This window comes from Micromys minutus (assembly GCF_963924665.1).
Source record: "Micromys minutus genome assembly, chromosome: 9".
In the NCBI taxonomy this organism is placed as follows: Eukaryota; Metazoa; Chordata; class Mammalia; order Rodentia; family Muridae; genus Micromys; species Micromys minutus.
This window is the reverse complement of record NC_137978.1, coordinates 16,173,200-16,245,288: the sequence shown is the minus strand read 5'-3', so window position 1 is coordinate 16,245,288 and position 72,089 is coordinate 16,173,200. Positions and strand designations below refer to the sequence as shown.

General features: G+C 43.2%; 1 protein-coding gene and 1 pseudogene across 2 annotated transcripts; both read left to right on the top strand.

The window, feature by feature from the left end:
* Window positions 1-20,367: 20,367 nt before the first annotated feature.
* MTAP (methylthioadenosine phosphorylase) lies at window positions 20,368-52,647 on the top strand. The gene is made up of 8 exons (XM_080920947.1): window positions 20,368-20,455; window positions 28,474-28,560; window positions 31,900-31,958; window positions 35,114-35,281; window positions 45,424-45,526; window positions 46,281-46,520; window positions 49,066-49,188; window positions 51,040-52,647. The coding sequence occupies exons 1-8, from the start codon at window positions 20,423-20,425 to the stop codon at window positions 51,076-51,078; spliced, it is 852 nt and encodes a 283-aa protein (XP_080777073.1). The 5' UTR covers window positions 20,368-20,422; the 3' UTR covers window positions 51,079-52,647.
* A 12,972-nt stretch (window positions 52,648-65,619) lies between these two features.
* LOC308423955 (small VCP/p97-interacting protein-like) lies at window positions 65,620-65,849 on the top strand (annotated as a pseudogene). The gene has a single exon. The product of its transcript is annotated as a small VCP/p97-interacting protein-like (transcript).
* The last annotated feature ends 6,240 nt before the right edge of the window (window positions 65,850-72,089 follow it).

Genomic DNA, 72,089 nt, shown 5'->3' with positions numbered 1-72,089 from the left:
ACACTCACACACACATGCATAATTAATAATATGATAAGTTTTTATCACAAATTAATTATATACAAATAAATAAAATCCTGGCCTACTCTGCAAATGTTAGACAATTCCCACAAAACCAGATATATGTACATATATTTATATACATAAATATTAATATGTATGTATGTATACTATAGGTTCTATTGGTTTTGAATCACATTCATTGTTTCTCTATGTCTCTGTCTTGTCTCTCTTTCTCTCAAGTGTGTGTGTGTGTGTGTGTGTGTGTCCATCTGTCCTATTGGTTATCTGTATCTTGAAAACCCTAACATATCTGGCATAAGTCTTCCACTGAAAGTCAACCAGTATTGTTCCAGAAAGCCATAGTCCCCTGGGAACCAAGCAGTGTTCCGACCAAAGGCATCAATTAAATACAGAATTAGTTTGTCCTTTAATCATTAACTCCCTGTCTCCCACTCCCTGACCTAAAGGGAAATGTGCTCCATTGTTCTGTGATCGGATCCAAGCATGTTGGCTCTGTTCTGCCTCTGGTAATTCCCAGGAGCCCTAGCCACAGCCCAGGAAGGAAACCCTTGAGTATGTCTGTGCATCCTACCTTTTAAAAAATATGTTTAAAATAAAGTCTTTCCTCTAGAAAGTTATAAATTACCCCAAATGTGAAGTTATCTTTACTATTAAAAGCAAATTATTAGATGTAAATGTCACTCAACATGAAATAGTTTACTATGTTCTAATAAATGAAGGTATGTATATATGAAATGCATGCATTCCCTTTAATCCTTTTCCAGATGTGTCAATATGTGAATTTTAATTCTTCACTATCAATCCCAGTGGGGCTACCTGTTGATGTTACCAGGTCTGCCACTAGGAAACTACTTCTCAGTGGGCTCATGTGCATGTAAAAGTAATAAAAACACACTTGGCTAAAGACCATTCCTTCATAACAATATCAGAGATTATAATTTTCAAAGGCTAAGACCTATTGTCTAAGAAAACTTGGCAGTAAAACGTGATGACGTCCAACTGCCTTTACATATAAACAGTCGCTAGTTATCATGGGACATTTGTTAAAAGATCAAAACAGTTCATTAAATATCTTCCTTCAATTTATCATCTCTTCCTTCAATTTATTTCCTAAACAAAATTACAAATCAGAAAACTGTAGAATCTACTTGCCAAAACCTATCCATGCCGTACATACCCTGTGGAATTAAAGCAGAGATCTTTACAGGGAGGTAGAAAGATCAGAGACGCCAAGGTATGTAGAATTCATGGTAATGTCAATGTCTGAACGGGGTGGGGAGAGTCTGGGACCAGAAGGACATTAAGTGGCGTCCATGGATACTGTGCTAGCTTACACGATGAAAGCACTAGACAGTCCAACTTCCCTGGGAATTCTAAAAATGCAGCTCTTTCTACTTAAAAGATACCAAATTTCAAATGTTGACATTTTCTGTGTCTATGGGGGTGGTGCATGCACCTGTATATGTATGTTTGCATGCGTGTGAGCACATCTTCGTGCAGTTGTGCATTCACCTGTGTACAGATATGCAAAAGCCTGAAGTTGATGCTTCATGTCTTCTTCAGACTTTGTCCATCTCATATACTGAAGCAGGACTCTTAATTGATGCCAGAGCTTACTGATCATCTAGACTAGCTAGTCAGCTTTGCCCCGGGAATCTGCTGCCTCTGGCTCCAAGTGCCAGGACTACAGGTGGTACTGCATCTGCTCAGCTTTTCCCTGGGTTCTGGTAATCTGAACTCCAGTCCTCAAGCTTACATGGCAAGGGCTTTCTCCACTAAGTCATCTCCCAGCTCAATGTTTTATTTTACAAACACAAACCGCGGGTGAGCCAAAGGAGACTTCTGTATTTCGAAAACTCTGCCCAGGCCCCTCCCACAGTGCAGCACTCTGAGCTCTGGCCACTTGCAGGATTTTCTTTCTCACTGCTATTTAATCGCTGAATAGCATTTCTGCAAACACAGCGCTCTGCCTCACACTAGGCATCTCTTCAGTGTACATTCTCCTGCCTGGCTTCAGCCATGACTGACCTGTGAACATGTAGAAAGTCTTTTTTAACACCCCCCCCAGCTGAGATAAACTTATACCTTGTGCTCCGCTACTGCAATCTCTAAAACTTTCAAGTCCCAGTATAATATTTTGCTGTTACTTAACCAAAGCCTGCTAAAAGCCAGTAAACTTCCCCAAAGTAGGACAAGTGCTTTGCCCTTCTCCACATTTTCAACTCTCTTCCTTTACCTTTTTCTTTTTTCCCAAGACAGTACCTTTCTGAGCAGCTCTAACTATTCTGGAATTCGCTATATAGACCAGGCTTCCCTTAAACTCAAAGATCCCTTTGCCCCTGGGATGGAAGGCATGTGAAACCACCTCCAGCCATATTCACAACTCTCCATGCAGCTCCTGTGACAGCACCAATGTCCCCACCACCACCACCATCGTGGCATGCACTTATCGGGTTCCAAGGGTCTCACACTAGCTCTGAGGTCTCATGCTAGTCTCACAGATGAAGAAACAAATGTGATGACATCTCACAGCAAGTAGAAGTCACCAGAGGCCACAGTGCTATTACAGGCTTCTGGATCAGATTCCCACATGCATCTGTGAGTCAAATCAAATCCAAAGCTCACTCCCTGGTACCCGGCCGCTCTTCAGCCTGCATCCCTTCCTTTTGTGTCTTTCAGTTGGTAATCAAATACAAGGCTAAGAAAGAGTCTTTTCCGGGGTGATTTTATGAAACAGGCATGAAAGGCCTGACCCTCTGATAACCCCAGTGGGCAGGTTTTTTTTTTTTTTTTTTTTTTTTTTTTTTGGTGCAAACAGAAGATTAACCAAATGTGCCCTCTTGTTTTCTCTGGTGCTCTTTGTCATTGCAGTGAAATCCAAGTGGGCCTTCCCGTGAGAAATCAAACAGCAAGGGCTGGGAGATTTTGTTTTTTGTCACATATAAAAATGCAACGAATGCCCTTTATTCCAATTCAAGCCAGTATTGCTTATCTACTTCACTAAGAAATGGTGGGCCTAAAGAGAATCTCAGAGCAGGTCTGCTCTCTGCTCCTGCCCCGGGATAGAAGTTTCACAGGAATGTTTGAAGTTTCGGGTCAACAGCGGTCACTCTCAGAAAACCAGTGTATCTGCATTTTCCTTTGCACTACCAGGGCTTGCACTCCAGATACTGTTTCTGGCTTTATCTGATTACAAATGTCCCACGAAAGTAGTTCAATGTTTAGAAAAGGTGAAAGCCAGAACACATAAGGTCCTCTGTTGAGACTTGAGTAACTTATGTCAGGGGCAATGGGAAGTCAGTCCATATATTAATCACCAGTCCAAGAACATTGTGTCTGTGTGTGCTGTCTTTCTCTGGCTAACACTGGTGAATCAGTTTACAGTCTGATAAAGAAGTGTTTTGAACATTTATGGCAAAACACTAATGATGTTGGTAAATCACAGCCCACTTTTTGGAAGGATTCAACTTGACTTTCGATATTGTAGTTGTCACTTGTTTCAAAATGCATTGTGTAGTTGAGGTTAAAAATCTATACCCCTTTGTCTTGCACTTCCAACATAAACGGTTAAATCTTTTGCTTAATAATGATTTTGTTTCTCTAGTTTTTAAACAAAGTTCCATTCCCTGGACATGTCTGATTTCTCCCTCAAACTCCGTTTTAATATTCCTGACTTGTGAGATGTGCTGCCACCTGCTGGCTGTTGGCATACAATGCATATGAATCATGCTTAGGAAAGAATTGAGGGACGGAGCACTGTTCTACAATTAACTGAAGAATATTACTACACAGTACACTTACCACTTTAGAACATGCCTTTAGGTTCAGAACTTTTCACACCATTTGTATCTTTCTTTCCCATTCACATGGAAAGCCAATATGACTGTAGTGGTAGTTCTGTTAAAAGCCAATTACAAAGGGAGGAGGGAAAAAGCACACTTGACTGCCCCCTGCTGCTCAGGCTCCTTAGCATCTCACACTCCTTTTATTTTTGACTGACACAAAGTTAGAAGTTACAGTGTGTTGTGTCTATGCACCAGTACAGGGAGATGGTCGTATCATCATGTTTGGCATCTCTACCACTTCCAACATTTGTCGTTTCTCTGCTAAGGACGCTCAAAATCCCCTCCACAGACGATACTGAGATATTTGACTCATTATCCTGCTGTGCTGTAGAACATCAGAAGCCATTTATTCTAACCAACTGTACCCCTCTACATGTTTTGTTTAAACCAAATAGTTAATAATAACAATACAGTATGTTTATTTTTCATTTGCTCAATCATTTATTCAGGGAATGAATATAAATTATGCTGAGCCTCTGAAACATAAAAGATGACTGAGTTTCAAAATTGTGTTCCATGTAGGAAAAAAGAAAAGAAAAGGAAAAGGAAGAATTTCAAGACAAGCCTGCTTAAGTTTCAAGGTGTTTCTGGAGTAGCCCATTCAGTTGCCAATGCAACATCCAGAGAAAAAGGAAGAAGATGGAAAGAGGAAAGAAAGAATGCAGGGGAAAAGAGTGAAAGGAAGAGGGACCCTAGAGAGGGAGAATGGATGGGGAAGTGTCAGGCACAGAGAGAGCAGCCTGATGCTTCCTTAAACACATTGTATGCATGAAAACCTTAAGGGTTAGATGGGGGTTGTGAGAATGATATCTGTCTAATATTTTAATTTAATGATGGCCATTGCTGTCTGATGGTCTAGAATAATTATTTTGCATGTGGCCGAGGTCTCTGGGGAGGATGGCGAAACACTCAGCATTACCCCTTGTCTCTGTTGTTAATGTGTTTCTTAGGGACCCAGTTATCACCCAGTTTGTTGTCTGGGGAAAGAAAATACTTTGTTAGCTTTTAGTTAAAGATACCTCATTCGTTTTCATAACAACTGGTCCCAGTGCCGGGAAAGTTGTACATACTACCAGCATGTGGAAAGTAATTTAAACTTTAAATTTAATCTAAAGTTTAAGTATATGACAAAACTCAGAAAAAAAATTCATCATAACTGCAAAATACTTTGAATAAAATGTGGGATGTATATTTTACAAATAAATAAATAAGAAAAGATTAAATTCAACCAAGATGTATATATTGAAAACCATCAAACTTTGATAAAACAAACTGAAGCTGGCATACATAACTGGAAATCTTTTGTATGTTTTTCTACTGAAAAAATTAACATTACAGATGTGTTGTACAGGTGATAAACACCTTCAGCAGAGTGTTTGGAAGCAAAGGAAAACCAAGAATTTCAAGACAAGCCTACATGGAGATAAGTTTCAAGGTGTTCCTGGAGTGACCCATTCAGTTGTCAGAGTAACATCTGGAGAAAGGGGAAGAAAACAGGGGAAGGCAGAATACAAATACAGATACAAAATTAACTCAAAAGACTCAGTAGCTCTCCTAGATGCAAACAATGATGGGCTGAGGGGCAAACAACATCCTTCATAGTAGGAACAAATAATATAAAATATCTTGGTAACTTTAACAAAGCACTTGAAATACCTGTGTGACAAGAACTTAAAGTCTCTGAAGAGAAAAAATGAATAAGATATCAGAAAATGGAAAGACCTCCCATACTCACAGATCAGTAAGATTAACACCGCAAAAATATCCATCTTACCAAAAGCATTCTACATATTCAGTGCAATCCCCAGACCTTAAAAAAAAAAAAAAAAAAAAAAAAAAAAAACAGTTTTCAATTTTATATGATGTAGTGGTTTCAGTATGGTTGGCTGTGGGACTCAGACCATAATGGGAACCCTGATTCTTGGTTGAAAGGGTAAGAGGGTAGAAGCCCCAGAAACAGTGAGTGAGACAGCAGGTAGATTCCTGGACTCCCAAGAATCAGGAATCCTTGCAATAGGCACCACGCTGCCCCTTTGGGAACTGGCCACACCTCAAGTCTCTCCCCCACAGGTAGACATGACCACAAGTCAGGTAAGCTCTAGATAGAAGCAGGACCACCCCCAAATATGTAGACAAGGTCTTCCCAAGCCCTCACGCCAAGCCAATAAGAAGGATGCACCAGTTGTCAGACTCTGAACCATTTCAAACTGTATATATATGAGACCTTGGGTCGAAAAAAAAAATGCGTGTAAGAATCATTCCTCCACCTGCGATCCTTTGCTCTAAAGAGCTGATAACACCTCTGTTTAGGAAGAGATCTTCTCTCCTGAAGCATCTTGCATCCCATGCTGAAGCCTCTCATTGACTCCATTTAACCTAGCCTGGCGCCTCATGGCCGTGGCAGAAACTCACACCCCACCAGGCCCAGAAAGCAGTAAAGCTGGTATCCCTGATCCAGCATTGAAGCTGCAGCCAGGCTGGGTTTTGTCTCCATTTACCTGGGTGTGTGTGCACGCCAGCTGGACCCCAGCAGCGGAGGTGGCAGAAGTCGCCCCTATTTCTAGCCAGAGAGCTACATGGAACTTCTGATTCAAGGTCCCACAGTTGGCCCAGAGAGTGGCACTATTAGGAGGTGTTGGAGTGGGTGCGGTCTTCCTGAAGGAAGTGTATCACTGTGGGGGTGAGATTTAAGATCTTCTACCAACTGTATGACGATTCCATTCTTCTCTTGTTTACCTTCAGAACAAGATGTAGAACTCTAAGTTCCTCTATTCCAATGCCTGTCTGTCACTGCCATTCTTCCTGCCATGATGATAATGAGCTAAACCTCTGAACCTGTAGGCCAGCCCCAATTAAATGTTTTCCTTTATAAGAGTTGCCTTGGTCATGGTGTCTCTTCACAGAAATGGAAGTCCTAGCTAAGACATATGGAAAACCAAAAACCCCAGTGCAGCTACAACAATCCTGTACAATAAAAGAACTAGAGGTATAGGAAACCCCTGATTTCAAGTTGTACTACAGAGCAATTGTAATTTAAAATTACACGATATTGGCACAAAAACAGACAAATTGACCATGGAGTAGAATCGAAGACCCAGAAACAAACCACATACCTACAGACACTTGATTTTTGACCACCCCCTTCAAGCCAAAACTCTACAATGGGAAAAAAGGCATCTTCAACAAATGGTGCTGGTCTAACTGGATGTCTGCATGTAGAAGAATGCAAATAGATCCATATTTATCACTCTGCACAAAACTCAAGTGCAAGTGAATCAAAGACCTCAACATAAGATATATTGAAGCTAATAGAAAATACAGTGGGAAATACCTTTGAACACATTGGTACAGGAAATAACTTCCTGAGCAGAACAACAATGGCTCAGGCACTAAGATCAATAATTAGTAAATGTAACCTCAAGAAACTGAAAAGCTTCTGTAAGGCAAAGAAAACTGTCAATATAGCAGCCTACAGAATGGGAAAAGATCTTTACCAACTCTTCATTGGACAAAGGCCTGATATTTAAAATATATGAAAAACTCAAAAAGTTACACACCAACAAACTAAAAAACCAACTTTTAAAAAAATGGGTACAGAGTTAAACAGAGAATTCTCAACAGAGGATTCTTTAATGGCCAAGAAGCATTAAAGAAATGCTTAACTTCCTTAGCCATCAGGGAAATGCAAATCAAAACAACTCTGAGGTTCCATCTTACATCCATCAGAATGGCTAAGATCAAAAACTCAAAGGGTAGTATATAGCACATGCTGTTGAGGTGGAACAAAGGATCACTCCTCCATTGCTGGTAAGAGTACAAACTTGCACAACCACTTTGAAATCAATGTGGTAGAAAGAATGAATAAAAGAATGTGGTACATTTACACATGGAGTACTACTCACCTATTTAAAACAAAGGCATTATGAAATTTGTAGGCAAATGGATGGATCTAAAAATATCATCCTGAGTGAGGTAACCCAGGCCCAAAAATACATCCATGGTATGTACTCACTGATAAGTGGCTATTAGCTATAAAGTACAGGATAGGATGCCCATGCTACAATCTACAGACCTAAAGAAGCTAAGTAACAAAAGGGTCCAAGGGAGGATCCTTGAATATCACTCATCAGGGGAAATAAAATAGATACCAGAGGTGGAGGGAGAAAGCAAAGAAGATGAAAGAATGGAAGGGGTTCAGGCCTGGGGATCAGGTCTAGGGGGAGAGGACTGAGAGGAGGAATGTAAATAGATATCAGGGCAATGTTGGGAAGAGCCAGTGATCTGGGATGGGGAGGCCCCCAGGAATAAATGGAGAAGAACCTAGCTGAGAGACTCCTAGCTACTGTAGATATGGAGACTAAAGTGGACACCTCCTATAGCCAGGCAGGACTTCCAGTGAAGGGAGGGGACAGCAACCAATCCACAAAATCTTTGACCCGCTGTATGTTCTGTCTACAAGATGTGCAGTGATAAAGATGGAGCAGAGACTGAAAGAACTGGCCAAGCAATGACTGGTCCAACTTGAGGCGCATCCCATGGGAGAGAGGCACCCCTGACACTATTAATGATACTCTGCTGTGCTTGCAGACAGGAGCCTAGCATAACTGTCTTCTGAGAAGCTTCATTTGCAGTTGACAGAAATAGATGCAGAGATTCACAGCCAAATATTAGGTACAATCTTTGTGGAAGTCATTGGGGAGTCTTGTGGAAGGGTAGAGGAAAGAAATAAAGGAGACAGAGATGTCAAGGACACCACAAGAAGACCTACAGATCAGCAAACTGAACCACTAACCAGAGCATGCATGGGCTGGACCCAGGTCCCCTACACATTTGTAGCTAATGTGCAGCTTGGTCTTCGTGTGGATCCCCTAACAACTGGAGTGGGGGTTGCCTCTGACTAGTTTCCTGCCTTTGGATCTCTTTCCCCTAGCTCGACTGCCTTTTCTGGCCTTATGGGGAAGGATGCACTGATCCTGCTGTAATTTGATGTTCCAGGGCAGGTTGGTACCCATGAAGGGAGTTCCACTTCTCTGAGGAGGAGAGGAATGGGTAATGGATGAAGAAGGTATGACAGTGGGATTGGGAGGAGAGAAGTAGGGCTGCAAATGAATGAATGAGTGGGTGAATGAATAGAAAAATTAATTATAAGACTAAATTCAACCAAGAACAAGATCTTGTAAAGATCAAGTAAAAGATCTATACTGAAAACCATCAGATATTGATGAAATAAGTTGAAAAAGGTACATATAAATGAGAATCAAAATTCCAGTGACATTCTCCATAGAAAAAACAACAATTTGAAACTTTATATGGGGACATAAGACCCCAGGTAGCCAAAAACAATATAATTAATGAAAATAAATAAAATGGAACATCAGAGTACAAAGTATAATTTGCATTATTGTTATGACTACACACACACACACACACACACACACACACACACAGAGTGATTGAAATCAATAGCTACATCAAAAATATTATTGTCTTCCATTTTTCTCAGTGCTTTATAGGGAGTGTTTTGGTGTATGTGGTATACATACATGTATGTATGGGTGTTGACATAGTGTAGGCAGATGTTAGAAAGGTATGTGTGTGAGAGCATGCATGCACATGTGGAAGCCAGAGGTTGGGTGTGCACATCCTGAGATTAAGATCTATAGTCTCTTTTGACTAGGACTGCCTTACTAACTTTCTAAAGAATGCTTATGATTCCCCTTGCAGCGGGTGGGAAACAGCATTGGCTAGACTGTGTTCAGTTTGACTTCTTTTCCATACATCTATGATCTTTCCTCCTGTGTTTTCTAAGTATTCAATCAATACCAAGCAAATGTTTAAAGCTCTTTATCTCACTGAGAGTCTTTTGTTTTTGTTTTTGTTTTTTTAATTCTGGTTTTCTTCTTTTCAAGGGTGTATACTATGGCAACATGACCACTCCATGGTGTAGTTAAAGAGCAGGTTTTTATTGCAGATATGAGAGAAAGGGAGAACAGCCAAGAGGCATCTGGAAGAGTCCAGAGAAGAGGGAGAAAGAGGATAACTGAACATGGCCGGCAGACTGGACCTTACCAGTGCTTTCTGAGAGAAGAATAGCAGGTCATGGAAAACAGAGGAAATGTAGTAAGAGAATCATGGAGGTGGAAGACAGACACAGAGACAGACACACAGAGACAGAGATACAGAGACAGACACACACACTGAGAGCCAAAGATGACAGCAAAGTTATAAGGAAAATAAGTAGCTATAGGGAGGGAAGCCCGTGAGTTGGAGGAAGTTTATGGTAAGGGAGGAGGTGAGAGGGGCTAGGATGCTAGCATGGACTTTGAAGTGCATTATGGGTATGTGTGATACTGAGAAAACCTGGTGGCCAGCATGAGCCTTGGTGTGCTAATAGGTACAACAGGTAAGTCATACATGTCCCGTCTGCTGGGGGTAAGGAGAATGAATCCTTATGGTAGATGGGAAATGGGCCTCACGGGTTTTTGAGGAATGTTGACTTTTATCTAATCACCATAAATCCTCTTATAGTTCAAATTAGCTTGATCTAGATTTTTGGTCTCAATTTCTGGATATGTGGTCTACCTTTTGGATTTGGGGAACTGGGGTTTTCTTTGGATCTGACAAAGACAGGTACCAGCTAGCTCTCCATCTTACCCAGAATTCTACCATTTTGTGGCACGGCGGCTGGGAGTGGGGGTGGAAGGTGGTAGCAGGTTTTGGATGGTTGGGTGGCTGGTTGCACCGTGAAGCCTGGCTTGGCCTAGAGCTTTTACTATGTAGCCAGTTCCGGCCTTGATCTCCTAGCAGTGGTTCTGCCTCAGCCTGCAAAAGGCTGTGATTTCATGTGGAATTTTTCTACTGCACTATGAAATACGTGAGTATTAACAGACTCCACTACAATCCCCAGCCTATCCCAGGTTGCCCTTTCCATCTCCTTGCCTTTATTTAAGTTGTATCTATCTTCTCTCCACACCGCTCTCTTGAAGTGGATTCTCTTCCACTCCCAGCTTACCAAAGGACAACGGTGAAGGTGAAGAAACATAGATGTGGAAACAGCCTAGATAGACATCTATCACCTGATGGGTGGAAAATAATGCTATGGTGCACTTCTATACATTTATATACAAACAGATTTATATATTAATATCTCCTTATAGTCAATTGCTTTTTATTGGCTATAAAGAGAAAATGAAATTTGAAGTAAATGGATGGAGGGGGAAAACGTGATTCTAAGTGAGATCATGCAGATTCCAAAAAGACAAATATCACATGTCCTCACTTGAATGGGAATCTTATCATGAAACCTTTAGATTGGTTGTTTAATTTGAAGTACTTGTAGAATCCAGGAAACTAGAACAAGATCATTGGTGGGAAGGAGAAAGATCTTAATGGAGTGGAAGAGAAATACTAGGAAAGGAGGTTTGAGTGGAGAGAGGGTAGGACAAAGAATGGAGTAGAGGGTGGATAATATTTAGGATGCTTGAAAAGCCATGTGGAAGCCTAAAGAAATATATGTATTCATATAAAGAGTTTAATTACAGTTACCCTGATTAGGGTTTATGGTCATTCAAGAACCATAGGTCGCCAAATAAAAATCTCAATGCCAGGTGTGGGATACCTCCTCAGAGGCATCCCAGAGACCCCAAAAACAATATAAACTATTGTCAATATTCTCGATTGCCCACCAGAACTTGACAGTAGGACCCTATTGCTGAGAGTTATGTACACATTGGTCACAGGACATGGAAAAGTCAAGTTGATGTTGACCAGGAAGCTTCTTCCATGCCAGCTGGCTTTCATATTACTAGGTTCTACATAAGCTGTTGGTAAGAGGTTGCCACCAACAGGCTTACCCAGGTGTGAATCCTGTGAAATGCAATAATGACCGGTGACAAGCTAAACCCATGAGTGCAAAACTGTCAAATTGTTATAGTGACAAAAAAAACTTTCTGGTTGAATTTAAAGCCTACAGGATAAAAAATATTTATGGTATTATAAGTGTGGCCAAGAACCCGTGTTTGGGAGCTCATAAGTGCCAGGGGAGAACTAACTAATATTCTTCTACATGGTCATATTATCAAACTGCCTTCTTAATTATGTCTCTCTACCCATAGACAAGGAGTTTCTTTGTGCAAATGAATAAAAGAGAAAAGGAAGAAGGAAGGAAGGAAGGAAGGAAGGAAGGAAGGAAGGAAGGAAGGACAGACAGACAATACCTGTTCCTAGTTAAGGTGGAGGAGAAAGTTCATTATAGATAAGAAAGAGCCCAGCTAGAGGCAGAGACAGAGACATCTGGAGGAATCTTGAGTGAACATGGCCAGACCAAGCTGAGATATGGAAGGACAGAGGGAGAGAGAGAGCAAGAAGGGAGCAGCAGACCAAGGGGAAGCCGAGGCCAAGAGACAGTTGAGCCAAGAGAGGACCATGTGCCCAAAATAGCTGGACTATAAAAGGAAGAAAAGCTGGGGGAGGAGCTGTCCAGCCCTTGGGCTAGAGAGTTCAGGGTAGGGCAGGGTCTGTGCTAGCTAAGAGGACCCTGTAACAAGAAGGGACTGAGAGATACTGGGAGAGCCTAGCAGCCACTGTCAGATAGGCACCTAAGTTAGACATTTGTCCTGGTTTTAAGACCTAACACAGTGGATGTTGGTTAATGTAAAAACTCACAGCTGGTCAAAGTACAGAGTATGAGTGTCAGTGGAGTATTCAGTCACTAACTGAACATCTGTATCAAGCCCTCTCACAGGGCACAGAGACCATCACAGAAGAGAGAACGATTTATAAGAGCCAGAGGTCAGGAAGAACCAGAGCAAACCAGTGTCTTCTGGACATGTCAAGACAACTGCAATCATGATCACTACCTGGTTGTATAGATCGGAGATTTGAGGCCAGGACCCAGCATGTGAAGAGTATGTGAATGGTCCATCCATGTGACACATGGATATCTGGGATCTTCCTAGGTTCTTATCAGCTCTATTTCACATGCCTTCTAGTGACTTTGTCATTAGACTCAACTTCAAGGCAAATACATATAATTCACTACCATGACACCCTCAGATCTTACTGTTTCCAAATGGCCAAACTCTAAGGTCATTTTAATGGCTTTGGTGTTTTGGTTATCCCATATTTGTCATTGTTTCTCTGGATCCAAACGTTGTTTTGAAAATACTAAGGATGAGGGTTCCTTTCTACAGAGAACAGAGATGAACTGAGATGCAAGAGTCTAGTCATTTCCTGAACTCTCCAATGCAAGAGGCACTCTCGGGGCCTCCAAATAGCCTTCCGTGCTCCCTGCTCCCTCTCCATGCAGCCAGGTCTCCACATGCCCTCAGGATCCACAGTACACACCATGATTATCCATATCCCTCAGGTTAACCATGCCTTCCAGGGCCCTCAGTCTTTCCAGGGTCCATATGACTGACCCTCCAACATTCCACATTGGCAGAGAGGCATGTGCAAGAACAGCCAGAAGCAGCACCTGCTCAGAAAACATTTGGAAAAGTCTAAGTCCCCAAACTATGACTCCTACTAGCAGTTAGGAGATGGAGGCAAGATGGTCAAGATCTTCATCATCTATACAGCAACAAGGGTCAAATTTTAATTTTAAAGTAGTGAAACTCTATAGAAAGATCAGTCACGGGGAATGAGAAATCTTCTAATGGCACCCGCACTATTAGAATTGTTATTCTGGCCCAGATCACTGCAAGCTTCAGATCACTAAGATACTTCAGCTGGGAAAACATGCAGCTTTAACATCTCCAGGGGTGGAAGAGGCTACATCCCAACCAACATCTATCTACCCATTGGTCAGAGTCTAAGGTTTACAATACAGTAGCAAAGCTGATGTAGTCAACTAAGGAGACACATTTCATGCATCTTATGATTTGATTTCACTCGTATGATGACCTAGAGCTCTTGATCTTCCTGCCTCCATCTTGAAAGTGCTAGGATCTCAGGACACCTATTTAATGGACCTTTTTTGAACAGCACTGGTGTTGATGGGACATTGGACATCACTGTGCGTGTATGTCACTTCTGTCAATGAATCGGGGTCTTACTGAAATTTTTGTGGAAAAATCTAATAATTAACAACAACTGTAAATAATAATGCTTTCCAAGTATTCTGTAGTCCTGGATTGGTTTAAGAACACCAAAAGTAGACATCTGAGTTAGTCATGTGCCAGCCCAGGGTATCCAGGCTCAGCTGTGCACCAGGCAAGGCAAGTAGGTCAGACAGGAACTTGGTTGGCATGAGTGATGAGGGAATATGTTCAGTGAAACCGCTCTTTCATGTTGGGGGTAACAAGGGTTATGTAAACCTTGAGGAGTGGATAGGAGGTTTCAGGGTGAGTGTACATCATTGTCTGGGAATGATTTCTTTACAAAAAGAGGAATTCCAGGTGCTTGCTGGGCATGTCCTTATAGGGAGAGCAGATGTTTAACCTGTAGTCTGGTCACCAGGCTACATGACTACTTCAGGGATGGCAGAGGTGGGGATCATAAAGCCTGCCTGAGCTGGGACATGCAGACCCAGAGCAAGGAGGGAAACAGTCCTATTCCTGCCAGTCTCAGGACAAGGTTTTCCAGGGTTTGGACACGACTTGACCTCACTCTTCCTCCTGACTGGCTCCCCTAGTCTCTGCCTTCTGACCCCATGACCATGTTTAAGGAAGTGAAGTGTTATAGCTGCTCCCCTACAAGGGACTATGGGACACGAAAAGACTGTTGTTTCAGACCTGAGTTTACAGCTACTCATGACACAAACCAAAGCACCTTGTTGGCTAGCAGCTGGAAGCTGAGGAAGTATGTGTAAAATATTAAACAAAACTATGTAAGTCAGGGCTTAGAGGATGGCTCAGTAGGTAGGAGAATTTGATATGTACACATTAGGACCCAACTTTGAATCCCCAACACGCACTACATATGGCTACATGTGCTTGTAATCCTAGCATTCCTGGGTGAAGAAGACAGGCAGATCCTGGGAGATCACTGGCCAGCCAGTCCAGCCTAGTCAAAATGGCAACCTTCCAATTCAGTGAAAGACCCAGGATCAGGCAATAAGACAGAAAGTGACAGAGGATGATACGTAGCATCGTCTCTGGCCTTTGTATATATTCGCACAGGCACACTGGCACGTTCACACGCATGTTCTACACACACACTACATGTAGAAAGGATGAGCCTTTGAGTCTCCGAATAATTCTATAAATCAGAAGTGTTGGCTGTATGTAGTGGTGCATGTCACTAATCCCAGCACTGGGGAGGCAGAGGCAAGCGGGTCTCTGTGAGTTTCAGGCCACACTGCCCTACGTAGTGACTTCCAGGACAGCCGAACCTACATATAGAGACTCTAGCTCAAAAGTCTAAAAATGGGCATAGTTACAGTGTGGCTTGGAAACTTGTTTAGAATTATCTCTATAAAAATAAGTTTATAGGTTAACAGAGGGGAGATGCAACAGAATTTAAAAAATGGTAGAACAAATATTAATTACTTTCCTAGGTTTATCCTTGGGATTTCTCATCTTATAATAATCATAATAACCCAAAAGGGAAACCACTTTCTATTTAATTTTTGTCTTTCTTTTATTACAGACTTACTAAAAAAAGAAAAAACATAAACCAATGGGCAAAGCTGTTAGCACCAGCCTTTACACATCACCACGCTAAAACATGCGCCAACCTTCCTAAGGCCTAGGCCATCCACACACTCTGAGTAGCAGGAGTACTCCATCTGATTTCTACATATGAATATAAATAAAATGAGCACATTTTATAATCCTTAATGGTTCTAAAAATCACAATTGAAAAGGGGGGGTTGTCACATATGAAACTTAAATGTTAGTGTCCATTAATGCACAACTACATGGGAACACCCAGACATTCCTTCGGTTTTTGCTCATTTTTCAGCTTATTATATTGTGCTGTTTATTTTATTACTCAATTAAACATATTTCTGACAAGGCTGGACTAGATTTGTTAGAATATTATGGTTTGGTTCCTCTTCTCTTTTGAGACAAAGTCTTTCAAGGAAAGCCTGGCCTTGAATTCACTATATAACCAGGCTGTCCTCAAACTCAGTAGATCATCCTGCTACTGCCTCCCAGATGACAGGATGTAGCTCGCTCAGAATATTGTGTTTCTAAACTTTCTAAGAACTCAGTTTGACATGTTCTTCTAAAGTAAATTATTTGACCTTATGTCTTAGTTGGGGTTTTATTGCTGTGAACAGACACCGTGACCAAGGCAAGTCTTATAAATAACAACATTCAGTTGAGGTTAGCTTACGGTGCAGTCCATTAGCATGGCAGCATCCAAGCAGGCATGGTACAGGAGGATCTGGGAGTTCTACATCCTCTTCCAAAGGAAGCCAGGAACAGGCTGAGTATCCTCAGGCAGCTAGGAGGAGTGTCTTCAAACCCACCCCCAGAGTGACACACTTCCTCCAACAAGGCCACACCTTCTACTAGTGCCGCTCCCTGGGACAAGCATATGCAAATCATCACACCTAAGAAGATAGCTCAGTGGGTAGAGGGCTCTGGATGCAGGAGTAATGAGTTGGATCCCAGTTCCCACATGTAGCAGGAAAACAAAACTAAACAAAACAAAAAACAAAACTACTCCTATAAGTTGTCCTCTGACTCCACCTGCACAGCTAGAACTTGCAAGCACTTATAATCACAAATGCATACACGTACACACACACACACACACACACACACACACACACACACACTTTTTAAAAATAATATAGTTTTAGAAAATAAAAAAAGAACCATCAAAAATCTTATGGTTGCCGTTGTAATGGCAGATCACACTGTTGACGCTTTTCTGTAATGTACAATTGGGGGCGCTGCTGAGTCCTTTGGTGGGCAGAATGACTTTGGTTGAACCACACATCCCCATACACAGAGAACAAAGTAGTAAGGGGGTACCTCATTTCTTAGAAGAGTACAGAAAAGTTTCAATGTTGTCTAGAAGTACAAATTTCTTCCCTGAAATATAGACCATCCTCAAGAAACTCTGAGCAGGACGTCCATATTTTTGGCCTCCCTTGTTTAAAAGGAAATGCTTGAGTGTGACCCACACACAACAAAGCTCCAAAGAGCATTGTAGTCCACTCCAAGCTTCTCTGTCTAGGGATTGTGAGACAGGTAGGCAGTGTTCGGAACCCTGATTCTCAGCTGAGATGGTCGAAGCCCCAGCAATGATAAATGAGATATGGCAGGTAGCTTCCCAGTCTCTCAAGAATCAGGAATCTTCATGCTGCCATAAGCAACACACAACCCCTCAGGGTGTTGGCCACGCCCCAAGTCCCGCCTCCGCAAGAGGATGTAACATAGACCCCAGCCAGATTGGCCACGCCCCAAGTCCCTCTCCTGCAGGTAGACATGACCGCAGGGCATGTAAGCTCCAGGCAGAAGCAGGACCAACCCAAATATGTAGACAAAGTCTTCCCAAGCCCTCAGGCCAAGCTAATAGAAAGTGCCAGTTGTCAGACTCTGAACCATTTCAAAATTGTATTTATACGGGAGCTTGGGGCGAAAGTGTAAAAAATCATTCTACCACCTGAGTTCCTTTGTTCTAAGAGCTGATAGCACCTCTGATCGGGAAGAGATTTCCTCTCCTAAAGCTTCTTGCATCCCATGCCTAAGCTTCTTGCTGGCTCGGTTCAGTTTGGCCTGATGCACCTAGGTTGGGCCAAGCCCAGCATTTGAGCACCAGTCTACCGGCCCCAAGCCTGAGCTCATGCGCGCCGGCCGGATCCAGCGGTGGAGGTGGCAGAGGTTGCTCTTTCTCCAGCCAGAGAGCTGTGTGGGATTTCTGGCACCAGGTCCCACAGGGATCTTTTAATAAACACAGGGATGTTTATAAAAATCCAACTTATCTGTGTGTCTAGCTTTCTACGGAAAGGCAGCAGAGAGAAGAGTCTAGACCTGCTGGCACAACGTTTGGTTAAGATTCCCTCATGATGTGCCAGGGTAAGGCAATAACCAGAGGAAGTCTTTATTCTTTCAAAGGAGAAAGGGAAAAGGATTGTGGGAGGGAGGGCATGGCAGGGGATGGGCTTTGAGTGGGGTGTAAAGTGAACTTTGTCCATGAACTTTATAAAGTTCAGCACTCATGCTCTTCAACGGTCCATGCTGAGTGCCAGGCTTCCAAAGGTCCAACAGGTCCCTCAGCTGAGAGGCCTTTATTCATCAATTCAAGTATTCTCAGGCTCATACTTTTTTTCTACTTTGTAAGACTGTGAGTGGGTGTGTGAGTGTGTGTGTGTGTGTGTGTGTGTGTGTGTGTGTGTACACATCATACCTTTAGGCATTTATGAGGAGGTCAAAGAACAATCCATAGAAATTGGTTCTCACCTCCCTGTAGCTTGGTCCCATTCTTCCTCCCAGCCCCGTGCTCACAGAAATAAGATTTGGATTCAAAATATATTTACAAGTACCTTGGCCATATAGCTAGGCTCTTCTCTGACTAGAACCACAACTTAAAGTAACCTAATTGTTTTAACCTACATTCTGCCATGTGGATAGTTACCTGTGCTTAGGTACCATGTGTCTGTCTAGTCACATCTTCCTGGGCAAATCTCCCTTACCTGACTCTATCCCAGAATTCTTTCTGCCTCTGGGATGTAGATGTCCCACTTCCTATAAGGTGATCTCCCTATGGTCTCCCATGCAGGCCCTGACATCAAACTCAGGCCCTCAGGCGTGGCAGCAAGCCCCTTTACCTACAGAGCCTTCTCACTACCACATCCTGACATTCTGTATTCCTTTTGCCATTATGTGTAGTTTTTAAATTTCGGGGACAGTATCCCACTATGTTGTTCAGGCTGGCCTCAAGCTTACAATCCTCCTGCCTCTGCCTTCTGAAAGCTAAAAATCCCAGCCCTGAACCACCACGCCCAGCTTTCCACAGTACTGTATAACCTAAAATGATTGCAACCGAAGGAATGTTTTTATCTTGAGAAAACTTACGACACAGAGGGAATAATGGTGAGGACAGCATCCACACCCACAGAAGACAGAGATGGGACTTTACTGCCCTTGCCTTACTACTGACCCAAACACCAGCCCTCACCTCAAAGACAGTGTGAGAATTTGTTTTGGATGCAAGCATGAGTGGTCATAGCAGGGAACACAGATTTAGTTTAACCCAAATATCATGTTCCAGGATGGTAACAGTTTCATCAAGTTTACAAAGGAACAGAACAACAACAAACACACACACACACACACACACACACACACACACACACACACACACACACACAGGAAGGCACTGAGTGAATTCCCGAAAACATCACAGGTGAGTTACAAAGCAGGTCCTGATTCTGAATCTTGCTGTATGCTGCCCTGGCATAGAAAGTTTTAATTTTTGCTTGTTTTATTTGAGTTGTAAGACCCAAATTGAGTCTATTTGAGGTTTCCATGAATGAGATGAGAGATCGGGAATCAATGCAAAAGCAAGAGGTTTATTTGTCCAGTGCACTGGGGTAGCCTACATCCAGAGGAGAGGTGACCCTGAAAGGCTGTTGCAGTCTTTATTCTTTTTAGGGGTACGGGTTACAGCATCAAGGTTCTAATTTAAATTCATTGGCTAAGCTTATTAGCGTTTGATTCTATTGGCCAGCAAGCATGTGACAAGCCATGGGACCAGAGGGTCAGGTGACTATCAGTCAGTACGTTTTTTTCAAGAATGTTCCTGCTCCTCCTCCCCAGAACTGTGGGTAGAGAATGGAATTTGGCCTAGCCTTTACCTGAGGTGGGCGTAAGGCTGACGAAAGCCCCTTCAGAGTGAGGACTGAGGTTAGGATCTCCTTGGATACTAGATGAAAGTCTAGTGCTGAGCTAAATACCAAGCCCTCTTTTTATTTTTGAGATAGACTATTAATATTGCTCAAGATGGTCTTGAATTCACTCTGTAGTCATTCTGAACTTGCCGTACTTCCTGAGAGACTGGGATTACAAATCTGCGCCACTAGTCACTGTATAAAAGATTTTTAAAAAAATGCTCCTTGCCTGGTAGCACCATGCTAGGTGTTGGGGAGGGTCCTATTTCCTTATAAGCTTCCCGCCAAACCGCTGCTAAATAAAGCAGTTTGTAAATCCGAGCTCTGGGGGGCGGGAATCTCGAGCTAGGGCTCTCCAGATCGCTCCGCCCTCCCCAAAAGCCCTGGAATGCGGCAGGGCCTGATTTTACCGCCCTGTAAAACTCAGGGTCCCCGAGGCAGGCAATTCACCGCAGAGCTGGCAGGATTGCGCTACCTCGCGAAGTTCTTGTGGAACAGTTAATACTCCAACCACGGGCGCGCCATCAGACCGCACAGTAGCAACAGAAGCCCCCGCGAAGCAGAGAAGTCCGCAGAAGGGTCGGGGGACGGGAACCTGGTTTGAGGAGGCGGTGCCGGAGAGCAGCCAATCCCGCGCTCCCCGGGAGGAAGAGGCGGAGCCAGAGCCCACGGGTCCCCGCACTGCTCACTCCCGCGCCCGCCGGCCCCGCAGTGTCCACCCGCTCCTGCGCTGCGGCTCGCCCTGGGCTTCCCCGGTGCAGACATGGCCTCGGGCTCCGCCTGCACGGCAGTGAAGGTGAGATTCCCCCCTACAAGCTGCGATTGTGCCAGCCCTGCTGGGTTCCCGCTCGTCCCTCCGTAGGGGCCGCGCCTCCGGGCTGTGTCGCCAGCCCGAGCGCCCCCCACCCAGGGTTCAGCAGGGAGGTACAGGGGCGCGCGGCACCCGCCGCCAGCGCACCCAGATGTCCCCACCCTTTGAACTCATCTTCATTCCGAGCCCGGGGTGGGGGTGGTAACCGAGGCTCTGATGGGGAGTGGGGTGATGGAGAAGGGGACTGCTCCCCGCTACCACCTTCTTTTAATACCACTCCCCCCTGGAGATGCTCCAGGCGGGAGCTGATGCGTGGCCCAGCCCTGTGGCTGCTGTGCCGGTCCCTCTAGCCTTACGGGACTTGTGCTTCCGCTATCTTAACTCGGCCCACGTGGGAGAGCTGGCATTTGCTCTTTTGCACGCTTCAGTTCCCCCAACCCCCAACTTAGATTTCCTTTTGCTTTGTTTTACCTCGGCAGCGTAGAGCTTTGGAAGCTCTGAGACTTTTTAAAATACTGAAACGGAGTGCAGACCGCTCCCAGCCTGGAGGCCTCTTGTTTTCAAATTGCTTTGCAACCTTGAAAGTTAGAGCTCTTTTCTTAGGCCTCAGGTCCCTAGGGATCGGGACACAAGGGACTCTTGTGCGCTGGGAACAGCTGGCCAGAGGACAGCATGAGCCCCAACAGTCGAGTGAGCCTCCCCTGGGACTTTTAAACACATCCTGATTGATGGGTAGGGTGGAAAAATGGAGCACAGGAAAACTGGTGGCTAAGTCCTTTCTAGGCTGTTTATTATTAGCCAAGAATGTAGTGAGTTTGACTCACTTTGGGGATCTCTAACCCTTGATACAGGAAGTACACTGTTTTCTCCAAGCATCCTTTTTGATTGCCTGCAGTGCTGTTTGACTCGCTTGCTAGAGGCCCATCTCTGTATTTAGCCTGCAGCCTGCCTGGGGTTCGTGATACTGGGGCCTTGCAGGGCTTCAAGAACCACTCGGGATGAGAGGAGAGGATGAGATCGCTGCACTCAGACATACAGGCCAACGGTTTTGATTTTGAAAAGGATTGTTTATGTTAACAGAAAGCCACAGTTCCAGCTTGGGGCAGAAAGGGTCTTAATGTGTAAGGCACAAGATATAGTGGGTACTTATTTGTGGGGATTTTACCATATTGTAGGCTGGAAAGGCTAGAAATATGGCGTCTGTATTGGGTATGATTGAGTTTTTAGGAGTGGAGATAATTCCTAATGTCCATGGGTGTGTCGTTCAGCCTTTCCCTTAGCAGCCTGTTTTACGTGGGGCCAGATGTAATAGTTTGTTCTTAACTGGAAAGGGGGAATCTTGGCATGTAAATATCCAAGAAATTTCACTGAGGCAGAAGCCTATGATTTGAAGATAGATCTGTTTTTCATCTTTGTCCCACGGTATCCCAAAATGGCTGGTATTTCCAATTTAATCAGCCCAGTTAGGATAATGCTATCTGCGCAAAGACCAGCATATCTCAACAGAAAGAATTTGCTTTAATCTAGTTAGCATTCTGCCCGGCACACAGTTTCCCTGTAAAATGAATGTGGTCCACTTAAGAGCAGAGAGAGCTCTGTGAATATTGAATGATATGTTTGTTTTTTTGTTTGTTTGTTTGTTTTTATCTTGGCAAGCTTTTGAAATAAGAAGATAGAGATATAAATGGCGCTGGGGATGCCTGCTGAGTTCTCTCCTTGAGACTGCAGCAATCATTGCTAGTAAGGATTCATGGTGCCAGCACCGTATTCCACAAACTGCCAAGGCAGCATCCCCAATGGAAAATCCGAAGGATCCATATCCAAAACAAAGTAACTGATCAGAAGGATATCCTAGGGCTAGAGGGAAGTGGCCCAGGATCTGGGTTGCTTGCTGCCCAAGTGTGAAAACATGAATTTGAACACAGAACACCCATGTTGGGGAGCTGGTTGCAAATGCCAGCATCAACAATCTTGCCAATAGAGAGGCAGACACAGGCAGACTCTTGGGGTTGAAGACTAGCCAGCCTAACCAAATCGATAAGCTCTTGATTCGATGAGAATGCCTTTCTCATTGAAAGACGGGTCAGGTTTAACTGGGGGAGACACCTGATGTTTATCTACCCTGGCCTTTGCGCACACATACGTGTGTGTTTACACTGCACACAAACAATATTTTATGTGCGCATCAGGTAATAGAGGTGGATTGATCATTTGAGGTCTTAAGACTGTGTAGATTCTTCCTTATAAATGGGAAGCTGACAGATCAACTAAAGTATCCTGTAGAAATCCTGGACAACGACACACTTAAATCCTGTCATCCCCAGCAAGTAGATGTGAGATAGGTCTTGGGCCTGAGACAGTAGTTTCATTTGCTTTACTGTGTGAGTCAAGAGGCCATCCTAGGACTTCGGGAAAAGCACCAGGCATTGTCCAAGAATGGGTGTAGGAGGCACATTAGTGCCTGGCAGGTGGTCTGACTCACTGCACCATTCCATCTGCGACTGAGAGCAACCATTTTCTTCTGTACCTCAATGAGAATAGTCTCACACTGGGCCCGACAGGCCTGGTCCCCTGTTCCAAATGGTACCAATCTTCTGTCATCAGTGGGCTCTCTTAGAGCAAAGAGTGCTCACCACACCTACCTTGAGATACAGTAAGAATTCACACACCCAGCTCAGCCCTTGCTCCTTCAATGCTAACTCTGGCACCTTCCTTTGTAAACGGAAACATTACCAGGTCTTGGAGTTTAAATTCAATACCGTTGGTTTAAGAGATGTGCTCCACCATTCGGATGAAAAGCATCCGGTTTTGTGCGGGCTGTATGATGTTCATTATCTCGACGTACTCAGTCTCCTGGCAGAATCCTACCCAGAAATACTTATTGGAAACCTGCCAGGCTCAGAGAAGACATGCCGAGGGAAACAGTGTCCCTGTTTAAGTTTGTCTTGTACTGGGGCTGGAAGACTTATGATAGAAGAGAGCTTGTCGGTATCACTGGAGGAAAGCCCTTTAGGTAGTGCTACCCGTCTGGTTGTTTGAGGGGTAGGGTGGGTGGAGGTGATTAAGTTGTGGTTATAGAGCGCCCTTGGTAGCACTGGCACCTTTGTAAAGGTGTCAGCTGAGAGCCACTTGGTTCTTCTGTGTAAAAGACCATCTATGAACCAAAGAGCTCTCCTAGACACTAAGTCGGTCATAATCTTGGGTTCTCCAAGGGCCTGCGGATTGTGAGAAATACGCTTGTAAGCCTGATTTTATTCTAGCTACTTAGGCACATCCGAAGCAAGCTGATAGTTGAGGTGATGATAAAGAACCTAAGACAGCAGACAGCCAGGACCGGCTGGGGGAAGAAGTGGGCGTGGTGGCCTTGAAACAGCCATTTGTTTGTTGGGTTTAGGCCTGCAGGATATAAGCAACAATAAAGAATTTGCTAGCACCCTGAGGCAGAGGGAAGCAGAGTCTTAAGCCAGCCTTAAACTATGTAGAATATAGCTGTACAGCAAGACCCTATCTCCCCCCCCCCCCCCAGAAAAATGGACTTGATTCTAAATGCTTTGGAAGCCATTTAAGGATTCTGAACAGAGAGGTGGTGTCTGATTTATACCTTTAAGTGATTCCTTGGCTGCTCTGTACAGAATTGCCTGTGCTGGGCAAAGGACAGCATCTGGCCGGAAGCCATGGCACTTGTGCCAGTCTGGGCCGGCAGCCATAGAAGTAGTGAGGCTCTGCAGGCAGAGATACGGTGTGGGGGGGTTAGCAAGAGGGAAAGGTGTTCCCGGTGTCCGGCTTCCAACCTGAAAGGTGCTGAGGAGTCCTTTCTAAATAGAAGCAAGGAGGTTAGATACAGGATTACTTCCACTAACATGTTTCTGATGGGACGCTGAGCATGAGGTGTGAGGGGGTCTCTCGGCTACAGAAGGCAGGGGCCATGAATTAATCGGAAGACAGTGTCCAGGTTTAGCCGTGGGCTGGCGTTGTGTTTGATCATAAGGCAAAGCAAACCTTCGGCATCCAGAGAGGGAGGGGATTTGGAGGACTGCTTCAGTGGTCAGAGTTGTACCTCTGGCCAGGCTCTCCTCTGGGAGATAAGAAAGAAGTGTTCATCCTGTTTAGGTGGATAGGGAGGGAATGGGTCCCTCTGTAGGTCGGTAGTAGACTTCAGACAGTGGTGTTAAGGGAGTCAGCAAGTCCAAGTGTCCTGGTTTGGAAGATGGCTTTTAAAACTTTCCTCTGGGCTATCTTGAACATGGTTGCCACTGTTCTGTAGGGACATTCTGAGCTTTTCAGTACGCAGAATATATCCTTAGCCTCTCCCGGGCAAAGGGCCAGCAGTGTCTCCTCCTGTGACCGACGTATTACATACTCTCAGGTGCTCTGAGAAAAACCCTGTCTCCAAATACACTCAAGTACTGAGCTTCACAACATTCAGATTTAGACGGGGGCACAGTTTGTCCCATAGGCATTCACTGTGGAGAAAGCTCACAGTGGGGATATGCCGTCAGAAACAGCTACTGTGATATGATCCTTTTAGTTCATATTGCAGGTTCTGTACGGACCTCCCAGGCTCAAGCATTTGCCCTCTTGGTCCCCATAAATCTGTAGGTTCTGGTTTCAGTGGGATCCTATAAGACCACACACACCTCTCTGTTGGCGGTAAGTGGAGCTGAAGAACTGAATCCCAGATGGGGATTGGGCCCCACCCTTAGCTGTCTTTCCTCATCCTGAACTTGCCAAGCTCAAGCTGCCATCTTCCTGGCACGACTTCATCACAGCTGTTCTGTGTTTTGAGAGTGCATCTGGGAGGCAGGGCATACAGGACTCAGAAGGATGGCTCCTGAGACCGGGTGAGGTACCAGGGTAGGTGTATAGGGTACCTGAGACAGACAGATAACATCCCCTGGTTTAGGGGAAGTAGCTGTAAGGTACAGTGTCATGGGCATTCTTTTTGACTGGTGGGAAATTTGGGGAGAATTTCAGGCAACTAAACATGTCCCTCTTTCAGAAACCTTGTGTGTGTGCATGCACACGCGCGCGTACGTGCATGTGTGCATGTACGGAGTTGACCTATCAGTTCTGTCTCAGCCTCGAACCCATTTTTAGGCATTCTAGAGTCACCTGGATTTGGGATCTAACGAGGTGTTGCTGCACTTCGTCCTGAATGTGGATGATGGACACGTCAGTGGTCTCCTCGGTCACGGCTCTCAACCTGTGGGCCACCACCCCTTTGGGGCTGACATGCCAGTTAAGGTTTATAACAGTAGCGAAACTACAGTTATGAAGTGACAATGAGATGATTTTATGGTTGGGGTCCTCACAAGTTAGGAACTGTATTAAAGGCTCATGGCATTGGGGTGGTTGAGAGCCACTGCCTTTGAGGCTCACCCAGAGGCTCTGTGTAGTGTGTTCCTTCACCTTGAGCAAAACCCTGTCCCCACCAAGGATCAGCCTCTTGGTATCAGTGACTCTTTTCTAGTAGACTTTGAGCTCCTGGAAGGCCCCGGAGGATGCTGGGAGTTGGCACATGGTGCTCAAGCCAGAAAACACCGGGGTTTTATTTTTAAGCAGGAGTGATACCATAGGACCTGTGTAAGAGAGGTCTGTGAAAATCTAGATGGGGTGAGGCCAGGAAGCATTCAGCTAGCACTAACCTTCGGTGTAGTGCTTGGGAGCTTCACTTTGCGTGTACAGCCAGCAGGTGGCGATGTTGGCCACGTTGACACTGCGGCCCTGCTCCCTGGTGTGGCAGTACCAGATTCAGTTGACCCTCTGGTTTCCTGTGGCAGGTTTAGGTGCAGGTCTCCAGTAACAGTGGGAGCCAGCTAGCTGGATAACCAGGTCGGCTTTGAGGACTGCTGTGGGCTTCCTGGTCCATTTGCTTTCCTGTCGAGTTCGGCCCACTCCTCGCAGAGGGCTGAGCTACTTCATGCAGGCTTGTCGGTCACCGGGAGGGTTTGGGCAGGAAGCTGGGAGGTAAGGGAGCGGAAGTTTCAGGAGCTAGCCTGTTCCAGTTGCTGCTGTCATACATACCGTTACAGCTTGCTGCATTCCGAGTGATTCCAAAACAAAATAAGGTCTGTTTTGTGTTGAAGCCTGAAAGTTCAGTGTTGATTCAAAATCTGAGATGTCATGGCCTAGGGAGCGTCTTGAAATGATTGAGCAATAATCATCAATAAAAAGCGTGACCTTTTATTATTATTATTATTATTATTTGTTTGATTTTTGGCTTTTCATGTGTAGCTCGGGCTGGCCACAGGCCCCCTGTGTCGGAAGAGAGCCTTGAATTGCTGACCCTCCTGCCTCCAAGCATGGTAGCTAAATTCCCAATGAGTCAAATGACGGTCCTTTCATATGCTGCTCTTCTGCCCAGTGTGAGGACTTGGGCTGGACAGCCTATTAGCTTAGCCCAGACACGTGAAAGATACAATGGAGAAGCCACGCCAGCAGACGTGGTGCTAGGGTTTTGCGAAACAGATTGATTTTATTTACTTGTTGATCTTAAGCATATTGAACAAGTAGCTGTTGTTGATTTGAAAACAGCATGTTGATTGGTCTTTCCCACTTCCTTGCTATAAAAACGTCTGCTGTAATTTCAATAATGTGCCACAAGGTGGCACCAATGTCAGCTGCTTTAGCCACCAGGAAGTGTAAATCCACTGTTCCACTGCAAAGTCTCACAAATTCTTTATTTTGAAACTTTATCAAGTCAGAAACTTCTGTTTTATTTCTTAAAAATTTTACTCAGTGACAGTATGTTACACCGTTTCATTGTAAAAAAAAAAAAAGTGCTGGGGTCATTTTCTCATTTTTGGTTGTGAGCCGAGCCTTTCACGGCTGAGCCATCTGTCCAGCCCTCTGGGGTCATTCTCCGAGGTTTCTCCCAAAGTCCCATCTTGTTGCCTGCAGTTGACCAAGTGTTGTCTTCTCGGGAGTCAGCCCAGAAAAAGTTTCATAATGATGCTGTAACTTAATTATTCAATGTTAAGACTTTAATAAATTGTCTTTTTCTTTGTTCTTGATCGTTTCTTAGGCTTTGCTAGATAACTCAATTTTTTTAAAAAAGGACATTCGTTTATTTTCTATGCGTGCACTGGTGTCTTGTGTGCATGTCTGCACACCATGTATGCGCATTGCCCTCAGCAGCCAAAAGAAGGTGTCGGATCTCCTGGAACTTGGATACAATGGCTGTGAGTCACTTTGTGGTTGCTGAGAATGCTCCTAACTGTTGAGCCATCTCTCCAACTCCAGAGAATCAGGTTTCTTTCTCCACTTTTTCCAAGAACATGGATTTCTTAGGAAACTGAGAAAAAAAATGCTTGAACTTAAAAGTTGAAACTACAAATAAATATTTGAATTATACAATGTAGGGAATACAGTCCGCTATATATGTCTATAAACAGCACTTTGGTTTATATATATATATAAATATATAAACACGCGCGCACACACACTGTCTCTTGTCTTTAGCCTATATTCCCTCCCGGATGGTTATAGTGGCATAAAAAAAAATTTCTTCTTTTAACTGTTATCAAAGAAATAGGCCTAAGTTTTCATAACCAAGCTTTCTTTACTCCCTAGAAAATGTGGTAGAGAAGCAACCTTGGAGAGAAAGATCTTCCTACACCTTCTGGGCTCAATTTCCAACCTAAAAGTCACATTCTGTTGATTTGTGATTCAGTTGGGAATAGATGTGGTAAACTCCAAATCAGCAGCCCATGTTTTGGCTATTTCAAGAATAGAGAAGTCTGTGAGGTTTTATTGGTTTTTGGGGATTTTTTTTTTCTTTTTTTTTTTTTTTTTTTTTTTTTTTTGCTTTGATTCTTTTTGATAAAAGGCTGTTTACACGTTTACTGTTTTCAGTAGTTTTCAGAATTGCTTCTTTCTGGGGATTGGTAGGGATGGGAGGGACCTGTAAATACGGTTAAGAATCTTTGCTTAAAACAAATCAAATATGCTTTGCTTAAAATGACCAGATATGACAGTCTTCTGTCTTCTCCTTTCTCCCCTAGATTGGAATAATCGGTGGAACGGGCTTGGATGATCCCGAAATTTTAGAAGGAAGAACAGAAAAATACGTGGACACGCCGTTTGGCAAGGTTAATGTGCGGTGTAGCTTACTAAGTTACCTATTCACTGTACATCTGTCAAATCTTCCCTCTGGTCCAGCCCTTCCCTCTTACCCCTCCCCTGGGCCCCCGTCCAGTCTTTCTCTTCTTCAGAGAGAAGAGCAGGAGTCCCGTATCCACCAGCCCCTGCACTTAATGCCAAAGCAAGATTAGCATCCTCTTCCATTGAAGCCGGGCTGTGTCGTCACAAGAGTCCCACAGGAAGACTCAGCTGCACAACTGTCTGTGTGCAGAGGGCCTAGACCCATCCGTCTCTTACCCTCCGGTTGGCTCTTCGGTTTCCATGAACACCCCCCACAGTCCCCCTCCCAGCCCAGGTTAGATTCTTAGGTTTTCTTGTGTCCTTGACCTCTCTGACTCCCTGACTCCTTCTTTCTCCTCTTCCACAGGATTCCTTAGTCTCCATTCAGTGTTTGCCTCTTGGTCTCTACACCAGCTTACCACGGTGACTGCGCTAAGCCCCTCCAGCCACATTTATGCTAGATTTCTGTCTGCAAATAGAGCAGAACATAAATAACACTGTCAGGAATGGGCTCCTTCTCACGGCATGGGTCTCATGCCGGGCCAGTCATTGTCCCTTCTCTTAAATCCTACTGCGTACTCTATAGGCAGGACAAATTGTGAGTCTAAGGTGTTGTGACTGGTTTGGTGTCCCAGTCCCTCCATTGGAAGTCTTGCCTGGGTACAAAAGATGGCCGGCTCAAGTTTCATATTCCCCATTACTAGGAGTCTTAGCTGGGCTCAGCCTTATAGATTCTGGGGGATTTCCACTGTCCAGGGCTTCTAGCTTGTCCCAGAGATGCCTCCACCCCAATCCAGATGTGCTCTCCTTCATCCCATATGGTCCTTCCTGTTTATCCCTACCTCTTCCCTTCACAATCCATTTCCCCTTTTCAGTAAGATTCAAGTGTCACCCCCTTGGGCTGTCCTTGTTACTTACCTCTTATGGGTCTGTGATTCATAGCGTAGTTATCCTGTACTTTATGACTGACATCCACCTATAAGTGAGTGCCTACCATGGTTGTCTTTCTGAATCTGGGCCACCTCACTCAGGAGGACATTCTCAAGTTCCAGCCATTTGCCTGCAGATCTCATGGTGTGTTTGTTTGTAAACAGCTGAGTTATATTCCATTTTGTAGATGTGCCACATTTTCCTCATCCATTCTTCAGTTGAGAGATATCTAGGTTTTTCCCATTTTCTGGCTATTACAAATAAAGCTGCTACGAACACAGTGGAACATGTGTCCTTGCAGTAGGACAGCACGTCTTCTGGGTATATGTCCAGTGGTGCCATAGCTAGGTCTTCTGAGAAGCCACCAATTCATTTTCAGAGTGGTTGTGTAAGTTTTCACTCCCACCAGCAATGGAAGCTAGAACACCCTTGCTCCACATCCTCTCCAGCATGTGCTGCGAGTTTTTGATCTTTGCTCCCCTGACAGGTAAAGGATTGAATCTCAGAGTCATTTTGATGTACATTTCCCTGATGACTAAGGACACTGAGCATGTCTTTCAGTGCGTCTTTGCCATTAAAGATTCCTCTCTTGAGAATTCTGATTAGTTCTGTAACCCATTTTTTAATTGGGTTATTCGGTTTGTTGGTGTCTAGTTTCTTGAGTTCTTTATATATTTTGGCTATCAGTCCACTGTCAAATGTGGGGGCTGGTGAAGATCTTTTCCCATTCTGTAGGCTGCCATTTTGTCCTTTTGACTGTTCTTTGAAATAAGACCTGATGATTCTTTGGGTTTTCTTGATGTCTTATTTCCCACCCAGCCCCGACTTCCCTTTCTGGTTTTGTTAATTGGGATAGTCTCTCTGTGTCTTTTAGTTAATTTGCCTAAGGGCTTATCTATTTTGTTGATTTCAGCCCAAAGTTTGATCATTTCCTGCAGTCTACTCTTGGGTGTGTTTGCTTCTTTTGTTCAAGGTTTTCATGTGTGCTATTCAGTTGCTAGGGTGAGGTCTCTTCTCACTAAATCCTTTCTGGAGGCTCTTGGTGCTAGGGGCCCTTTTGGAAATGCTGGGCATTCGTTTTCATGGACGTCTAGAAGGTTTTTAATTTCCTTATTTCTTTGGCCCAGTGCTTACTGAGGAGCAACATCTTCCGTTTCCATGAGCTTACAGGCTGTCTGATGTTCAAGTCCAGCTTTAATCCATGGTGGTCTGATGAGATACAGGGGTTATTTCACTTTTCTTGTATCTGTTGAGACATACTTTGCAGCCAAGTATATAATCAGTATTGGAGAATGTTCCATGAGGTCCTCAGAACAAGGTATTTCCTTTTGTATTTGGGTGAAATGTTCCAGGCAGGGGTTTGGGGCAAAGGGGTTTCACATGATTGTCTCTGGTGCTGGCAGGCTTCTGAGAATCCGATGGCTTGATTTTGTAAATCAAGAGCAACAGTTGGATTTGGACAGCCCATGAGGCTTAAGTTCCCGCACTAGATTTCCTCAGCAGAGGTGTCTGTAAGGCTACGGACGACGATGACAGGACTTCCGAACACACATGTAACGTCACAGTTTATACTTCTAGAAGTCAAGTTGTTCATTTTCCATTCAAATTTGTTTCTAATTTAGAGCCCTGGTCACACCACGGTAATTTGCCAAACTGGCTGGTGACTGACTGGGTGATGACTCAGTATGAAGTGACATTTTCTGACCCAAATGATATTGTCCCACAGAGGCTGTGGGAGGAGGATATCCACATTCCAAACTCCACACTGCCTCTTCCAGTTGCTGGCTTTTTTTTCCTTTTTTTTTTTTTTTTTTTTTTTTTTTTTTTTTTTTTTGACCCTCTGAAAAGAGCTTGCATCCTGGCCACACCCTCCTTTTAAGCTAAATTCTTCACCTGACCTGCGCTCTTCCAAGTCCTTTCCCATCTTGCTCCTAGCCTCAGGCCTTCTTACTCTCCTGACCCTGGTCCTCTCGTTTTCTCTTATGATCCCATGGCCTTCAGGCCCCTCCATCGTGAGCAGGCAGTTCCAGGGGTCACGCGCCTCGCTCACACACAACGTTTTCTTAATCCCTCAGCCCTTGACTTTCACACCATTTCTTGAACCATCCATATGCCATTGTGTAAACTCTCCTGGGACACTTGCTACCTTCAGAGCCTCCTGAGTCCTCGCTAGCCGAGAGCTCAGTATTGATTGCCAATCATGTCAGTCATGAAAGATCTAAACTCCTTTCCCTGTGCTATATCTTCGAACTCCATGTTTCCACCAATCCGTGGTGGTTTAATGATCCTAATTTTTAAGGATTTTGCATGTTTTAAAATTACTAATCTGTAACTTTATCTTCTTCCATTGCACACAGCCATCTGACGCCTTAATTTTGGGGAAGATAAAGAATGTCGACTGTGTGCTTCTTGCCAGGTAGAGTATTTTAAGCTGGTTTGGTTTGGTTTGGTTTGGTTTTCTTTTTAAGCATTACTATTTGGAAGAATTTAAATTTAACTTAAAGTCTGGTGAGTTACATGTCTGTAGAGTCTGAGATAAGTTCAGGCTGCAAATATTTAGGAAATCAGAGATCTCGTTCCCTACTTGGGTTTGTGAAATAGTTGACTGACACTTCAGCTTCTGTCCTAACAACAAAACCGTTTCCTTTGATGGTTTTCTTCCTTGTGCGGCGGTAGTACTTCTGTGGAGAGGTGGTTTTGGGTCCCTGAACGAATGTGGGTGACTTGTGCTTATCCACCCGGGGACAGTGCTGACATCAGGAACTCCCCTGACCACGTGATCTTCGGGCACACTCACTCGCTCAAGCATAGCAGCAGGCGGTGCCTTCTAGAAGGGTTGTGTGGTCTAGTGATGGGGAACTAGTCTCAGGCCACACACACTTAGATGTATGGATTACCTGTAAGACATGAAGAGGGGACTCTTCAAAGCTTTGTCTACAGCAGTAGACTGCAAGTGGGAGCCAGCCAAACTAAAATGTAGTTCTTAGTTGTCCCCGCCTCTAGATTTCAGACAAGCCTCCTTCCTAGGTGTGTGGTCACTGCTGGAGAGCTGCCAAATAATTAACAATGGCTTAAATTACAAAGATGCTTAATTCCTTCTGGAAAACCTACTGAGAGTTCTGGAGGCCAGCCCAGGAAAATGTGTGCATCTCTGTGTAATGACAGGTCCCACCTCCTCAGACATTAGCCAGCAAGAAAAGACAATGGAAATGCTTTTTAAATGTGAACAGGATGTGAAACATTTGTTAGCAACTCTGTAGAGCAGGGAGCTATTTCGTTATAGGTACCGAAGCCCAAAGTTTTTACTTCAATGCTTGGATATATTTCCACTCTTCTAAATGTGACTACTTGAATAAGTTATAGTATAAATATACACGTGTAGGTATATTTTCAAATATGCATATAAAATAGATTTTAAGAGTACATTTCAAAATAAACCTTTCAAACATTGGACACGGGCGTGTATGTTGCTTGTTTATCGCAGGTAAAGAAGTGAACTCTTGACAAACCTACTTCAGTAGAACATCACATCTGTTAGTTTTTCAAGCGCCACATAGTCTAGGCATCTTTTTAAAACATTGCTCACACGAACATAAAAATGCCATGTAACCAGTGTGAGTTTTAAAATTAATTTTAATTCATTTTTATTTTGTGCACATTAGTGTCTTGCCTACGATATTTGATCCTCTGGAACAGGTATGACACACAGTTGTGACCTGCTGTGTGGGTGCTGGGAATTGAACTTAGGACCTCCGGAAGAGCAAGCAGCCAGTTCTGTTAACCACTGAGCTATTTCTCCAGCCCCCTAAATTTAATTTTAAAAACTGAGCCATTAGGATACTTAGTATCCTAAATGGGTGTGGGTTCTCAGGCTCAAGCTTGTGAGTTTCAAGTGTTCACATAATTGTAACCAAATGCATATGTTTGTCCAACAGAGTGATATTTACATGACAGGTGCTACTGAGAAAGACAGGAGGGCCTTGGGGCAGGTTGTGTTGTAGAGGGGCACCAAGGAGACATAGAGGGAAGATTAGTGCTGTGTGCCCTGTAGATCAAGGCCTGCACCAGACAGATTAAGTATGGAAGCAAAGGAGGCCAGTGGGCCTAGGTTAAGATGAACATGATACGCTTCCTTGAAGTTCCAATAGCTAGGACTCTGCCAGAGGTCAAGGAGTTGGTTCCTCTGGGGTTTGTGGGGAATCTTGTAGCCCTTCTTGATATGTTTAGTGACAATTTCTTTTTCGTTTGTTTTGGTTTTGGTCTTTTTGGTTGGTTTGGTTTGTTTTTTTGTTTTTGTTTTTGTTTTTTTTTGTTTTTGTTTTTGTTTTTGTTTTTTGAAACAGAGTTTCTCTTTGTTGCTGTGGCCATCCTAGGACACTTTCTGTAAAGCAGGCTGGCTTCAAACTCAAAGATCCACCTGCCTTTGCCTCCCCAGTGCTGGGATTAAGGGTGTGAGCTGCAGCTACAACCACCAGCAACAGTAATAATTCTTTATGGGAGCTGTCATAGGTCAGATATGCATAGCATCTTAGTGAAATGGCATTTAGCCTGTAAACTCTTTGAAAAAGTCCTGCCTACTTGATTTATAGCTATTAAAGATGTCAGGAAATTATATTTGGAAAACTAATGCACCAACTTTAAGGAGATTGGAAACTGAGCTGGCTAGTCTTAACAGAATAAATGCTTTATGTTTACACTTTAGATCTGAACCCAGGTCTAATTGAGAAACAGTTGTGTATAAAACATGATTGATGTTTTATAATGTGTCTGGATAAACATTTATTGAATTTTTTATACATAGAAAGATTCTAAAAACTTTAACATGCTGTTTCCTTTTCTGTAATTATTTTTAAAACCCTTTTTGTTCACTGTTATCACAGTACACACAGTGCTACATCTGGTATCCATGTCTTGGTCATGGGGTCTCACTCTTGTTACCAACTAAGAAATGTTCACGCCACTTTTAAAATAAACACCATGGGCCTCCAGGGCCTGTGGTTTAAATCACTACACTCTTAGAAAGTCCTGCACTCTCTCTCGGTGTTACTACTTCTGGGGAAAAGTAGTAGCTCTCTGGGGCATTGCCAGCAAATTTTTGCCCTTAAAATTTGACAATATATTGAACAATATATTGAGAAATTAATCAGAATAAGTTTTTCTTAAAAAGAAAAGATTCCTGACTCTAAGTACAGTCACAGTGTGTGGTTCAGGTCAAGCAAAGTTAGATCTAGAGCAAGGATGAGCAACAGTGGTGTGCACCTTTAATCCTAACACTGGGGGTGACAGGGGTAGGTGGGTCTCTAAGTTCCAGGGTAGCCAGGGCTATACAGAAAATACTATTTCCAAAAAAAAAAAAAAAATTAAAAGCAACAAACTTGGATTCAGTTAAGCCCAGAACAGTAGTCAACAGAAAGGGCTGATCATTCATCCAGAAAAGCAGGAAGTCATAGATTGAACAGTTTCATAGTTTACTCAGTGAGCAGAAGGTTTGGAGGCATCCACTAGGAACTTGGTTTTGTTGTTTCTCTGTAACTGTTAAAGTTCCCTGTACTCTTCCATCTCCTGTCTCAGACACGGCAGACAGCACACCATCATGCCTTCAAAAGTCAACTACCAGGCAAACATCTGGGCCTTGAAGGAAGAGGGCTGCACGCATGTCATTGTGACCACAGCTTGTGGGTCCTTGAGAGAGGAGATCCAGCCTGGTGACATGGTCATCATCGATCAGTTCATTGACAGGCAAGTGTCAAGTGGCCTTGTAGCCCTCCATTTTCAGCTTATGACAAATGATGTGTGGGAAACCCAGGGCGTCAGGGAGAGCAGGACACTGGGTCGCTTTAATCTTTTCATCGTGGGGGTTGTAGTTTTAACTAAGCTGACAGATAGTAATTCTATACTGATGAATGTAATTGCCACGTGTGGACATTACACTGTGATTTATGTATGTGTTCACCTGTCACTTCACATGCTCACCTCACAAACGAGTTGGGGTGAAATTTTGGTTTTCGTTGTATAATAGATAACACCACATCACCATGCCGAACAGATTTCAAACACATACTCTTTCTGCTTAGCTAAAACCTAATGTCCTTTGGCCAATTATCTCCCAAGCTCCTGGTGAGCGCCATTTTCTCCTCAGCTTCGGAGTCCGTTCTTGGTCGTACGTGAGTTCGTGCATTGTCTTCCAGTATCTCGCTTACTTCACCTCACAAAGTTTCTCCAGGTTTGTTTTACTGTAGATGACTGCTGGCTTTTTTGTGGTTGACTACTTTCTGCGGTCAATGTGTCACATTTTCTGTATCTGTGAATAGGCATCGGAGTTGGTTCTGTAGTCAGGATAAAAGCTGGCTGTGCAGAGGGACTCGGGAGGATGTAGATTTAGATACTTCCCATGGGTGCCCAAGGGTGGGGAAAGTCCTGGGGTTTGGAACCGACAGGCTGATTTTCACAGTGGCTGGACTAATTTACATTCCCACCAACCATCTCTGCATCTCTACCAACCTTTGTTGCCTGTTCTCCATTCTGATGGAATCTCACTGTACATTCGGTTGCTGTGTCACGGATGGCTAAGGATGTTGAATATTTTTCTTGTGTTTATTACTTGTTTCTCCTTTTGAGAAGAACCTGTATAGTTCACTTCCTCGTTCATTAATGGGATCGTTTGTTACTTTGATTCTTTTTAGTCTAGTTTTTTTGTCTGTTTTGGTTTTTAATTCCTTGCCACAATGAATGGCTGGCAAAGATTTTTCTCCCAGTTCGTGAGCACTTTCTGGTAGTGTGATGCGTGTGCTTTCTTTAGCTTGACTCAGTCCCATTTGCCCTTTGCTGTTACTTTCTGAGCTGCTGGAGCCCTGCGTAAGGAAGCTCTTGCTTCACCCAGGCCTCCATCTCTCTGTGCCTTTCCTCCAGCGGGTCAGGGTTGCAGCAGCTCTGACGCTGAGGTGCTTGATCCATTTTGAATTGACTGTGTGTGTGCAGAATGAAAGAGGACGATCTCGTTTCAGTCTTCTGCCTGTGTACAGCTGACTGTCCCCCCTTCCCGGCACTGATTATTAGAAATTGTCTTTTCCCATCATCATGGTTTGGGCCCCTCCTTGGGAGTCCGAAGTCTGCATTTTCTCTGATCTCTGTTGCTGTGGACTTCGCTTTCCTTCTTCTGTTCTCATTTTTCTTAGACACTGGTATCCAGTTAGGTTATTCATTTGAGATCTTTCTGGATTTTTAATACAGGCATTCATGACTACAACCTCCTTTTGGAACTCTGCTGCACCCCACGAGTTCTAGCGAAGCCGTGTAAGAAATGTTTAATTCCTTTCATGGTCACTGCACTGCCCACTCACTGGGTGTTGAAAGTATGTTATTCCGTGTCTGTGTGTAATGCTGTGTTTTCTCTCGCTGGCTTCTAATGTCATATTCCATTATGAGCTGATAAGATACAAAGAATTATCTCACTTTCTCGGTATTTGGGGAACAGTTGCTCTGTGGCTTCAATGTGGTTTCTTGGGGGAGAGCAGAGAAGAATGTGCAGTCCTCAGCTGTGGATTAGGGCGAATGGCCTGGAGTCCCCGTAAGGTCTTTTATCTGTGTTATTTGCTCTGAAGTCTTTTTGTTGTTATTTTTTAGAGGTTAGGAGCCTGGAAGGTATCTGGTGATAAGACTCTTCACACAATGTGCTATTTGTTTATCTGGACCTTTCTGTCCAGTGAGTGCTGTGAATTTCAGTACATCTGATACTCGATGCACACGTATTCACAGTCATTAGGTTTTTTTCGTCTATTGTCTCTGTTGTCGGTTTTACAGTGAGCTTCTGGTAAATACCATTTTATCCTCCGCTTCCGCGTGTGTGTTTAAGATCGTACACGCTGCTGTCTTTCTGTGTCTAGCTTAATTCACTTGACAAATTTTCTCCAGGCTCATCTTGTTACATGTGACTGTTGTCTTACCTGTTTAGTGTTTGTTGTCTGCTGAGAAAGGCGAGTCCACTTGTCAGTGAGAGTTCCCGGAGGCCTCTGCAGTGCTCAGCATCTACTTTGAGTCAATGGAAAGAAAACAAAAGCATTTGGGCAGCTGTGGAGCTCACCTTTATAATCCCAGCATTCTGGAAGCAGAGGCAGGTGGCTCTGTGAACTGGGAGGACAGCCTGGTCTACAGAGCAAGTGTCGGGACAGCCAGGACTACACAGAGAAACCCTGTCACTAGAAACAGAACCACAGGGATGTATCTGTAGTGAAGGAACGAACTATGGGGCATGCTAGGAAGGTAAATTCAGTAAGGTGAGAGTACAAGGAAAAGACAGTAGTGGGGCACGCCATTAATACCCGAAGTTGGGGGGCTAGCCAGGGCTACATAGTGAGACTCTGTCTCAAGGGAAGGTCTGCAGTTCCGGGAAGGTTGGGCACACAAAGAAATCAAAGGAAATCCTTGCTGAAGATGTAGGGGTCTTTCCTGGTTTGGGGGTGAAGGGAAAGTGGGTACTTCTTAGAACCAGTCCAGCAAGTCAGATTGGGGTGGGGGTTGAGGAGGCAAAGCCTGTTTTATCCTGCCTGCCGCATGAGCTAATACGTGACTGGGTTATGGCTGTCAAGGAAGCGGAGCTCTGCTCATGCTTACTAAGTAAGTCCCTTTGACCTCGGTCCGGGAGAATCTTGTTAGGCGTTTCTATTTTAGAAGGACCTTATAGGGCATCCAGATTTACAGTTTGTAGTTTGTCTCCCACACCACGTATCCTTGTGTCCTTCATGCCCAATGTCCTGCCCGGGCACCACTGGCACACCACTTGGGGAAGGCAGAGTGAAGTCTGTAACTGGGGTCTGCAGCCTGTCTTTCTTTGCCAGACAGGAAGGGGAAACAGCAAAGTCTGGGACATAGTCTACAGTTCCTCGTCTCCTCTCTGGGTACCTGGGCACGCTGGTGTTCCGCTGGGAGTCAGGAGTGGCTGCCTTTCTCCTTTCTCCTCTGGGCTTCTGAGAGCCAGGTAGAGACAGACTGGAGGCAGAGCTCCGGACCAGTGGAATCCTGTCTGATTAGGAGCGAGAACCAAGTATGCCAGAGGGGCTGGGGGAGTTTAGGAATGGCTTCCTCGGGAGTTTAGGAATGGCTCTTTAGTTTTAGGCCTTCCCCACGGTGATCCTTAGTGAGGCAGCTCTCTGAGAGCCTGGCTTGTTCATCCTGGTTTATTTGATGGTGGATGTAATGCATACACTTGATTTGGGATGAGTCAGGGGTTATATATCTTTTGTGGAAAAGGAATATCCAGGAAGGGAGGGGAACCTCATTGGCTGAAGACTCAGGGCTATCTAGATGACCTCATTAGTGTGGAGAGCTCCAGGTGTTATGCCCACGGCCATCAGTTAGGTGTTGTGGTTACCTGTTCCAGAACAGAGGGCGGCTCCACCACTGCTGGTCTCTTTCTCTCCCGTGCAGCCTCCTCTTCTGGCTTTGGAACAGTCTGTTCCTTCACAGTGAGATTCATCTCAGTGTGGTAGGGGAGCTCGTGTATGCGTTACTTCAGCCATGAGCTCTGTAGGTTCGCCGGCGCATCTACGTCTAAGCTCAGCATTACTCTCCCCATCCTTAAGCAGGTGCAGCAAACATTTAGCCCTCTTTCCAGAATGGCGCACGTTGCTTCTTCAAAGTGACATCCTTCAGATACTTTGCGGCTTCGCAGCTATGCATACCCTTGCTGGCCTGGGCGATTTCCCGGATGTTCTTAATTGAATATGAAGGTTTGAACCTCTTGATTTGCATGGTTTTTGTGGGGTTTTCTGGGTCAAGAGAGTAGTAAACCATCTTCACTGGTCACATCTGGATGCTTAAAGGAAGAGAGCGTATGCCAGTTCTAACTATCTGGTAGCCCGGTCCTATGTGCCCTGCACTCCTTTGGGTGGGTACATTTCTCTTACCCTGCTACCTGTGGGGTGGGCAGCTGACATAGGAGTCAGTGTAGCTTCCCCTCCCGCATCTGGCTTTGCTATGTGGGTAAAGAGAGCTCAGCTGTTCTCGGGTTCCAGGTGGACTTTAGATGGTGTGTCTTGAACTTGTGTGCCTTGATCCCAGCACCGTCTGACCTTCAGTGAACCACTGAGGGTTCTACAGTTACTTCCTCACCAAATGGGGGCAGTTCTTCTTCCAAATGTCTTTGGAGATGCGGTGGCCTCTGAACCGCACAGGATCTATGATGAGGTGTCTCACGACGTCAGACAAGTTTCTGGGTACGCTTGGTCCCTCTGTTTTCTGTTAGATACTGTCTTTGTTAGGGTTCCTATTGCTGTGATGAGAACACTGTGACTGAAAGGCAAGTTGTGGAGAAGAAAGTTTATTTAGATTACATATCCAAATTATAATTTGTCTTTGGAGGAGATTGGGACAGGAACTCAAGCAGGGCTGGAACCTGGAGGCAGAAGCTGATGCAGGGTCGAGGTGGAATGCAGCTTCCTGGCTTACTTCCTATGGCTTGCTCAGCCTGCTTTCATCTAGAACCCAGAACCGCAGGCCCAGGGATTATACCACCTACCATGGACCAGGCCCTCCCCTCAATCAGTGAGGAGAGAAATTGAGAAATTGCTGCTTTACAACTGGATCTCAGGGATGCATTTTCTCAGCTGAGGCTCCTTCCTCTCTGATGACTCTAACTTGAGTCAGGTTGACACACACAGCCAGCCAGTGCAGATGCTGTTTCAGATCCTGTTGTCTGGGTAGAGGATATGTAATACAGTCAGGCTGTTTCAGAGGTTTAGGGCTCAGGGACAGGGACTTTCAGCACCTTCTCGACATGTTCTTTTATCCCATGCCATCAGTATTTGCTGTATCACTGAAGTGATTGATTGGCTAGGAAGAAAGAATATGTGTAGAAATTGTAGGTGTAGGTCCTTATTTTAAGCTTAAAGCAAAATTCACAGAAACAGTAACTTCTGTGACTCAGAAAATACCAGGTGAAGTAGTGCCTGTCCTTCCGTGTCCTTGTCTGTTAATGTGACAGCTCTCCTGGTGGTGGGTTCTGATGGCTCCTTCCCGCTCATCCTCCTGCAGGAAGAATAGGAGAGTTCTGGGTTTGCTCCTGCTCTGTGCTGTGACTCATCAGGAAAGTCCCGCAGTAAACACATGGGCTGATAGATTGCGACAATTTATTTCATCCTCCTAGAGACACAGCCCTGCCTTGGGCTTCCCCTGTAGTGTCACCGTTCAAGGCTGTAGTCTCTTAGGGGCGTCTCCCTTCACCTTGAGTGTGTGCAGATTCTAGAATTAGAAATGGACACCTGAGCGTGATGACTTACCCCCAGGGAGTTATGGAAACCCAAATTTCATAGTGACAGCACCCTTTCCGAAATTTAGTTTCATTACGGCTCTTCACAGTATTGCCACGTTTCTATTGTAACAGCTGAGCTATGGAGGTGGTGCACTGTTCACTCAGTGATCATTCTCCCACTTACCCTTGAGGAGACCTAGGTACAGAGATGCTGTTACATACTAGCAAGTGGACCCAAGCCCAGCCAACTCAAGCCTGTCCCCCTCGGCCACCCCTCAGCCGAGTGCTTCCAGCTCCCCCGCCCCAGTGAGATAGCTCTTGCTTATTTGTAACACTGCTGGTCCTCAGTGGCCCTTGCTGGAACCGTCTGTGACTCTTCTGTCACAGCATCTTGTTGTGAGCACAAGCTTTCTATGTAAGACATAAACAAAGATAGGGCCACAGGTGATGCTTGGGGCTGTCCTCAGGGCTGTCCTCGGGGCTGTCCTCGGGGCTTCGGAAAGCAGAAGCTTAACCAGGGGAAGTGACATCCTGATTAGCTATTCTCACGGACTGACTCAGCCCTTCCTGTAATTTGGTGTGAATTGTTCCAACCTGTGGATCTGTGCTTCATGAATGGCTGCAGCTTTTCTGTGTGTTCGTATTTAGAGAGCTCTGAACCTTTCTTTGCTTGTCTCTCTCTTTCCAGAGAAATGTGAATGATTATAATACGGTGGACAGGAAGACAGGTTACCTGTGAATAATTCTACAGTGAAAGAACATGTCACATTCCACTCCTAAGACCTGGCAATTTCTTAAATATAGCTATTGCTGTTCGAAATGGACATTTTAAAAGGGTCCTCTGACTCAGTGGTGGAATTTAAAATGCTAAACCCTTTCTAGCCAGTTTTTTCCCATTTACAGTTTGTAATCCTAAACATAAAAGCACATAGTGGTACCTTTTTCTGCATATAGTATGCCTATGTGTGGCTATTGTTTCCTGGGTAAACAGATAAAACCACTCACATTGACCTGGAACAAGTTTAGGAACCAATAGCATCATTGATAAATGCTATTGTCCCCTTTTACAGATGCACAAACTGAGGTTATATCACTGTCCCTTTCAGATCCTTGAGCAAAGGCCTTATTGCTGAAGTCTGAAGTCTTTTCTGACCCTTAGATTTTGTGTTGAAATCTTAACCCTTAAGGGAATGATGTCAGATTTGTTTATGCTACCCCCATGAGAGATAGGATTTTTGTGATTGTTATTTTTATATTTGGGGGTTTTTGTGTTTGGGGGGTTTATTTGTTTAATGATTTTTTAAAAAGAATATTGTATTTTACTAGTATGAACTTCGAGTGTGTGTGTGTGTGTGTGTGTGTGTGTGTGATTGTGTGTGTGTGTGTGTGTGTGTGTGTGTGTGTGTGTGTGTGTGTTTGTATGTGTGTACACTGCATCTGTGCCTGTCTGCTGCCCTCAGTGGTCAGAAGAATGTGTTGGATCTCCTGGAACTAGAGTTATAGAGGGTTGTGAGCTAACCTTGTGGGTTCTAGAAATCGGTCATCTGTAACCAACAAATGCTCTTAATGGCTGCACCATCTCTCCACCCCACCCCCCCAAAAACAAAGAATGTATGTTCTTAACGTTGTCTAGTGTAGCGTTCCCTGAAATCCATGCTTAATTAGGAGGCAGAGTGAAGTAGCTGGGTTGATCCATCAAACTCTAGAAACAAGAGTATCCGTGCCCTATTGATGCTCTAACAAATTACTTACAAACTTAGGGACTAGCCAAAAATTTGTCATCTTCTTATTTTGGTTCAAGTTTAACATGGGTCCCACTGGGCTTTGCTAGAATAGCTGGTGGCAGAGATATGTTACTCTACGGTTGGTGCTTAAGATAGATCCTGACCCCTCGTGCCCTACACTTCTTGGCTTAGGGCCCACATTCATCCACAGCCAACGCTAAAGGATGAAGTTTTAATTACTCAGACATCTACCCATCTGCTGCCTTTGTTTCCCTCTGCCAGGTTAGGTAAGGTAATTGAAGGCTCTGGGGATAAACCTGTAGTCAGTCACCTTGTGGGGTAGGCATAACCCTAATGAGATGTGGTTGCATCTGAATGTATTGAGGGGCACCCACTGAAGGTTTCCATTTTTAACCAGGGTGCAGGTAGGTATTTTAGTCTGTTTCAGTTGCTATAACAAAATAGACTGCTAAACAACAGAAATTTCTCAGAAGGCTGAGAAGATCCAGAAAAGGTATCAGTGGATCTGGTGTCTGAGAAGTGCTAGCTTGACATCATCTTACTGTATCTTTGTGTAGGAAAATCAGAACAACTTAGTTCCCTGAATCTTCTTTTTTTTAGAGGCCCTAGAACCACTCATGAGGTTCTGCTCCTCATAACTTGGTTTTAGTTTCCTGATATTATGACCTTGAGGTGTAGGTTTCAACATAAAAACTCTAAAGGTTGTACAAGCCTTATATGTCTCTGTGAGGGTTTTGTTTTAAATGTATACAGAGTGTGGGGTGTTAAGGACTTTGCATACGACACGGTTGGTTGGTTGGTTGGTTGGTTGGTTGGTTGGTTGGTTGGTTGGTTGGTTAGGTGGTTGGTTGGTTAGGTGGTTGGTTAGGTAGATGGTTTTGTTTTAGTTGAAACTAAAGGATAAACTACATCACTCAACAATTGAACTATACAGTCGAACTGAACCTAGATGGGCTGGTTTGGTTGAAATTGGGAGATAACCTTTCCTGCTTTGTTAGCCACCTCTCCTCCAGACAATCTTCCACAAGAGTGTTCTAGGCTTTGTGCTGAGTCCCAAAAGATGCAGTGTCTCCCACAGTCTCAGAGAAAGTCAAGGGCAACTCTTTTGCTTTAGGGTTTCCTTTGGGGCTGCCTTGACATTTCTCAGCTGTAGTTGTAAACCCCACGCTCTGTCTGAATTCATTTAGTGTGGGCAGCTCCTCAGTTTACGATCCATGTATGAGTATGTTCTATTTATGGTCATTAGTCATTTTACTGAGCATAGTGGCACTTAGGTTAGTGGTGCGAATACCACGACTTCATGAGGTTAATGCTACTTTTCCCTGGGGTGGGGTTTTCTGCGTCCTTAGCCCACAGCTGACTCTCAGGTGTCTCTACTATGTTACCAGGGCACCTTGATTGACTGACTTCTCTTACTGCTCTATAAATGAAGGAATGAGCACTATTTTTTGTGTGTTTTTGTTTTGTTTTTTTGAGGTGGAATCTCACCTGCCCTGGCAGTCCTGGAACTCACTGTGTAGACCACAGCTGGCCTAAACTCACAGAGATCTGCCTGCCTCTGCCTTCTGAGTATTGGAATCAAAGTCACTGGGCTCCAGGCCCAGCAAGTACTATTGTTTTATTAGGAAACTGGAGAATGAAAAATATACAGAATTTGGTATAACTATGTAAATTGTAATTAGACCTTCATTTAATAAGAAAAATGTAAGCCTTAACTCCCAGCTCTTGTTCAAGGCCAGCCTTGTCTGTAGAGTGAGTTCCAGGACAGCCAAGGGTACACAGAGAAACCCAGTCTTACAGAAACAAAAGGGAGCAGTGGGGGGCGTCTTCCTCTCAGAGAGGGGACTGAAGCCAAGTTGAGCCAGTTTGTGTCAGTTTCAAGTAGAGCTCTTTTGAGTCAGTGCCCTTTATGTCCATTGATGTGTGAATCAACTTTCCATCCACCCCGCCCCACCCCTGGAAAAAGACCAGATTTTCTGCTTTCAGCTTTTCAGTGTCCCATCCTTGTCCCATCCTCCCCTCAGCAGGAAAAGGTGGGGGTCAGGGGATTTCCCTGAGAGTTGCTTGGTAGTTCAACTTTAGAAAAATCAGTGCACACAAAAAAAGTAGTTGGTAGGTTTTTCTGAAAGTTTGCAAGAAGCTGAGTGAACTGGCAGTGAGTTTGTTTTAACCTGTCTTTTATGGATTCCAAAAACAGAATTTAGTAAAACAAAACAAATAAAAACACCAAAAACACCTCGAGAGCTAGTTAAAGCAGGTAGAAGCAGACTGAGTGAGAGACGGGTTAGCAGTGGACCGTGCAATCTATCTGATTTCCAGGATGACCTGGAGAAATGTGACTAGGTTTGAGGTAGCTGTTAATTTTACTTTAAAGATATCATAGTAAAATGTGGGTGAGGACTTAGCATGGACCTGAAAAAAACAATTGTTTAAAAAGTTGGATCGTGGGGGGTTGTTTGTTCATTTTTTTAGAGTTTAGGGAGACCTGATGTAGTCTGATTCAAAACGTGCAGTGTACACTCATGAAAAAGCTAACAAGTAAAATGAACCAGTCTAGTACAGTTTGGGGACTAGTGTGGGTCCGGGAAATGGCGCACTGAGCCCTGTCTTCTGTGTATGTCAGATTGACTTTGGCCATTCCCTGATAGCCTTGAGGTCCGGCCTTAACTCGATCTGCACTTCACCGTCTCGATGGGGACACTTTCATTCCTGGTTAGGAGCGTGCTGTGATCAGCCCAGAAGGAGGAGAGTCCACTTCAAACCTGAAGGTGCTCTATGGCAGTTACATTCACTTATCCACAGCTATGGCCTTGTGCCTTGGACTTTTCACCCTCAGGGGCAGAGACAGTGTTGGGGCGGATGTAAAAACCTCACCCACTTTCTCTTTCTAGGACATCCCTAAGGCCTCAGACCTTTTATGATGGAAGTCACTGTAGTGCCAGAGGAGTGTGCCATATCCCAATGGCTGAACCGTTTTGCCCCAAAACAAGAGAGGTTAGTAGTTCCCCTAATATCGTACTCAGGTATATCAGAATCGAACGCCATCTGCAGGTAAATCGGTTGGCTGAGCAGGTATTCCTCTTCGTCCTTCAGCTTTGGTTTTGAAATGGTGAGCCGTTTCCCATTGCTAAGAACACCTCCACTATTAGTTATTTTAAGCAGGATCACTTCACCTGCCGGGCCACCTCTCCAGCCCCAGAACCGTTTCTGATGATGATGTTTCTAAAAACTTTGCAGTCAGGAATCCTAGATAAGTTGATCCCTGGACAGAAGAAATTGGGAAAACTATTCTTATTTTGCCATATGTCTTCGGAGGGGCAGCAAGCTAAGAGATAAAACAATAAAAGACCATTTCCAAAAGGCCACAGAATCCATGTAAAAGGGCAGTCGCTGACCGGACAGCTGCACTCTGGAAAATGGCACTGGGGCAGGCCTTCGATCTGCGTTGACAAGTGGTACCTTAGCTGAGGGAGTGTGATCAGTCAAGACCTCAGTCCAGACCGAAGCTCCGGAATAGCCTCCTAGCTTAAAACGATGAGTGGAATCCAAGTACATAAACCAAAGTCTGCTGTGTTTTCCCTAAAAGCTATGAGCTATGCCTGCAGTAGCCCTGAGTGTGTGAGTCCAGGGGTAGACAGCCTCTTTCAAGGATCTAGGTTCACTAAAAGAGATGATGGGTAATTAGTTTGCTAAAGTAGAGAGAGAAAATCTTGGGCTGTCTGTGTGAGGTGTGCTCTTCCTTTCCCAGGTCCTCATAGAAACAGCCAAGAAGCTTGGACTCCGGTACCATTCGAAGGGCACAATAATCACAATTGAGGGGCCTCGTTTCAGCTCCCGGGCAGAAAGCTTTATATTCCGTACTTGGGGTGCGGATGTTATCAATATGACCACTGTTCCAGAGGTGGTACTTGCTAAGGAGGCTGGAATGTGTTATGCAAGCATTGCCATGGCAACCGATTACGACTGTTGGAAGGAGCACGAAGAAGCAGTAAGTGGGACTCTTCTGATCACATGAGGTGTGGACGTCCGTGATCAGATGTCTTAAAATGTCTTATTGGTTTTCTTTGGATTTGTCTCGGGGGCCTTTGTTCATCGTTTTTAGGTTTTCTCTGGGCTTTGTTATATACTTTCTGTAGTTCCGATTGAAATGTAAGGTCTTCCACAGAGGGCCAGAGCAGGCTTATCTGAGAATCAGCAGTTCAGGCTCTGCATCATAGGCATGAAGCTGCACTCGGAAGCTTTGAGTGAGACCTGGGCCTTCCTTTAAAGAGAAAGGTGTTGCTATTCATTTATTTATTTTTTAATGGAGAAAGAAAACTTAGCAAGAAACCCGAGCCCCTCTCCTGTTCATCATCCTGCGACCACGGTCTCAGTGCCTGTTTCACCAGTCATACATAACACGGTGACACCACGTGTACTGGGCAACCGAAAGGAATTCCGATCCTTTGGTTTTTTTACTAAATGCTTTACTCTCTACACTTGTCGTAGGGTATTGCTGTGTGTTTATTTATAGGAGAATTTTGATGCCAACTGTATCTGGCCTGGCTCCCAGCTTCATGATCTAGAGAAGCCATTTTTAATTAATGGGAAACATTAACTCCTGTCACTTCCTGGCAGCACATTGCTTCCTGCCGGATTTTTTTCCCCAGTCTTTAGCTAGATGCCTCTGCAGAGGGAGCGAGCAGTGGTTGTTACGTCCCATGGGTGCAAGAAAGCAGATGGCTGGCTTCTGTCCGTGGGAAGCCACAAGAAAGACCTGCATAAATGTGGCATCCACTCCAAACAGCCATTTGTGCCACTGCGCACACGGCAAGGCTCTAGAGTGGCCTGCATGAGGAGATACCAAGATGTAATCATTGTGTCCTTAGATCTTAGCTGTCGTCTAATCATGTTAAAGCAGGACAAGGATCTGGGCCTGATGGTCGACTTTCCATAGGAACCAGTTCATTCATACACAACATGAGTACGTATGAGCCCAACCATGTTCTGTAATCCAAGTTATGCCCAGCCATGTTTCACCTGTACCTCCATAATTTCAATCCAGGAACACTGCAGGAGGTAGCTAAGTAATTAGATCATTATTATGTTATAATTAATATGCCCAAGCAAAATTCTAGTGCCTGATTAAATGTCATAAATGACATGCATAAGAGACTTGCATGTGCATACACACACACACACACACACACACACACACACACATACCAATACATACACCAGTTTCTGAAGATCCAGTTTAGCACCCAGTTTATACTGGGTAAGCATTCTGACACTAAGCTATATCCCTCTTGTACAGATGCCAAGTACAGTCGTCACAGACCCAAACGTCAGCCCTTGGGGAGCGGAAGCAGGAGAATCGTGCTTCACATAAAACAGGATGAGGAACAGGAAAGGGGAGGAACCAAGGCCCTTGTGCTGTTGAGTCCCACTCTATAGGTTCCTACAAGCTTCATCTCACACATGTATCAGTCTGTCTTATGTACTGGATGCTGGATCTAGATACAGAAGGAAGAGTAATCATGAGAAAGGTCTCTGACGAGAACAGGAATGAGTCGGTGTTTTTGTTCTGGGGTGGTTTGTCTTGGTTTGTTCATTTCTTTAGGCTCTTGGATATAGTTTGTGGTACAAAAACCAACAGTGCGTTTACTATGAGTCATAAAGATAACACGTTTTTTTTTTTTTTTTCTTAGAAGATGCTTTTAGAATATTTAGCTCCTGTTTAGTTATCCAGTGTAGCAAATTAGACTGGAATTCACTCTTTTATGAACCAGGAAGGGTGGTGGCAGCGGCTGCCACTGCTGGTTGACATCTGTGATATTTTCTTGGGCTTTTCAGAAATAACAGTGGCCTGCTATAAGGCCTTTCCCTAAGATGAAGAACAGTGTTTGGGCTCAGGGGATTAAATTTGGAGTAAACAGACTTACGGCACAGGTTTACTGTAGTCTGTTCAGGCAGCAATGAGAAAATCCCATTAAAAGTAGCTTCCAGACCAAAAAGAAGGCCTTGTTTTTATAGTTCTATGAGTTGAAAAAAAATCTCAGATCAAGACTGACTGGTTGTATGTCTGGTGAGAACCCATCTCAGTCATATCTTAACCAAACCTCACATGATTGGTGTCTTACTTTTAAACAGCTGTGGTGATAAGAGCCATGAGGCGCACAGTTCCGGGGGCAGGGAGTATGAGAGCAGGCATGGTCCTGGGGCAGTGGAGTGACCTTAGTACCTTTCCCAATGGCATACCTCCTACTCCTTCCCAAACATCCAAACAGATTATATCTCCTAATCTTCCCAAACATTCAAACCACAGCAGTGAGGGAGCTTTGTCATACCAGGCCCTGTTCCTAAGAGCCCTGCTATCATGAGTAATTAATCAACTCCTGATATCCCAGCTTCCTGACTCCCTCAGAGGGAGCGAAATGTCTTTAGATGAGTTTGGAAGGGAGACAAATACACCAGAGTAAGACAGGGACTCGGGTAAGCGTTCTGTGAAAAGTAGATTATGCTAGTAAAATTCTGTGCTCTTCTTTCTCCAGGTGTCAGTGGATGGAGTTTTAAAGACCATGAAAGAAAATGCCAATAAAGCCAAAAGTTTACTCCTCACTACTATACCTCAAATAGGGTCAATGGAATGGTCAGAAACACTCCATAACCTAAAGGTAAGTGTCCTTCTGTCTGGGAGCAGACGGCTTTGTTGGGTCCATCCCCTCAGGCCGGTGTGTGTGTGTGTGTGTGTGTGTGTCTGTGTGTCTGTGTGTGTGTGTGTGTGTGTGTGTGTGTGTGTGTGTGTGTGTGTGTGTGTGTTTTCCTGGATCCTATGACAGTCGCTAAGAGAGGATGGCACAGGCTGATAGAAGCTACCCTTACCTGAATTAGTCCCTCCCATAGGAATGAGCCACAAGTTTAGCTTAGTGAAACTATTGTGAAGTAGTAAATGATTAATACTATTTCTGTCTTGCATGGAATGGCACAGCACGGCCAATGCAGAGCCACCCTGGAGTTGTGGCGTAACACCTGTGAGACGATGTCAAAGGCTGCAGCACACCACTGTGACCACGGGTCTTAGCCTGTAGCACTGGGAAAGCCAAGAATGTTGTAATTTAATGTCTTCCCTGAGGAGACACCCTCACTGGTTTCAGCACCAGATACCTAGAAGATAAATGTTTACTTAAAGAGAGCATATTTTTTCTCCCATGAAGGGTTCTGTCGCAGCTGAAGTGCAAAAGGTCCTTGTGATTATTCTAATTCTGGGGTGTATGGGAGGGAAGAACAAAAGATTACAATTTACCAATTACAAAACAGTGGCTTAAACAAAACAGTCCAAACAGATGTCCTCAGGCCCCTCAGAAGTTCGTTTGCATGACTCACTGGCCTTTTCAAGTCAGTTTTGGACTCAAAAGATGTGGCCCAGTTGCAAAGTTTTGGTCTTCCCAATAGCTTTATGCTCACCACAGTTTCACGGAGTTCCTTAAAAGACACGTTGAGATGTACATAAATCAGCGATCCTTTTGAAGCTGGTGTTGTATGGTCATGTAAATACTTTAATGTGGATTGTTTAGTGTAGCATTCATCAGATTTCGAATGAAATAGAGAATAAAGTTCGAGGAATTGTCTTCTGGACAAATTTGCCATGCCCTCAGCTCTGGAGTCCTAAGGAACACGGGACTAATAATTTTTACCCTGAATCATCTAGTATACTCCAAAATGTATATAATGAAATGTGTATCATTCATTCACTCACTGATTCATTCCACAACACCAGTCAGCCCACTGAGTCAAGCTCCAGGTTGGAACAGTACTTAGCTGCAGGGTGTGGCAGCACATGCCTTTAATGCTAGATCTCTGTGAGTTTGGCATCAGCCTGGTCTACAGAGTGAACTTCAGGTCAGCTGAGGTGACATGGTGAGATCTTGTCTCCAAAGACCCCCTGTGATGATGACAATTCCATCATGTTGCTGATTGAGGCATATTAACTTCAGTGACTTTACAGTGACACAGATAAAGGGACAGAGGCTGCATGGATGATAAGCCAGGAGACAGTGGGGGGACAGTCCCCTGAGATGAGCAACAGTAACCACAGTTGTCACGGACGGGAGGGACAAACAAGAAATCAAAGTTGTTCCTAACAGCCCATGTTTAGTTTTCCTTACCTACAGTTTTAATTGGGGAGGGGGATGTAGGCGTACACACGCCATGGTGAATGTGTAAAGGTTAGAAGGCAGTTTGTAGGATTTGCTTCTCTTTCGTCCTATGGGTCCCCATGATTGAGCCCTGGCGTCAGGCTTTGTAGCAAGCACCTTTACCTCATGAGCCACTTCGCCTGCCCAAATTAGTGTTTGTTACATTTTGACAATGTGGGAATTGTCTGAAGACTTTTGATAAACATGAGTCCCATGGGTCCTTCCTATAATCCACAGCTTCTCAAGGGGAAGGACTCATGAGACTTGTCTCTGTGTTTTATCTTCTGTTGTTGATGCCCCCGTCATCTCTGCTTACTTTCTTCCTTTCAGAACATGGCCCAGTTTTCTGTCTTACCGCCAAGACATTAGGACAGCATCATGGCTGACACAGGAAGACTCTCTACTTTCAGTCTTTGGGGGATTTTGCTTAAAAACAAAAATGGGAAAGGTGCACAGCCTTCATGCCTTTGCTTGGAAAGAGAGATACTGTTAGAGACTCAACCAAGAACCCGACTCCTCCAGGACCCAGAAGGAAAGCAGACAGCCTGCGGACTGTAAGGGAACAAAGCCCGAGAGCACATCTATCTCGTCTCCCTATTGAACTGACAGCAGGGAGGACTGCTGAGAACATCTTCCCCACACTGCTGAGGAACTAATACGAGACAGGACTGTATGATTGTAAAATGGCGCCTAGCTATTCTAGGAGTCTTGAAGTTTGGGAGATTCATTCAAAGAATCCTGTAAAGAAGAATATTACCCGTGAAGGTAAAATGATCAAAACTATCTGAATATCAAAAAAGCTAGGCTTGCCGTGTTCCCATTACATTTAGGCTATGGTCACGTTTTCTCACAAAGAAATGATTGACCTCTCTCTACTTTTTTTTTTTTTTTTTTTTTTTTTTAAGTTAAGTATAATCAGGCAGTAAAGTTGCAAAAATGAAAGCAGAGAACTTTGAAATTCTTTGGGTGGCGAAACAAAGATGATTGTATTGTAAATGGGCTCTGCATGTGATTCGAGATATATAAACCAAGTAGAGAAATGAAAAAAGGGGGTGTGAGCAGCTTATATCTTTGCTTAAGAAAGATTCTGAGTCACCACACAGCTGTGATGATGGGAACCAAAATGGCCAAGGCCAGTGTTTAATGCTAAAATGTAAGTTTAATGCTAAAATGTAAGTAAGCTAGTGTGACTCATTACAGTGTCTTGGGTGTTTTTTAAATTACTGTTTGTTTCTGCTCCTTTCATAAGAGTTAACACAATCAGTTGGTAGTGTTTTGTTTTTTTTTAAAAAAAAAAAAAAAGAAAGAAAGAAAGCAGAAGCCTAACTTTGCTTTCAAATTCCTCCTGTTAAAGAGTCTGTAAGGAGAATGTGCTTATATTGACTTCAATATACTAAGCCGATGACTGTAAGCAATACATGAACTGTTTGCCCAGCACTGGTGGTGAGGCCCTGGATAAGTACACTTGTAACTCCAGCCCGTGTTCCAGTGCTTCCCGCTCTGACTGTCAGCAATCCATGGAGACTCAGTCCTGAGCAGGGCTGTTGGTTGGTTTTACTCACTGCAGTATAAACTGTTCTTTCCTTTTTGCCCTTAGTAGTCATCATGGAACGGGCATCTGTCTTGTTGCCTTTAGAAATTGCTGCTCTCTTCGACATGGAGCATAGTTTTCTTCGGTGGCCTTCTATCGTCGTGTGTGGGCTTCTTTCCTTTTCCCTTAATCCTTCATTGTGATGAAATGTGCATATAATAACTGACTGGTACCACGTGATGCTGTCCGCTCCATCCGTTTTCCTGCGGGTGTCGTAATTCCACTCTGTCCTGATGATGGAATCCCATCATGCATTCCTTCCACACCCTTTATCCATTCATTTGTTGATGTTCTATAATGCCACTGTTCTGAGCAGTGGTTCAATAAACACGGGTACTTCTCCTTTTGTTGTTGTTGGGTTGTTTGTTTGTTCATTTTTTCAGAGCGGAGGACCAAACCAAGGGCCTTGCGCTTGCTAGGCAAGCGCTCTACCACTGAACTAAATCCCCAGCCCCTTGCAGACTTCTCAAATGACCAGATTATACTTCTGTGTTTGTGTTGGGTTGTATAGAAACTTCACGTTGAGAACTGCTATCTAAGCCATTTGTCTGGTTGTTTTTTAAACAGATTCCAGACCTCAGACCTAGTCAAGGCCATCGATTGGTTCATTGTACATTTTTTGCAACTTTATTGGTTCTAATTGGTTGAATTTTACATCATACAGACCAATCCACTCATCTTCCACCTTCTAGCTTTGCAACCTCTCCTACCATCAGGAAAGAAAATCTCGTGGAAGATGTTGTGTCTCATGCTGTGTCCCACGGTATACTCTTTTGTCCACATTTCTTAGCTTGCAAATGTTCATTGCATTGATTTCTTGGTCTGCTCCAAGGCCTTGTGCTGCTGCTACGCTACCAATACTAGAACTTCGCTGGGACTTGTTATATATCCTGTTTTGTCCTGTGCAGTGGAGATCCTATAGTTTTGGATCTCTAGGACCAACCCCGTCCCACACTCTAGCAGTCATCTATTGGGTACATGTTGGGTGTACCAATTCAGAGCCATGGATCTGGGCCTGAGGTATCTGAGCTGGTCAGCCCATCAGCCCTCCTGGACCCACACTACCCGTACTAGGTCTCCTCCCCTGTGCCAGTTGGTCCATCCAATGCTGCAGCAAAAGGCTGGTCCTCTCAGGCTAGCTCCCTAGCTGAGTCATCTTGGGCTTTCTTTGCCTAGGCATCCTTGTGAATCACCAGTTTGGTCATCTCCAGCCTGGGGCCCATGGTCCCAACTGAACTCTTCTAGTCTCCAGTTTGTTCCCTACCCTGGTAGCCTATCAAAGCCTGCACAGTACCAGACTAGTGGCCGTCTCAGGCTAGCTCCCGGTCCAGGGGACCTTGTGGCACTAGATTGGTAGTGGACTCGGGCTTGCTCTTTTTCAAGATGTGTTAGGTTACTCATCATTAAGATGCACATAGGTCAGAACACTGAACATAGACATAGCTTCTCCCTGCCACCTTCTGACTTACACGTGCACAACAGCCATACCAGCTACGCCTCTAGGTGCAAGTCCATTGTACAATTTAACTATTTTTTGTTCTTTCTTAGGTCATATCAGCAATGCTTCATTTCTCCCTTTTAACGTGTGTGTGTGTGGTGCTGTGTATCGAACCCAAAGCCTTGCGTATGCCAGGCTGACACTGTACCATGGGGCTATACTTTTTGGCCTCCATTAAAAATCTCTGTTGTCTAATTTTTTTCAACTTGCTTTGCAATAAAGTCCTTTCTTAGTTTCCTTTTGTTTCTTTGTTTTTGTTTTTGCCTTTGTGTGCATAGAATACCTTTGTTGCTGTGATATAATACCTTGACAAAAGCAACTTAAGGAAGCATGGGTTTATTTTGCTTCACGTTCAGAATGCAGTCACATGACAGCTACAGTGAAGAAGTGTAAAAAGGTGAATGCCTGTGCTCAGCTCACATTAACATTTATATACAGTCCAGGATCCCAGCCTAGGGAATGGTGCCACCCATATTGGGTCTACTCAAGTTGGGTCTTTCCACTTTAGAAAACTTAACATAATCCTTAACAGGCATTCCCAAACTTCATCTCCTGGGTGACTAGATCTCATCTAGAGTTGACATTAAGCATAACATTCTCCATTCTCTTGCTGGGTTCAATTCAGATTTCGGCACCTCCGGTACCACCTTTCCCTTGATCTAATCTCCTCACCATCTGACAGCCCATCCTCTGTACTTTCCAAGTACTTTATTCTATTCTCACTGTTATAATTGCCTATTTCATTATTCATTGGTGTATGAATGTATTTAGTAACCCCAGATTCTTTACACAGTAACTAACAGGGAAGAACTGTTTGTACTTCTAAACTAAGTCTGCAAGTCTATAAAATTTCAGCCCTATTCATATTTCGGCCATCTTTCCACTTTCAGCTGAAATCACTGGTTCCATAGAACCTTGTTAGGTGAGCCCAAAGTAAATAGTGAGTTCTGAGTATTTTCAGGCTACCTAGAGTCTTACCTAAGGACCATTTGTTATAATGCACAACAGAAAGCTCTTTGTCACTCAACTAGATACAAAAAAAAAAAAAAAGAAAAAAGAAAAAATGGAAAATCTAAAAAAGAAAATGGCTTTTGTTAGTTATTCAATAAAAGTCCAGTGAGTTATTTAATGTATTACCTGATTTTAGTTATATGCCTAATAATATTTTTCCTATAATAAATCTTCCTCTTCAAACTATTGTGTTTAAAACTTCGTAATTCTGTAATTATATTTTAAAATCATCATTTTCTTTAAAAAAGAAAAAACCTTGCTGGAGGCCATATTTGCCTTGGGTCTTCATAGTTGCTTACTAGAATAAAATTAGTGTGCACGTACATATTCATATATATATATATATATATATATATATATATATATATAATCAGAAAACAACTATATAACTCAGCTATCTCCTGCCATGTGGATTCTGGGCATCACACTGAGGTGAACAGACATGAGATCGGGAGCCATTCTTGTCTCACTGACCCTTTCTATGTGTCTAATACTTCATTATATGACTGTCTATCCCTTTGGTATAGGGAGTCTCCACCTTCAAACACCCGCTGAATATAACTCATAAAATTCACAAGCCTTATCCTTGTCTTTTTGTTTTTGTTTTTGTTGTTGTCTTCTCATGAGACAGATCTTGGGTTCATTATTTAAGAAATGCTCTTGGGTTTTTTGTTTGTTTTTGTTTTTCGGTTTGGTTTGGTTTGGTTTTTTTTTGTTGTTGTTAATTTGGGGAGTGTTTTGTTTGGTACCTTTGTACAACAGGCTAAAGAAAAGGGCAAACTACTACACAGTAGGTATCAAAAGCTGTCCTGTGCAGTATACAGGAGCACTCAGCTTTGTTCCAGTCACTGCACATTTGAAGATAAGGAATGAGTAGGAACTGTTACTGTAGATCAGAGCTGCTCAGCACTGTAAGTCTGCTGGCCAGAGTGATAACAACTTTGGAGGCAGTGCAGGGTGGGCCTGCGTCTCAGTAACAGTTCATGACAAAAGATGATGGTAGATATTGCAGTAGGTCCTTCACCTAGAGTCCATCCGTAGACTTTCGGTGGAGAGGCACAGAGCCCCCCCATAGACCTCTCAGGAATTCATGATTGACTGTTGGTGGGGAGTCTTAGGCAGGTTTATTGCAGACCACCATAGCTGCCGTACCATGACTGCCTGGAGGAGAACACAGCATTTCACAGACGCTTCCTGTCTTCCAGCTCTTACATGTTTCTGCCCCCTCTTCTCCAAAGATCCCTGAGCCTTAGAGATAGTGGTGTGTGGTATAAATGTCCGGTTAAGGACAAAGCACTGAACTATCCATTATTTTCAGCTCCTTGAGCCATAGCTCATGGTCACACAGATGGCCCTGGGTAAACTCAGTGGCTCCCAAAGCACAAAAGAGAAACGGTAAGAGGCAAATTGGAGAGGGACGAGAGCGAGATTGGAGAGCTTGGTGGGGAGGGATTACAGTAACCAGCATATATGTGTATGAAATTACCAACAAATTTTTTAAAAAGTTATCAAACTTTCTTAAAGACAGTGGTGCCCTAGTATGGCAGAAACCTAAAATTAACATGTTCCTGTAAAAGAAGTTTATTCCTTAATCAAGTGTGTTGGCAGCTTAGTGTTGCTAGAGCTCTACTATTATGTTCTTCAATATGTATCTTGTCAACTTAGCCAAACTAAAGGGTAAAGAATAATAAGAATATACTTGTATTCATAAAGAACACACTGAGACGTCTAGTTCTTAGATTTCAAGTTTAGCCCACGCCCCTCCCCCCAAAAAAACCATAAAATTATTTAATTATCTTGACAGCTACTTACTGCTTTCTGCTATTTGCAGTATTATAGTTTGGAGAAACCAGGTTCTGTGAAGTAAAGGCCATTTACATCACTTACAATGGTGTGACATATGCCTTGATCTTAAGAACAACTGTTACATTTAGAATATAAGTCCTTCCAAAATTCACATATAGAAAGTTAATTACTCATGCAGTATTACTAAGTGAGGAGTTAGTAGGTCACAAAAGTTCTTAGATACCCCAAAGGTCCTTACGTGTTCCTCCAACCATGTTAAAATACAGCAATAATAATGATAATAACAACAATAACAGTAAGAATAATAATAGAACACGGGCGAGCCTTCTGATTCCCATCTGTGCCATGAGCAAATCCCCTTCACTCAATCCAATACCATATAACCCACATCTCAGTTGCAGTTCAACTCCCCAGGTATTCTGACAAATCCAGGATCACAGGCTCACAGGAAGGACAGGGTCTAGACAGAGACAGGGAGGTCAGATAACACCAGAGATAACCAGACGTTGAGAGACAAACATAAGGACATAAGCAACATAAAAAGACAGTTTGACTTGGCAACATCAGAACTCAGTTTAACCAGAACCACAGCAAGTCCTGGTTACCCCAACACACCTATAAAGCAAGATTCAGATCTCATTTCATGAAGATGATAGAGGACATTAAAAAAAAGCATAAATAACTTTCTTAAAGAAATACAGGAGGAGCTAGAGAGATAAAGGACTCAGCTGTTAAGAGCATTGGCTGCTCTTCCAGAGGTGCAGAGTTCAATTCCCAGCAACCACATGGTGGCTCACAACCATCTGTAATTGGATCCAATGTCCTTTTCTGGTGTGTCTGAAGACAGATACAGCTTACTCATATACATTAAGTAAATAATTTAAAAATATGGGCGAACACAGTCAAACAGGTGAAGAACTGAACAAAACTATCCAGGATCTAAAAATGGAAATAAAATCATTAAGAAAAACTCAAAGGGAGACAGCCCTGGAGATGGAAAACAGAAAAGAGCAAGAGTCACAGATGCAAGCATCACCAACAGAATACAAGAGAAGAGAGAATCTCAGCAGGAGAAGATAGAAGACATTGACACGTCAAGAAAAATGCAAAAGCAAAAAGCTTCTATCTCAAAACAGTCAAGAAATCCAGGACACAATGAAAAAACTGAACCTGAGAATAATAGGTATAAAGAGTGTGAAGTGGGGGTCTCCGTCGATCAAAGCATCTGAGAAGCTTTAGAAAAACTGCTGGGATGATGGATGCAGGTGCTGCTGCAGCTGCTGCCATCCCTAAGATTCCATAAGACATTCTTAAAAAGGAATCTCCTCAGGTTAAGTCAGTAACCCAGAAAGTAACCCACTCCTACCCTCCACTAAAGAATATTGGAGAAGATAATAATTTCATTATAAAGCAGCATAAAATTCAGCCAATTTAAAACTAACAGCAGGAAAAGTAGGATCCTTAAAATGTACTGTTCACTCTACCATTTGTTTCCCTATAAAAGTCACATCCGAGTTGAAGATTTGTCAACCAGTTGACTGTTGAGAACTTCATGATTGGACAATAAAAAGTTATAGATGTTAACAGACAGTGCCTGAAACCTATAGCACAGCTTCCCTGCTTCCTGTGACCCGCCCACTGATGGACATAGCAATGTGTTTGCTAAATGCCTTGACATAAGACTTTTGTAAACGACCCTGAGATTCCACTTCACACCAACCAGAATGCCTAAGATCAAAAACTCGGGTGACTCAGTGAGAGAAGACACACCTAATCCTCAAGAGACTTGAGGCCCCAAGGAGTGGGGAAGTCTGGTGGTGTGGGGGTGGGAGTGTGGGAGTAGGAACATCCTCTTGTTGACATAGGGTGGGGGGAGCTATGGGATGTGGAACAGCCTCCCCTAGAGAGTCATATCCAAGAATGAGAGAGAAACTAGAAGGATAGATAATTAAATTTTTAATAAAGTAGCATTAGAGAGATACACACTGGAGAGTCAAAGTGGGCACAGTAGAAAAGCACCAAGAACTGATGTGTTGTCCGTTGGGCCTTTTATTGAGGTGGACATGACAACTGCATTTGGTCCAGGATTGTGTGAGCGTCACACTAAAAATTACCTCCTTTGGACAACTGAGGAAGACATCAAGTGCATTCTAGTAGTGAAGGCTTCAGCTTTGCAGCCAGATACAGGCCTTTCTGTGTGGTTCTAAACTCAGGACTGATGCTTGAGATTAGAGGGAGAGCTGGCCAGGATGTGGGAAGATGGTTCAGCAGTTAAAGTCTACAGATGAGGATGAGAGTTGAGATTCCCAGATATATTATAACCCATATATTATAATGCAAGGCAGACATGATAAATGTAAGTTCAGCCTAGGAAGGAAGGAAGGAAAGGGTCCCCAGAGAAAGGTGGCTAGTAAAACTAGCCATGTCAATAAGGTCTGTGTTTTATTGAAAGATTTTGACTTAAGTAATCAGGCAGATGTACCACTGCGGATGATTCTGTACTTCATGTTTGGCCTTCCCATACACACACTTCCAGACACATGCAAAACCACATTTATACACACACACAAAAAAAAAGAAAGAAATATGATCACTAACTACATTTTTAACAGAGGGTTAGCTTTCAGATATTAGGACTTTGAACATGGAAGGGATAGCTAATTATATTTGCTGTCGTTAACTTACCCTTTTGCTTTATGGGTGAGTTAAAGTTCTTGCTCTTGGTCCACCTGTAGCATAAGATGCACAGACTCCGTGCTGCCCTGGTCTGCTTGCTTGCTCGCTTGTTTGCTGTTTGTTCTCTAAGATGTGACTAGCAGTTTGAGGGTTGCTAGTTAAAAGTTTAGCATTCGGAAGTTTTAAGTTGATCCTTCAAGAATCTGCCTCCCATTCCAATTCCCTACTGTTTTACCTACCTCGATATTATGGTTTATGCCTGAAATGTTCCTTACAGGCTAGAGGTTTGCATTCTTGCTCCAGTCTGTGCTGTTGCTTGAAGGCTGTGGAGACTGGCTGTGGAAGTCACCCTTAGAATACCTACTCCTGCTTCTAGTATTCTGTGGCCCATTTCAAACTCACTGCCTCAGATGGAGGTCCTCGCCCTGCCAACACCACCTAGATGGCCTTGATCCATGAACCAAAATGACCCTTTCTTCTCTTAGTTGTTTCTGTTAAGCATTTGGCCACAGCAGTGCAAAAATAGTATGTGCTATCTACAGGAACTATGCTTCAGATTCAAATAAAACAAGTAGGTTTAAAGTGAGGGCATATAAAGATGTGTATACAATTATATAGTATATAAATATCAACTACCAGAAATCTGGAGTGGCTATATTGTCAATGGTGGAGAGCATTAAAAAATATAGCTAAAAGCAATTAGCAACATTTTGTTTTAATTTTCATTTTATGTGCATTACTATTTTGCCTGCATGTATGTATGTGGACCATGTATTTTTCCACAGATGAGGATATAGGATCTCTTGGAAATGGATTTAAGCATGATTATAAAACACCACTAGGCACTAGTCTAACCAAGTCTGGGTTTTCCATAAGATCAGCACATGCTCTCCATGGCTGAAATATCTCCCTAGCCCCTTAGAACATCATATATAATGAAAGTGTCAAACTAAGAGGAATGGATAACAACTATACATATATGTGTATCCAATAGGAAAACATAAAAATGCCTCATAAAAACTGACAGAAATGATAGAAGGAAAAAGTAAAGCATAAAAGTTGGAAACTTCATTATCCCAATTTTAATAATAAATACAATGTACAATTAGCCAGAATGTAAGTAATGAAGTAAAAGAATTTAAAAATTATAAACCCATAATATATATTTAATTAATAGAGCATTATGTGTAATAAGATCCGCATGCACCTTCTCAAATACACAAAGACCAGAGGCTACAAAACAAAGCTTAATAAATTTAAATTATGAGGGAAAGAGCTAAGACATTAAAGGTGTAGAATCGGTAAGAACTAGAACTCACTAACAAAAGGTAAATCTTTTAACACAAATTTGTACAATTTAGCATTTTTACAATTTGTACAATTACTCTCTTAAATAACCATTAGGTCAAAGGAGAAATCAAATGAGAGGTGTGTGGTTTGAATGAGAACCTACATGTATTTGGACATTGGTCCCCATTTGGTGGTGCCATTTAGTGAGATGGTGAAAAGCTCTATACTTTCCTCCAAGATCAAGTAAAAGATAAAGGTAACTGGTCACATCATTTCTGTTCAACACATCAAATACTAATTGCAAGAGCAACTAGGCAAGAGAAAGAAACAAAGCTAAAAGAATTCTCAACTGAGGAATACCAAATGACTGAGAAGCACCTAAAGAAATGCTCAACATCCCTAGTCATCAGGATTATATAGAGTGGCCAAAATGCATGACAAATGTCCTGATAATTACCACATATAACTCACTTCCAAGTTGTTCATATAATCAAGTTCATATAATCAATAAAGTGAATTAAAATTATAAGCTGGGGCTGGATTAATGGCTAAATGGTTAAGAGGACTGACTGCTCTTCCAGAGGTTTTAAGTTTAATTACCAGCAACTACATGGTGGCTCACAACCATCTGTAATGGGATCTGATGCCCTCTTCTGGTGTGTCTAAAGACAGCTACAGTGTACTCATATATATAAAATAAATCTTAAAAAAAAAAAAAAAGATAAGATGAAAAATAATTCACCAAAACACACAAATGTCCTCAGACAGGATTCTGCTAATCTCTCCCCACTACAATGACTGAGCTTACAGAAGGTGCCTGCACCTTGGGTGTTGAGTGTTGCCTGCTTTGTTAGATTTCTATCATACACCATTTTAGAAGGTTAAGTTATTGCAGGGTGAAAGGCCTGCCCCTGGCCTGTCCCAAAACCCAAGACTTGGAAACCCCGAGCCCTGTGACTCAGCATTAATTGCCCAGTAATACTTTCAGCACAAAGTACTTACTTTTCCACTAACTCACTGCGCATGCTCCGAAGACCCTATAAAAGCCTGCCTCTCATCCTAACCCACCGCGGTCTCTCTTCAGTTCAGAGGCTCAATTCCGTGTCCCTCCCCAGTAAATCTCCTGTGTGAGGTTTGTTGCCCAGTGTGACTTTATGATATCCCTTGGCTCCCAATGTTCTTGCACTGGAAAACCCCTTTTAATTATCTTTAGTCGTGCTGCCAAACATCATGGGTAAGGCATGTGTAGGCTTGCTCCAGAATGATGATCCTTGAATGTTATGATTGCTAGTCTGAAACATGTGAGTCAGAGAGAGAATGAATATATCTCAGGTCCAATTTTGCACCAATATCTGAAATATCTTTGATGGTAACCTGAGACATGGAATTTAAAAACTGACCTGGAAGAGTAACTGGATAGGAAGGAGATAAAAAAAAACACTGTGCAGAGCCACCAAGAGGGAAAAAGTTTTTTACATCTGTAAACTCATTGCTTCCCATGACACTCAGGACTCTGTTGTCCACCTTCTGAAAAACACCTCTCCTGCTCTTACCTCATGGACCCCTAAGCATTGTATGTGAATCACTGTCACCATTAGCATAGGATTCAGAGAGTGTGAAGAAACCGTCCTGATTCAGAGTTATCTGATTCCTGAGGTTGCTTAATCGCTCCCTAATTGTATGGCATGTTCTTTCAAGTTGAAAGTTTCAAACTTTCTCTCCAAGTTGAACTGTGTCCTCCAGGAGAGAAGAGGTGGTCCATCAGCCTCCTGTGGTAAGCAGGTTTTAAGCAGAAGGTCAGAAGAACAAAAACTAGGAAGATTCTTGACTCTTGACATTGATACAATTGTTCTTTAGTCTGTCATAGGCTCCGTTTCTGGGTTGAATAGACTCTGTGTGTGTGTGTGTGTGTGTGTGTGTGTGTGTGTGTGTGTGTGTGCGCACACGCGCGAGTGCGAGCGCGCGCGTGCACGAGCATATGCTGCATTACCCCTGGAAATGTCTGTCATGCAGCACTAATGTTCAATAAGAATTTTTAAAATATCAATGTTTTTATTAATTCTTTGAGAATTTCATCCATTGTATTTTTTATTGTTGAGAGTATAATACAATTACAATATTTCTTTCTTCACATTTCTAACCTCCAAACCCTACCACATGCCCTTTCCTCCTCCCTTTCTAACCCATGGCATCTTTTATCATAAATTATTTTTTAAACATTTCTTTATTATATATAAGTACACTGTAGCTGTCTTCAGACACACCAGACATTAGATCTCATTACAGATGGTTGTGAGCCACCATGTAGTTGCTGGGAATTGAACTCAGGACCTCTAGAGGGACAGTCAATGCTCTTAACCACTGAGCCATCTGTCCAGCCCATAAATTGTTATTGCATAAACCAGTGTTTATGTATGCATTCCTAAATACAACCAGCTTAGTCCATGTAATGTTATTTGCATTATGTTTTCAGGGCTGACCATTTGGCTCTAGACAGTCAACTGGTGTCTGGCCAGAGCTATCCAGGAAACCCCCAAAACATACAGCCTATCGCTATTGCCCTTGGTTGCTTCCAACTGCCCCCAGGTAAATGTTAATTCCTTATTGCTGAAAACAGCATGCATATGAGAGGCAGGGAAAACAGCATGCATATGAGAGGCAGGGTCCAGTGACTCCCTGAACTGGAACTCTCTGAGCTGTTTCCTTCTTGAGAATGACACCAGAATGTACCACAACTTTGAAGGAGAAAAGCAACCAATGTTCCTATCTAGACATGATGCCCCTGAGCCACATCAATGATCATCATGACATTATAACTAGATGAGTGAGGTGCTGGCATACATACCTTGTGGTAACTAGATCTCTAATTGAACTTGAGACCTGCTTAACAAGAGGTAGACCATTACTGGGACTAGAAACAGCTAACTACTGTGCTCCAGTCTCATTGGAGAAGAACCTATAAGCAGGAATTTGCTAAAGCAACATAATATCCAACAATGACATGTAAACATGCATTCTTATACCCACAGATAATATAGTCTTTATCAAGGAAACATATAAAGAGAAGTACAGAAAACCAGAACCAACAAAATCCAGAGTTGTGAAGCCCAGACCCAGTGATCACATCTACAAAACACTCACACCTAAGGCTCAGGGAACATTTCAGAAGAGTGAATGGAAAGATAGAAAGAGCCAGAGGATCAGGAAATTTGCTGTGAGACTGTGTCTCCTAATAATGTCAGAAGCTACAACCAGAAAGCCTTACCAACACGAAGACTCGGAACAAGAATGACTCAGCAGATGTGACAATGTGAACAAGGAAAAGCCGTGAGGCTTCAGCTTTACACAGAGGACTACAAGAATAAAGGCAGGATTGGGATAGGTGGCGAACAACTCAAAAGATGGCTTTTCATGTTTGTTATTGTTATTGTTATTATTATTATTATTATTTTCAGATGGTCTTTGGTTCATGGCCCATATGAGAGAACTTCATTAGAATTATATATTTATATACAGAAATGTGTGAGTTATGGGATAATCTTACATGAATAGTTAATAGTGTGCCTCCTTGTGGCTTTTCATTGTGAGTTTAACCTCTTCCCTCCTTCTTTTGTATTTACCCCATTTCCCCACTTCTTAAAGAACCCCTTTCCTATCTCCCCTATAAGTTCACTTGTCTTACAATGTATTTTGATCATATTCATTCTTCTCCTGAGCCTCCCCCACCTCCTTATACACATAACTGTTCTCTGTGTGTCTATATCCCTTTTTGCCATCGTCTCTTTTCTCTCTGCCTCTGTCTCCCCCAACTCCATCTCTCCCCAGCCCAGTTCCTGTTGGCCAATTACTCTTAAGTATGGATCCTGTCCTAGAGTGTGACCAATATACAGGTATCATACCATTACAGAAGACTAGCTTTTTCTATTCCAATAGCAATCAAATGCCAATTGCTCTTCAACTAGAACTGGGACTTAGGGGTGACCACTTGGTATTGAATAATCACTTAGGAGGCTCATCCCTGGGGGGGATAATTCATTTTCTCCCAAACATCATAAAAAGTCTGTGACCATTCACCTAGGAATGGGGGCTCTTATGCGATTCCTCCATCTATAGTGTCAGCTGACATGACCACTATTCAGCCATATTGTAGAGACTATAGGGGTATAATTTCCCTTTAATATATAGAAGAAACTATCCTGCAATAGACATCTTTCCTGGCTCTCTGTGTCTTTACAATCTTCCCATCCCTCTTTCACAATGTCCCCTGAGCCTTGGGAGTAAAGGTAGCACTATAGAAGTGTCAACTGGAAATGGGCATCCCTTGGTCATTTCTTTGCATTTTGACCCAGTTGTGGTTTCCTATAATGGTCTTCATCTGTCACAAAAAGAACCTTCTTTGAGGAGGTGTGAGAGCTACACTTACCTGTAGATATAAGGATAAGTATTTAGGATGTAGTTCAGAAGTTCTTCAGGTTTAGAGGAGAGACGGTAGGATTCTCTTCTAGAAGCCTTGGCCTCACCAGCCATGGATAGTAGTGTAGGTTTACAGTACCTGACATGGATTCCATGGGCTTCTGTCATCCTCTAGTTGATCCTCACATCATGTTGTTCTATGTTCTGTTTGATTCATTCTGATGATTAGACTTTCCCCTGATTTTTCTATTTCTATTTCAAAGTTTTTGGACTATTTATTTATTTATCTATTTATCTATCTATCTATTTATTTATTTATTTATTTATTTATTTATTTATTTTTAATTTCAGCTTGAGCCCTCTTCAGTTTTTCTGTCTCTTTAATGAGTTCTATTTTAAAGTCATGGATTGTCTTTGACATTTCCATCAGTCTCGAGTTTGTGTTTTCTTGGGTATTACTCAAATGTTTATTCTAAGTTTATCAAGAAGTTCTGTCTTCTTTAAATTCTTTGAATTCTTTGATGAAGTTTATAATTGTTCCTTTAGATTATGATCTGAGGAGGTGGGGGCGGGGCTCGCTGCTGGAAGAGGATTCGGATTCCTGGCCCAGGGTGCCTGTTTCCCCATGGGGCCGTGCTTCCCCTGTCCCGCGGAGTCCGCACCACCGTCCCTGAGCCCGGGGGGGGGGGGGCGGGGGGGGGGCAGCGGAACGAAGGCAGGAGGAGGCAGGAGGCGGCATCTCGAGGGATTTTGGATATCCAGTCAGTGGAGGCAAAGAAGAAGAAAGAACAATTAGAAAAGCAGATGGAAACATCGGGGCCACCAGCAGGGGGACTTAGATGGACAGTGTCATGAAGCATATCATACCTAGAGGAGAATCCTGCCACCAACTCCAGCTTCTGCAGTCAATGGATTTCAGCTGATGTCTCCTCTTTACAGAGACTGTATCATTAGTGCCCTTTAGTGCAATCCTAAAACTAAATACACTAAATATACAAAAAATATTGGTAATATTTTTCTTTCCAAACTTACTAAATAACCTAGCTTTTCAATCTATTCCACTTTCCCTACATCTATTTTCTCTTCTGTGGGAAGTAACTTTGCAATTTTTGTAGTTAAAGCAAGGTCCCAAAGCATATATGCATGGTGTGTCCTGGTACTGCATATATCTCCAGTGTTGAGTTTGCTGTAATACCTCTGCTTTGTAAGTAACCTTGCCCCCTAGTCATGTGGTACAGCCTGCAGTTTATCTATGTCTCACTAAATAGGTGGACTTCAGCTTCCAGACTTAGTGCCTTTAAGCTGATCATCAGGGAAAATCCTGAAGATGCATTTGAAGGACTTCAGGCAAAGGAAGTCTTTATTTTTATAACCCACTAAGAAATATTTGTAGGCAAATGTTGACTTCTCTGCTAATTTATTTTCTGTACCTAAGGCATGTCATAATAACTTGAAGTTACATGTCAGGAGGACATCAGCTCAGTGACCTGCTGATGTGTCCTACTAGAAGCCTGAAGGTCTATGTAGTAAAGGGATGAGGCCAACTGAGAATCAGGTTGGAGATAATGATTGATAATATATTTGTTTAAATTTCATAACCATTTTTATTCTTTTGTATTTATTGAACAATAATTGTGAGATCTATACAGACATGATATTGCCAATAAAAGTATGAAAGATAAATATGTTAGTTCTGTACTTGGAAAGTATGAGCATGTCAAAGCATACAAATATCAGGAGGTAACTCGATGTGCTTGCTAGTCAGACCAGAGGTGTGCGTATCTCTGTTCATTAGTCTTGACTTATGACACTGTGACTTGTTTTCTTCTTACTACATAATAAGCCAAGATGCAAGTGTTCAAGGCTGCTGCTGCTGCTATTGATGCCAAGACATTCAGTGCCAACATCCGGTCCTTTAGAATTTATAGGTTCTAGCCAGTCAGGAATCTCAGTGAACTAGGCCAAGTCACAACCATAAAAGGATGAGACAGTTAGTTCGTAGAGACTGAGTTCAAGGGCTAAAGCAAGTTGAGTCACCTGACCTACAGAATGGAGTGATCTATGGATTTTAGGAAGCAGAAAGAGTTCTGAACCTAACACCGATGGGTGGGAAGAACCTGGGACATATCCAGAGAGAGCAATGGGTGCATAACACCAACCATCTCCTGAGTGCTGTTAAGGGTGGAGTAGCAAGAGCTGGTGTTCATCAAAGCAGAGGAACGGATTATGTTCCACTGTGCGATGCATCTTTGTACCTACATATTTTCTCTCTCATTTTCGAGCAAGTTGAGATATTGTTGGGCCTCCAGCTTAGTTTGTTTGGTGGAATTTTTCTTACGAGAAGATGTGTCATGGTTTCACATCAGACACTTCCCTTTGCAGCAGAAAATGACCATCACAGAAAAACCACAACCAATCAAAATGCAGAGTTGTAAAGCACAGTCCCGGTGAATATCATAGCACAGTTCCTGCACTTGAGGCTCAGGGATTGTTGCTGAAGAGTGGATGGAAAGACTGTGAGAGCCAAAGGATCAGAGTTTGCTGTGAGATTGTGTGTCCTAGAAATGTGAGAAGCTACACCCATAAAGTCCTGCCAACATGACAGCCCAAAAGTGAAAAAAAAAAAAAAAACAACAACAACAATGGACATGCTAAAGGGGATGGGAGAAAGGACATGCTAAAGGGATGGGAGAAAGTCCACAAGGCTCAACCCTGCACAAAGAACCATAGGCAATTAAGAAATGCAGAGAAAAAGGAGAAATAATCTTCCCCAGGGAATAGCACATCAATTGGTTATCAATATGAATATCAATAGTCAGCCCTGAAAACACACATTTACTAACATTATACAGATGGAGCAGGTTGTACTTACATATTTAAGAACACACACACATATATGACATATATATATATATATGTATATATATATTCATCCCCTCTTCAGCAATGATTCCGATTCCTGAGCCTTAGGTGCAGAAGTTGTGCTGTACATGTATTCATTATGCTTCCAGCTCTGCATTCTGATTGGTTGTGATTTCCTGTGATGGTCACTATCTATTGCAAAAAGAAGTGTTCTTGATTTGAAGTAAGGATATATTTCTTCATACAACAATTAGTGGGAAAAAAAAACAATTAGTGAATAAAGAGGCTTTGGATTTGAATGGGAATAAGGAGAGGGTATGTTAGAAGGTTTGAAGGAAGGAAAAGAAAAAAAAAAAAGATGTAATTATAGTTCCCAAAAGTAAAAGGGAAATTTAGTGGGAGCACCAGCTGCTCTTTCAAAGAAACCAGGTTCAATTCCCAGAACCCATGCGGTGGATCACAGCCATCTGTGGCTCCAGTTCGATTGAATCTGATGTCTCCTCTCACCTCCTCAAGCATCAAGAAAGCCCACGGTACACATACATGAAGGCAAAGCACTCATATAACATTAATACATCTGATAAAAGTGCTCTTAAGTAGAGAGAATAAAGTTGGATTATAGAAAAAAATTAAAGAGATAATGTTAAGGGTTGTAAAGGGGACCTCCAAGGGGAAACAGGGAGATGACAGAAGGTAGAGGGGGGGGTGTACTCAATGCATTCTGTATCTGTGTAGAGGGATATGGCGGTGAATTAAATTTTATAGCCATAATAATGAAGTAAAACGGAGCAAAGAGAGAAATATGACACATTTCCTTTTTTTTTAAGAGAGAAATGTCTATCTGTGAGTTCAAGGCTAGCCTGCTCTACAAAGTGAGTTCTAGGACAGCCAAGGCTACACAGAAAATCCCTGTTGAAAAACCAAAAAGAGGGAGAAGAAGGAGGAGAGGAGAATAAAAGAAGGAAAGCCGGATGTCAGTTAAAATAATCTATATTCTACCTGGCTGTGAAGGGCAGAGGTCTCTAGAAGAAGACCCTCCTCACTACTGCTTTAAACATCATAGTGGGAATTTCAGGTAATGCGAGAAGGGAAATAAAAAGCATAGTGACTGGGAACAGGGAAAAGCGTGTGTGTTCATAGACAGCATAATTGTCCAATTAGAATATCCAAAACGATAACCCAGAAAATGCTATAATCAAGAGGAATAGTAAAGCTGAAGAATGCAGACTGAGTATGTGGAAGTTAAGATTTTCTACATACTACCAATCAACAAGTAAAAATATGAATAAAAACACACATTTGTATGAGTACCCTTCGAAAGTGAAGCAATATGTAATAAAATATAACAAGCACATTTAATAAAATACATGGAAAAATCAAAATTGCCTTTAAAAGTGTAAAATCGGGTACCACTGAGATAGCTCAGGAGATAAAAACACTTGCCTCACAAGACTGTCAACCTGATTCTGACCTTGGGAACACGGATTTTTTTAAGCTGATATAGTGGCACACATCTGTACTCTAACATGTTATTCCTATAGAAAGAGTGGAAGCAGAGACAAGAGAATCACATGGAAGCTCAAGGGACAGATAACCTGGAGAACATGGTACAGTAAGAATGACAAGATGAAGGGAGGGAACCTGCACTCACATACATCACACACACACACACACACACACACACACACACACACACACACACATGAGAGAGAGAGAGAGAGAGAGAGAGAGAGAGAGAGAGAGAGAGAGAACTTTAAAAATATATCAAAGAGGAGACACAAACTGAAGGATATTCCATGTTCATTTCATGATTGAGAAGACTCAGTATGGTCAAAACACCAGGTTTTTTTTTTTCTCAACTTGATTATAGATACAGTATAGTGGCAAAGAAAATCCAAATGAATTATTTTGTTATATTTGCAAACAGATCTCAAAGTTCTTATACCAACCAGTAAAAGACTCATGATAGCCAAGTGCAATACAGTCATTTCCTCTGAACTGAGACAGTCCCTTCAGAAAGGAGGAAGAAGCTCAGGAGACTAAGTAAACAAACCCTGAAAGTCCAGGAAAACCTAAGCTTACAAGATTCATGAGGCCTCACCCTGAGGTTATAGAAGATGTCAGCAGTGGCTGGGGAGAGGAGACTCATGGGCTGACGGAGCTGCCTGGAGGACACTCTCTGATCTGTTGAACTACCTTCAAATCACAGGAACTTCAGGCTTGAGTCATCATCCACAGGGAGGTAGGCTTTTCAGTGATGCAGCTGCCTTTGAATCATCCCTTGACTCCCCTGCTTGCAATCCCACAGGCTGCAGATCAAGTTAGATCTGTACTCAGAAATGCCCTTCTTGGATCAAACATTTGGAACCCGTGAAGAGTCAAATCTCGAGAAGAAATAGAGCAAGATGAAAGTGATCAAAGATACCTCTCGGGTCCAACTTTTAATACAGAAAAAGGAAAAAAATCCATGTTCAACATAGAGATGGGGGCTTTAATAATGGCTGTATATAAGAAATCATGGACATACAGGAGTGTGTCATACTTGAACTGTTTGGATTATGAAAAGCTTACAGAACAACCAGAGAGCCTGCCCTGCAAAAGTGGAGGGACAATAATGTAACTCTCCATCCTTCTTAAGACACAGATGTGGCAATTCTGAAGGAAACCAGCCCCTGATGGACTGGCTATTATCACATCTGACATCCCTCCCTCCACCTCCGAATATCAACAAGAAAACAAGAGAGAGCAGACCTACAGCAGGAATTAGGATGAGATTGGCAATGCTGTGTGCATATTTAACTGGATCACATGAGACTTGTTAAGAAATTGATTCATCAGGGATTATATTCAGACAGGACTGGTATATGGCTTATATGGCTTTGCTGAGTCCAGTGATATGACAAGCTCTATAAGGTTTAAGAAGTTTTGGCAGATTTGAACTATCTAGATAACACATATACACTGAATTCATAGAGTATTAAAGCTCACAGAAGATGAGAGGAAGACAGCAGACAATGTGTCCTTGTTTGTGTTACTCAGAAACGAAAGAGATCTGTGCCGAGCTTGAGTCTCCAGGGAAAGAATTGATAGAAACTTAGTCTGTGCCTATGAACCTCTAGAAGGCTTTTCAGACTACAGCCAGACTAGCTATGAATGGGTAACGGGAACAGAAGACAAGGTGAGGGGAATACAAGAGATCCCCACAGCAGGTCCTGCTACAGAAAAAGGTCTTCTGTCAAATGGGAAGCAACTTAACTACTACTCTGATGGGGGGCCACCACCCCAATACTTGTAAATGAAGTCCATACATAACAACCAGAGGTTCCACGTCAAATTGTGGGTTTATTAGTCCCCTACTAGTGTGCTTAGGCTTTAGTGGATACTGAAGCCACGGGTACCTTAATTTATGGAGGCTCCCTGGATCGCCAGAAATATGGGTTTCAAAGGATGGAGCATGCATATAAAACACGGTAAGCTTGTCTGGTGGGCAAGAATATTTCTCTACTGCAAGAGCACATTCTGGAAGTGGATCTGTAGTTGAAGCACACCCTGCATACCACTGTTGGCAAGTTTTGCCTGAAGACAGAAACCATGAAAACAGGCAGTCATGCTTGGTTGGGCAAGATGGGAACCTGTAGGGACGCAGTATGGACTGCCTAGGGGCTGAAATGAAAAGACAGAAGGCTTGAAGGAGATAGAAGGGGTGGAGATTATTTGCCCAGCCCAAAGCCCTTTCAACAGCCTAGGAAACTGCATCATAGGAGTTCACTGAGCAACTTGAAATCAGTTCCACTGGGAGTCTCTCCTGGCACTTCTGTTGTTTACTGCATATATAACTTTGGGGAAGATTCATCAGTCTTATTAATGTGGTTAACTTTTTGAGTCTTCTGAGTCTCTCCATCTGATGAGAGAGAGTTTTGATTTACAGAGATTAGCTTCACAGGTATGCTGGAACAAACACAAACTACATGGTGAGATCCAACTTTTAAATTTAAGAAGTGTTTCCAGTCAGTTGTTAAGACATATGCATTATATAAATGGTACTTTGTCTTTGTTTTTTTCTTCTATACAGGGTTTCTCTGCATAATATTGGCTGCCCTGGAACTTGGTTTATAGAGCAGACTGGTCTCAAGCTCAGAGATCCCATAAAAACACTAAAATGGAAGCCATAACACACACACACACACACACACACACACAAAGGACCCATAGGGTAAAAAGAGAAAAGAAAAA

Excerpts from the sequence above, each read along its gene's own strand:
- MTAP (XM_080920947.1), top strand. The coding sequence starts at position 20,423 with ATGGCCTCGGGCTCCGCCTGCACGGCAGTGAAG. Across the intron at positions 35,282-45,423 it reads ATCGATCAGTTCATTGACAG|GACATCCCTAAGGCCTCAGA; the intron begins GCAAGTGTCAAG and ends TTCTCTTTCTAG. Across the intron at positions 49,189-51,039 it reads AAACACTCCATAACCTAAAG|AACATGGCCCAGTTTTCTGT; the intron begins GTAAGTGTCCTT and ends TCTTCCTTTCAG.